Below are 58,237 nucleotides of genomic sequence, written 5' to 3' on the forward strand. Positions count from 1 at the left end.
GTCCATCATCATGGAGAGACACGAGAGCTGGGATTTCATGCATTTGAGCATTTACTCATTATTTTCCTTTTATGCAACTCACTTTATATCTTTATTTGTGGATACAATTCTACAACTTCCCCAGGTAAATTAACTATTAAAAAACCCTTGCCTCTTTAGAGATACATGGTTCTCTTAATACATGTGTACATGTGTACATATAAAGATCTTATAGAATATGAAGCATTGCTGTAGATGTAATAACCCAACAGTATGGAAAGTTAAATAAAGCACAACCGTAAAGATCTGCAGCATTAAAATGCAGCATACATGAATGCAGCCGTAATGTATCAAAATCATCATAGGTAACAGTAAAACACAGACAGAGAACAATTTTCTCCAAAATGATTCATTTAGATAGATTGATACTCTATTGATTCCAAATTGGGAAATTCTTGTTTTACAGCATCAGTGTTTTCAGACATTGAAATATTTAAAAGGTGGAATAAAGTATAAACATAACAAAACACAAAATAAATAAACAGCAAATATAAACAAATCTACAGTAGAAAAGACATACAGTTGCAAGAAAAAGTACGTGAACCCTTTGGAACTACCTGGATTTGTGCATAAATTGGTCATAAAATGTGTTCTGATCTTCATCTAAGTCACAACAATAGACAAACAAAGTCTGCTTAAGCTAAAACCACACAAACAATTATATGTTTTTATGTTTTTATTGAACACACCATGTAAACATTCACAGTGCAGGGTGGAAAAAGTGTGTGAACCCTTGGATTTAATAACTGGTTGACCCTCCTTTGGCAGCAATAACCTCAACCAAACGTTTCCTATAGTTGCATATCAGACCTGCACAACAGTCAGGAGGAATTTTGGACCATTCCTCTTTACAAAACTGTTTCAGTTCAGCAATATTCTTGGGATGTCTGGTGTGAATCGCTCTCTTGAGGTCATGCCACAGCATCTCAATTGGGTTGAGGTCAGGACTCTGACTGGGCCACTCCAGAAGGCCTATTTTCTTCTGTTGAACCCATTCTGTGCTTTGGGTCGTTGTCCTGTTGCATCACCCATCTTCTGTTGAGCTTCAATTGGTGGACAGATAGCCTTAAGTTCTCCAGCAAAATGTCTTGATAAACTTGAGAATTCATTTTTCCGTCGATGATGGCAATCTGTCCAGGCCCTGAGGCAGCAAAGCAGCCCCAAACCACGATGCTCCCTCCACCATACTTCACAGTTGGGATGAGGTTTTGATGTTGGTGTCCTTTTTTTCTCCACACATAGCGTTGTGTGTTCCTTCCAAACAACTCAACTTTGGTTTCATCTGTCTGCAGAATATTTTGCCAGTAGTGCTGTGGAACTTTCAGGTGCTCTTTTGCAAACTTCAAACGTGCAGATCAGAACACATTTTATGACCAACTTATGCAGAAATCCAGGTAATTCCAAAGGGTTCACATACTTTTTCTTGCAACTGTATATCACAAATATTACACAATACTAATTCTGTATAAATTAAAATGTTCTATAAAAGACCAAAAAACTCCAGCAACAGAAATATAGATTTATACTATGGGAACAGAGACATATGATAGTATATAAATAGTATATCAATTACATTTAAGTAAACGTTTCTGAACATAGCCTACATACCTAATTTAATTAAGGTTTTGAATGGAAGAATTTCACCGTTGCATTTTATTTACTTTATTATATATAATTATCTGAATGGTTCTTTCATACTGGCTGGTAGTTTTGAGGATTTGAATGTATGTTCCCGGAAGATGATTGAGTTTGGTTAAGCAGCTCTCCCAGTGATGAAGGTGGACAGAGGCTCTGGTGAACTAGCACAATGCGTTGTCCTCTATCAGCTGGGAATGGCTCGGATAGGTTGAAGTACTTCTCCATTTTCTCATTTTTCCCACGTCTCTCCCTGTATCTCCTCCAGTCTTATCTTTATGGCGACTGCAGCCGTCTTTCGGTTTACGCAAAAATCAAGAGATAACCGCAGCTGACAGATGGGCCAAACTGTTGAATGTACTGGTTTATTGGCCATTTACAGTTGACAGTTATCTTAACAATTCTTTAATACAGAGTCAAGTAAAGCCAAGACATTTTTCAACTGGAGTATACTGTATTTGTGATTTTTGTGTTTATAATTGTCCAGCTCTATGGATGTATCCAAACTGGAATGGGAGTCAAACAGCTCCATTGCATCTCAGTATGAAGATAGTTCCAAACCGTTCACATGTGTCTTACCATTAATCCACTTCTAAAAGGCTCTAGCTTTCAGTTTAGGATCCATGGATTTTATGTAGGTTGGGTTTCTACTTCCCAACTTTGCTAGCTTGAATATGGTATTTTATCTAAGACAATAAGATGTTTAACATTTCTTTATTTCAGCTTTCCATCATCTAAAAATTAGTTGATTGAACTTTGTTTAAAAATAAATTAAGGTCATAGCACAAAGTCCTGTGTGACTGTTGCACAAACTCCGAAAGCATGTCGTATTTCAACATTTGTCAATGTGAATAATTTTCTGTACTGCTTTGGTAGAGACAGAATAAAAAGAAAAACAAAGTTTTAGTTATAAAAATCATGTAATAATAAAATCTCTCTCAAATAACATACGGTGTAGTGCTGAGAGGGACCAATTAGATGCTTATACCGTAATGTAAAAGGGTAGAAATAATTACACATTTTAAGAGACAAAATAAAACAACCATTTTTTTTCTTGATGAATTTACTACAAAATCTTCACATTTATGATTGACATTTCACATAGAAAACAATATTTTTTTGAACTACAAAGATCTTTTAATACACTGCAATTTATGCAAGTCATCTGATTGCACCACTCAGCTGGGACAACAATTCCCTTCTGGCCAGTACATACAAACAATGATGTTACTTTTACAAGAACAGTATATATAAACATAATAAGTGGGAAAAAGTGACATTTCCCCCCACTGGTGCAGTAAATCCATGATTATCACATACAGCTTAAATCACTGTAGCATTTCATAGCAAACACAGTTCTTCTATAAGTGAGTGTCTTTAACGCGGTTAGATAGAGAGGGAGAAGAGCCCGTCATGATGTCACTTCCTGCTTCCAGCTGCCATCACACTGAGAATTGACGTGGCTGTGTGGAGGAAGAAGAGTGCCATCCGGTAGGAAAAAAATGTATCTCATAAAAAACATATCAGCTTCTGAGGGGGGGGGGGGGGGGGGGGGGATTCCAAAGATCTAACAGGGTCTTCTCCATCTACTGCTTCTTCTTCTTTGCTGGTTTAATGGGTGTGACCTCTTCCTCCTCGTCTTCATCGTCATCCTCGTCATCAGACATGTTATCCGACTCCTCAACCTCTGAAGCTGCAAAAGAGCAGAGGGCGAAGTTAAATCACTATTTTGATCAATTATGAAACTCAAAATTATTTATCTGCGCTTTTAGTTGACCTCATGTACAGTTAATATGCAGCTACACACACTTATTACAACAAGTAATTCATTTTAAATCTGTTACAATCTAACCTTTAAACATTACTGGAATGATATTACACGCCTTAAATATTGCTCGGAAAGATAGCGGTAAAAATATTTCAGAAATAGGTTTACACATACAGGGAATTTGTCTTGGTGTACATTGTGCATACATAAACACAGTTAAAGAAGATCAAATGTAAGAAAAAAAAACAACAAACAAATAAAATAAAAAACAATTGAAACTATTTTTTAACATGACAAATCTGGATATACTAAATAACTACGTGCCGTATACTGTTGCGAAGTAATAGGAATCATAAAATCAAATATGTGCAGTATTGCTATGGAGGTGGATGAGAGATAGCTTATGTATAAATGTGCTAAATATTTGGAGGGTTGTGCAGAACAGGCAATACTAAAATTCAAATAATTCATGATGCTTCCTATTGTAATATTAATCAAATTCTGTTACACTTGGATCTAATATTAACATGCACAGACAGCAGAGATGTCGACAGCTTTTTAAAAGTATGAGAGTGTTAAAAGAGAAGATTAGTAGTTACCTATGAGGTGTAACCCGCTGACGGTGACTGGTCCGGTCCCAGCCTTCAGCCGAATGGTCACTGGGGCTTTCAGCTCAAACTCTCCCAGACTCACCTGAGGAAAAGAAGGTCAAAGTTGAGAAACATCTCTACCATGTAAAAACAGATGGTCTAAAACATTGGTGTTTTAAAAAGCTTTCTTTTGGATTCACCAAAGTCACACAACAACAAACAAAATGACTGATTGAGGCAGTGATAGACCAGTAACATCTGTATTCTGCAAGATACAATTACATATTTTTAGCAATGGAATCTGGTGGCTTTTAATATAAATATATGGCTTCAGTTCCCCATCTGACGACAAGGTAAAGGGGGGAAAATCATCTAAATATATAGATATAGATTTTTTAAAGTTGGCTGGAATACATTTTGATGAAATCCCATCAACACATCAGTACATTTCTTTGCTTGAGTGCTTTCATTCTCCCCTGCCAACTGGTGGTGTGCAGACCAACATCTACTCACTACAAAAATCTGAACTATCCCTTTGTCGTTACATGTAAATAAATAGCCAACTGTACCATGGGAAGGCAGCTGATGTGGAGGTTGGCGATGGGCACTGACACAGTCTTTCCTTGGTGGTTCATGGCCGTCACCTCGACCACATTACTCTCCTCCTTTGCACCCTCTCCCAGACAAATCTGTCACAATAAAACAAATAATTCAGGTTATATTCATTCAAATCTTAAGTAGCCAGTATGGTTTCACAGCCTTAGATATAAACTTTTATGTGGTGAGTGGTTATACTAAAGAATTGTACATACTGTTCTGAGTTCAAGGAAATGCTCCAGGTCCTCTTCTTCATCTCCTTGGAAAGTGTAGAAAGGCACTTTAGAGGACAGCTCACAGCCTGGAAGACACGTAAAGAAAAGTATGATTTAGTAACAGTTTTAAGGACTTCATGCAAGCGCGTGCACTGGCTGAAATAAAGACGTATTAAAGCGCGATGTTCAGTCACAGGTGAGACCCACGTGTGCGCCAGCAGAGAAGAAAGTTAATTTAAAAAGGACTCACTGAACAGGAAGCTCTCCAGCTTGGATTGACCGGCTGGTCCGTGGTCTGTCGTGCAGTCCTCGTCGTGGCAAGACATTTTGTCTGAGCACAAAAATTACGTTTGCTGTGAAAACTTTATCGCGAAATGAACACTGCACTAGAGAAACAAGCGTGTCGCAGACTACTAGACTGCGTGACGCGTCATAACTGTGCGCCGTTGCTCGGTCAGGTTTTCTATGGTTTTCTCCCCCTCCTCCCATGCCTCCTCCAGAACATCAGGAATGTATTTGAGATGCCGATGCTAACATACGTGAAATGTTACCAAGTAAAAATATATCCACTGTAATAGAAAATAACAATTAAGTAATTACACCTAAATACTTGCATTGCCGGAAATTAGTTATTCATAAATAGAAACACAATTTGTTATTTGGAATGTTTTTCTAAGACAATTTAAATTAATTAACCTCCTCCCTGCATTTGTATGTAATTTGCAAAATAACTCAATTTAGTTAGTGTACATACATTATTTCCCACAATACATAAATACACAAAAGATAATGTTGAATATGATTTGTTTCAGGAGTAAGGCTAACTACTAGTTAGGGTAGATTATAATCACACAAATCCAAGCTTGTCAAGGTTTATGTTCATACCACTTTGTAATAAAACCCTAACAGGGATATTAAACCTGATATTTATTTGCTGGCTAATAATGCCAAACATGTATTTACAGACATAACTTTTTTTGTCAAAATTGATAAGAGCCCGACTCAGTCCAGACATGCAAGCAGAACGATGTGTGCGATACGAATGACAAAGAAACAAAGGAACTTATTATGGTTTATTAGTTTTGAATCTTACGTATCTTACATACAAATTTTACATTGGTAAACAGACACTTTTATGAACCTCCCAACCCTAAACTCAGATAATCAAAATGTACATAAGGAGCCCTTTCCCCTCAGTAACAGCCCTGTTCTATCAAAACCTGATGGCAGAGAAGAAAGCGCGAGCATCGAACAACTGCAAAATAAACATTTTAAAACAGGAGGGAAAATTCTGCTGTTGTTTCAGAAGACAAAGAGCAGACCTGTTGGTGAGTTTCACATCTGATGGATTTACAGGACAGGGCGATGGAACAAGGTCAGCACTTTGGTTTCCTTAAAGGACAACAGAAAGTGAGCCCCCATTTCAATAAAGATATACAAAATAATAACACTTTATGATTGACAGTGTTTACAGACTGTCTACAGACTACAGTATCATGCTCAGAGGGGAGTGGCATGCTTCTTCCTCCATGAAGCACAACATGAGGATATTCTAATGACCGCCACGGCAAATCCAAATACACCTCATGCACATTATAAATGTACGCAGTATCAAAACATCACATTGGCAGGCAGCTACTGAACAGCAACTGATGATCCTCATGAAACCAACAGAACACCCCTATCTATATTCCAAGTGCTTTTTTTTTTTAACCCACACAAGATTTACAAAAACAAATGGGAAACGAGTCAGAATATAAAACATTCATTGGATGGATAGGAAATTTCGGCGTTGAGTCCCAAAATCCACAGCTCAACAGTGTGAGAGTTGGTGCCACTTTGGTGAGAGCATACCGCTCACTAAGACATTCATTTGAGAGTATCCGGGGTAAAAACAATGCAGGGGGGGATGAAAGCTGACATAATTCATTATTGTCCATTATTAATGACCAGTTGAAGAGAACTGTTGCAGCATGTCTCTTGAGCATAGTCCGGATCAGCTGCTGCTTTTAAGTCAGGTTTGAACTTAGTGGTTAAGAAAATAAAACTGAGTAGCTTCATGAGAGTGGGAGGGAAAACACCTTCAAGTGAAAAGGGTCACATTTTAACTAATGTATTTCAATGTGAATGCCAGTTAAAAGTTGGGTTTTTCTTTATAATAGCAGATCAGAATATTACGATTTTGGTCCAACAGGGTAGTGCTATAAAAAAAAAATGCTGATTTGATTAAAGTTTCATCAAATGTGAGTACTGGAATTTGAGCAAGGCCAATATCCTAAAATCACCCTTCTATATCTGACTGATAACTTTTTAGAAAGCCTAAAACAGAAGACACTGGTTTCTGTAATATTAACCTAAAATCCAAAGGCAATGAACCAGAAGGCAATAGCTTAAAAGGGAAATAAGCAAAAACGAAATCATTATATAACAAAATGGCCACAAGCAAAGCGCTGAAAATAATTAGGCTGACGTTTCTAAACCTGTGGAAGCTTTTGTTTTGCTCTCCCCATGTCCTTCAGTACTTCAACAGAAATTCAGAGGAACTCCTGGTTGAGTTTTTAACAATCTTAACAAATATACCTCTTGCTGCTCTGGGATAATCATTCATAGAGGGTCTGATAAACCCCAAAAGCTACTATTTTCCAATGTTCCACTTATTGTGTGTGCAGATTTAGCATTTCTGATAAAAACAAACCACTTTAAAGGCCTCGTTCTCCAAGTCCATTGTGGAGCAACTGGAAATACCATGATGATGAAAAGCAAACTCTTGCACAACACCTCAGATGCTGTGCAAAGGTCTCGTCCTGTTCATCTGGACAGCTGTGTAACTTTACTGTTTTAAAGCTGGGAAAACCGTGTAGGGGTAGTGAGACACTACCTGAGATACAGACCGCCCTCATTTCACAACTCTGCCTCCATTTCAGATACAGACACTTTGCATTAGCGAATGCGGGCAATATCCATGTAGTGACTACTTGGATTAAATCAGAAAAAGGCTTATGTTGGGAGTTTTCACTTCCTGCCTCCTGGAGGTATATGAGAAGTGGGACTCTGCAATCATTGCTGGAGTGCCACTCTTCCATGTTGGCTCAAATCAACTGATTACAGATCGCTCCTCTGCCTTTAGCTTCGGATCAGCTGATCAAACAGAGCCTTGACATTTAAGGGCAGCGTAGGGAATCTGTGTGTGCGACTGCTGTGCTTCTGTACACAAATCCTAAAAAGAGGTTTTACGAGGGCTAGCCCAAATGGTAATGAAGTATAAAATCATCATGGACGTTTTTTTCTCTCATGAAGGCGGCAAACATGTTTGAGCCACGTAATCTTGCTGCCTCTCTGTCAGTCTGTTATTTCAGCAGGATGTTTCTTCATAGGCTGCGTCCCATAATGATCACGTCTTTGGGAAAGCCCTCCATTTTGGCCACTTCAAAGCATCCCAGCTTACCGTAGAAGTCCAACATTCTCTTATCAGTCTCCCGGACATGACAGAACGCACCAAGGGACCCTGGAAGAAATAAAGATAACGTCTTAGTCAATAACAAAAATCCCAAACTGGATCAAGACCTCTGTCACAGAACGAAGAGATTAGTTCCATCTGGGCTTTGATTGTTTATATATTTAAAACCTTCAATCCATTTGAACACCATATGGATAAACTATGTTAGATACAATTCCTCTCAGAATGGTTTTTGTTTTCCTTTGTCAAATGCAAGATAAGCTGTTCTGACACCCTCTTACCACTATCGCTAATAACAACTCATACAGTATTTCCTTTCTGTAGCTAGTACAAGTATAGGTGAAGAACATTACTTTAAAACTAAGGATGACCGCCACCTACCATTTGCCTTAAGAGAAGATAGAAGACATCCCATCATACTTTTGGCCACACTGGGGTCAGTGACCTTGGCATGAATGTCAACCTTGATGAGAGAGGGGAAGTTGGAGAGGAAAGTGTCTGGAAGACCCTCTTCCTCTTCGTGGAAACTCAGCATCATTTTCTACAGACAGAGAGGGACAATAGAACTCAACCATCGTATCCCCAGCGCTACAGATATTATGACCGTGAGAGAGACGGATAAATATCCTACCTCAGCGTCTGAGAGATCCTTCTGACAGTCAGGTTTGAGGTATTTCTCCTGCATGAATGGAATCCAGCTCATCTTGCAATTTTTCACAAAGGGCTGGACGTCCACAGTGCCAAGAGCATAACCGCAGATCCCTTCGTCATCCTCCAACACAAACCCGTAGTCTGAGCTCAATGACAGGAGACCTCCTACTAACCTGTGTGGACAAACAGCAAAGATTTAGTTAGTGATGTTGTTTTGCACTGCCGGGGAAAGTGCAGTCTATGCTTTAGTGGTCTTCATGTTTTACCTGTCTCCTATGAGGTCAGGATCCTCCTCAGAGACCGGTTCATCTTCCATTCCTTCAGAGTACATTTCTTTACAGATTTTATAAATGGCAGTCTGCAAAAACGAAAATGGTTACAGTGGTTAGTCGAAGAAAATATATATACAATACTAGCAATGCCCAGAAAATGTGTTTAAAGACATCTTGGAAATACATACATTGAGTTGCCATTACATTTAGCACATACATGCTGTGAATAGCAGTTGCGCACAACATTTGAGGCACGTTAAGTGCAAAGCAATCAAAACTACAACTAAGCCACTACTGCTGGGAATACTAGGACATGGCCAACATGATTTCTGTAAGCATACATTTTGCTTAGGATATTGTTAAAACCTGATAACTATAGGTATTGAAGGTGCCGTACTTGGATTTTGGTAAAAAAAAGAGGGAAAAGGGCACGACTAAACACAAAAAAGTCTTACCTCATCCTTGGGAAAGTATGGCCTTATGGAATAGGTTTTGGAGGTTGGCAATGAAGGCGGAGGTTGGAAAAAAAGATCGTTTGCCGCTTCTATTGGCAACAATCTCTGTGGGTATCAAAAGAAACAGGTTCAGTTTGGGGCGATGTGCTGCTGTGGGTGACTGCCTCACTGTGCATTTGCTACAGTTGAGCCACTATCAAATCAAAAGGAACTACAGAACAGAGCAAAGCGCTTTGGATGACAAGTATAGTTAAAAAACACAATATGAAGATATAAACTGATGTTTCTTCTTGATCTGACAGTGGACAACAAGAACAAACATCACACCTTTCTTATTTTTCCTAGTGGAACATAGCAACACAAGCACATACATATTTGCTTTTCAAATATAATAAAACAAGGCTGGTGTTTTGGTCTGGCTAAGGTGTTACTGTCTGAAGGAGATGCTCCTTTCCCTTTTGTAAGACATCGCAATAATTTCGCTGCGCAGGACCCTCCTGTTGAGAAAAATAATGATGCTGGCGCAGAGAGGCAGAGAAAACTCCAGGATTGAAATCCAAATGAGGCAAATTGAGCTAACTGACAGATTGAGTGGCCTATTAGTTGCCATTGTGAGTCTTGCTAGTCTCCAAGGATAGAGATACCTTAGTGTGTATTTGATCATGGAGTTTTCTCTTTGCAAACATTGCTTGCGTACCCGCTTGCGCTGCGATGCTTGTGCGTGCGCTTGCAAAAGGTTGGCTGTTGTGCTTTTCCTGCAAAGAAATGAGATGTCATACAAATAAAACCTAGCCATGCTCGCGTGCGCTGCGTGCACTAGGGAAAAGCAGCATCTCCTTGGGACGTTGCTGAAAGAAATTCAAATTAATCCATCATAAAATGCCAGGCCAAACTTTGGCTGTAACTTATATGGTTAGTTTGGGTTTCAATCCCCTCCAAGAGACTGACAAAGCCCAAAATAATACAAGGGCATGAACCTTTTTTGAGACAAAGTGGAGGGGATGGAACCAGGTTTTTATGAAGCCTGACCCGTTATTATCAGCGCACCTTGGACAGACCAAAGCCCTTCATACCTACACACATATTACCATTGTCGTCTTTGCTGACAACACTGTTTTTTTCCATTAGATTGCTGTAAGTTCAGTGCATTAGATACCTGGAACTCTCCTGCTAGACCTCCCTTAAAGGCCCAGGGTTCTTGGTCTCCTCTAAGGAACTGTGCTGAGGACTGACTACGACACCCTGTTAGGAGCAGAGCCAAGCGGACATTGTTACCACAGGATGGGGCTCTCTGACAGATGAAGGGACTTGGGAGATGGGTAGGAACGGGGTCATATGTATCTAATAACATAATCCATATCTATTTGGTTTTATTCATTAAAACATAAAAAAAGGACCTAATTTGGAATAAACTTGTTCAGAGGAAATATATTATGATGAAATGGGGCTGAAGCAACTAAAGCTTACGTGTTATCAGGTCCAAGATATCAATGCAACTTAAATTCTCTGTGTCTGTCTTAATAAATCGTTTTTTTGCTGCAGTAAGAAAAGCACGCTCTCCAAAAACTAAAGAGAGGCCAGAATTAAGTGCAGTTCAGCCCCCTTGGTGTCTCAGTACGGGTGATAAACCTATCTGACTACCTTGACATCAGAAACCCATACTGTCTATGGACTACATTAGTAAGCTTCAGCTGCCGTCACCCCACTCATTTTAGCACCCCGTGTGAAGTCACATTCTCATCTTATCTGCCTCGTCACATGACTGGGCAGCATGAGTCATCAAACCAGGAAGACATGAGAGGTAGTGTGGACATTTCCCCTGTTAAAAGGCCTCTCAGCCTGATACTAAAGGACAGACCAAAGATGCACTGCAGCGACAAAGCAAGAGGAGTATATATCTAAAGCACACAGGGCTCTTAGTACACAGTAGTTTTCCTGCTAACAAAGTCTAACCATGGTTGATGAGTAGCCCTGTCATGTGACCAGACAAATGCAGCGCGCGGGTAGGGGGCACGTAAAAGTGCTTTTCATATCAACCTCACCCTGATACTTCAAACAATTCCTGAGAGGAACTGACACAGCACAGCACGCAGATGCACCCACGGGAGGAAACTCTGAACTTGCTTATCCGGATTAAAAACCGCAAATGGGACAAAAAGACGACCTCTTTGAGATTTGCTTCCACTTCAAAGACTATTCAGACTGTATGGCCTTAACAGAAATACAGCTATGCAGGAAACATGCAACTTTTGTTCTTGCAATGTCCAGCCAATGTGTGAGCACACTTAACGTAGCTACACATTTAAAAGTTCCCCTAGTAGGATGACGATCATGTGCCATAGTTACATTTTAAAAGTCAAGCATACAATTCCCTTGAGTAGGTGCATCAGTCTGCTCTGAGACATTTCTCTAGTCCTACCTAAAGAAACAAAGACACAAGTTAGAGAGGTGCTGCCAAAGAGAGAAATTTGGAGTTAAAACTTAAGATTTAAAGCTAAATCGCTGCGCAAAATGTGACTTCATCCGGAGGGCTGCTTCATTTCCTCCAAAACAGTAGGTAACATTTTAGAATCTACTAAAAAAAAATATATAATAAACTACGCAAATCCTCTAGCAAAAAAAAAAAGACACGACGCTTGCACTGTGCATACATCGGCCACTGTCGATCCAATAGCAGTAGAAACTTGTACTGTGGATTCTTCCATCTGTACATGGTGAAGGGAGAAAACAGTAGAAAGGTTATTAGTAAGTGTTCTCAGTACATTAACCAGGGGGGTGCGACTAAGTGCCGGCTGCACAGCTACTATATGGGGAAAACATATGGATGTAAAACCTGATACTAGCAGCGGCAGAAGTCATCTGTTAAGCACTGAATAACACTGCAGTTATGAAGAGGAATAATCAAAAGATACCTCTTTGAATGTGGCACTTGATTTCCTCTATGTTGCTAGAGTGATTACAACCCTACACTGATTCATTAGGCCCAGTGGTGGAATTTGTATGTGGTTTGGTCAGTGGGGGTATGCTGCCTGCTGTGTACTGTGGGCTAGAGTCCTCAGCTATACCATATAGGACAGAAACCTGTGAACGAAACTGGGTTAGAGGGGGTTTACTACAGGCCATGCTGGTGCTTCAGACTATTCAAAAGAACACTCCAAAAAAGATGGAGATGTTATCACAAGGCTGACTGTCACTCAAACTGCATCACAGTGCACCATCTGAAAGAATGAAAGACAGTTTGAAGGGATAGGGAGAGAAAGCGAGAGAATATACCCTCGCAAGAGGTGATGGGCCCCACACTGATACAGATTGAGCAAACAATTCAGATTACAGCTTTGGTATAGAGACTTATCCATGAGACTGTATTAAATGAATATGCTTTGTGTTCAAAAGCAGCTGAATTAAACGGTGGATATTTCAGTTTATGCACCAGAATGGCCTTCCACAGTCAGTCAACTTGCTCTCCAAGCTCGCGTGCGCGCTAAGGGCATGGAGGGAGGGGATGGGGGGGTGGTAGCTTCCCTCTGGCTCCGGTCCCCACAGAAGGAGGAATGGAAGCAAGTGTGTCAGTGTGGGAATGCAGCATTGATGTTACTGGATACACAGCAAGCAGCAGTAACCCTTCTGCAACGTTTGCCACAGAGGCCGAGTTCAGATATCACCAGGAATACATGAGGATGCTGGCAGTGCAAGCGGCATTCAGTCAGAAAAAAAAAAAAAGATCAACGTGTGTTTAAAGGCAAATGAATAGACTCATAACTATTGATATGTGATGCAACTAGCCAGATCTCTGCTAGGCCAATCTATAATAACAACTGGTCTACAGGTTTTGGCTTTAGATCTTTAGCAGCCATAAGTCTTTCATCAGTAAATTACAGTCTGTTAAGCAGACTGTGGAATATATGTAAAATCATTATAAATCATTAAACTACATAGCATTGCACCATGGCATAATCAACGCAGCTAGCGATTAAAGTGCATTATCATTGTGTAATTGTTTTTTTAAAAGCTGACTATTTGTGCTTGAATATGTGTGTGTGAGTAAATAACACCTGGATTACCTGACTTGATCAGACTATTGCTATGGTACTGTCTCTATGGGTAAGCGCCTTATGGTTCCTTTCAATACATACCTAGCCACTGGACAAAAGACTTGACCATAGAAATGATGCTCTTGATGTCCCAGATGTACGGGTAGAGGTCATATAGGATGGTGTGGTTGGCTGAATTGGACAGCCGTGTGAACATCTGGATGACTGAGCGGCACATGTCCTCAAACTTCTCTGCCCTTGATTGCCATTCTGCTACCTGCATCAAACAGAGCGATTGGAATTAGGACACATAATTCATAAATACAAAATACTGACAGCAGTAAAAGCATTTTGGTTTATGAAACACTTTTGAATTTTTAACTTGTTAAAGTAGAAAACACACATTAAGATGATTGTGTTTAATGAAAGTGACCCAGTCAGCCGTGACAATTTTGCGCGAGAATATGTCAAAAATATCTTTGAGAAAAAGGTTCAATAGGGGGAAGGGGACGTTTTTACAACACATGCTGCACTCCATCCACTATAATAACCACACCACCCAATGGGCAGTATGGGTAGTACACATCCACCATTTTGTTTTCAACAACCAGCACTATCACAGGCCAGTGCAGTCAATAATTAACTCGTTCTCTCAGAAAGACCTCTTCCTCCCAACTGTGTGTGTTTATTGAAATGCATTAACCCACCTTTTCAGTTTCCTTTCTCTTGCAGTTGACGCTCACGACGCTGCTGTTGGCTCTCAACCAGTCAAACTCCTTCAGCATCTGGACGGCTTTGGGTCCGTATTCATACGGCAGGTAGAAGAGCTCTGCCAGCAGGCTCAGGTCGTCCAGTGTGAGGGGCTCTGCGGTGAACAGGGGCTTCTCGTCGGGCCCGGGCACAAACAACTCCTGAGGAGACACACCAGAAAATAAAGTGACTTTGTAGGGAATTCCAATTTGTTTTTGCTTTCAATTGCAGATGTGTAAAGGAAACTCACAAATGCTTGTGGAGCCAGTTTGAGCTGATCATCTGTCTGCATCGGGGCGATGTCGCACCCAGGGTCCTCCTGGATGGACTCTTCAGGGGACTTGGACTCTGTCAGACACTCCTTGTCTGTATCCATGGGCTTCAGGTCCTCAGCCATCTTCTCAACTAAGATGAGACCGACCTGCTTCTCCTCTGGGTCGGTTTGTGCTTCCTGCTCAAGCTCATCTAGCTTTTCAACCACCATCTCCATGGGCTCCTCGTCTGAATCCTTCTTCTCCACCTGCACAAAAACACGGAAAACACACTTTAAAAAAACATATTGAGATGCTTTCCTCACCATCAAAGCCAATTTCCCCCAAAATGGTCGCCGGAAATGTTTTTGATAGAAGCCCATTATGTAATCCTGAACTGTATGAATGACAAATACATTTCTAGAAAAAAAAAAACTCTTTCAGCGCCTCTTTAGGGAAAATAAATCTTACCTCCTCTATGTCCTGAGGTCTTTTTGCCGAGGGGTGTGAGAGTGGATCCAGACAGAGAGGCGGCATGGCTGGAGACATGATGGGCTGTTGGAACACAGTCGTGACTGTTGTGGAAGAGCAGAGCAAGGGAGCAGTCATGGATGTCACGTCGATGGCGGTGCTTTTGGGACCACTCTGAGGCACCTGTCGGCCTGAAAGACAAAGTTAAGCCTCACTGCATCGTGTTCTTCAGTCACAATATTATCATTTTAGGCCATCAATGCCAACGCAATGAGTGTATTCCAAGTATAACTGCTAGAAATGTCATTAGCATAGAGATAAGATGTAATAATGGCACTGCTCTCACTGTTGTATTGATGAGGCTCAACGAAGTCCCCTAGCCATTCTGTGAGAGCCAGTTTTAGAGCAAGCTGTGGGCTGTAGAGCATGTCTGTCTCCAGTTCTTCATCACTGCCTTCATTCTCTAACTTGATCTGGATGGACACGGTGCTTTCCTCGCCATCAGCTGGACAACCGTAAGATGGAGAAACAAACACAGAATGGACCGCATTATAAACCGATGCAGAGATATCATTGTGTTTCCCCATCAAAGCAAAGTCGCTTTGGATCATACTTACTCATCACCACATCCTTGCGCACCCCATTCATATTAGACTTGTACCAGGTGGCCAGAGTGTGGATCGCAACAAAGTTGGACTCAAACTCGCAGTTAGGGTTCGTGAGGACTCCCTTTAGTCTGGGGATGAGCTCTGTGGAGCGGCCCTTGTAAGGCCCCAAGAAAAGCCTCTTCTGATCATAATCATTGGCGTGAATGTTGTCCCAGATCACAGGGGCTCTTCCTAGGATCTTTGACACCTCCTCGATTGACTCCACTGTGATATCTTTGGACACCACCTTGGGGCCTGCAGGAAAGGAAACAATACAGTGTTGTTTCTACTACTCTGAAATGCATGATTGTGTGGTAATGGTGTTGTTTTGTTGACAGGAAACTGTGATAGACTCACCTGTCCATAGCACTTCAATGCCAGGCAGTAGCTTCTCTCCTACTGTGTGGAGGTAGGGAGACTGATGGACATTTGGGTAGCAGAATGTTCCACAGTACTCTGCGTATCAAGGCAAGAAATAAAGAATGAGTAAATCAGTAGACAACAAACAATTGTATAACATCTTAAATGGATTGGGGAATAAAACTGATGTACCTGTGGGGCAGAACAGAAATGATTCGGGCTCTCCCAGGTACTGGTAGATTTCGTTTGTAATGGAAACCTGAGCATGTGCAAATGAGCTGAACACCTCTTTGTCAGCAGGGCACATGTTGTGTTCAATATCGTCAAAAAGTAAGGCAAATGACTTGCAGCCGAAGTGAGTAACCTGGGGATAGAGACAGATATGGTAAAGTTACATAACATTAATTTAAATTACATTCATTTCATTTTTCAATTAATTTAATTAATTTTTATTTTTACGGAATGTGGGGATAGAGGAGATGACATGCAGCAGTAAGGACTCAGCCTTGACACAAGATCTTAAGAGTTGGACACATTGGTTATACTACTGCCAAAGTTGCAATACCTGATCGAGTTTCCTCTTTAGTGCAGTAACTTCCTTCTGATTGGAGAAGGTGATGTCCAGTCCAGGGGAAATGGCATAGATGAACTCTATCCCATACTCCTTAGCAGCACCAATTAAAGTCATGAGTTGTTCTAGGAGATAAATAAAAAATAAAAACATCACTCAATGCCATATTGTTCCATCATACACATTATGAATATGATGGCCCTTAAAGCTCAATAAATAGGCATTACTCATTTTCCTTGCCCTAAGCAAGATGATAAAAAGATCTGTATTGAATAGTCACCTGCTTCTTCCACTGAATACATCTCTCTCCAGAACATTCTGTGTTTGTAGTCATCTTTGGGGGCATAAAGGTATGTATTCAGTCCCCATTTCTGCTGCCTGTGAAATGCAATGTTGCACATATTTATTAGAACAACTCAAATAATAAAGCTGTAATATTATGGGTATTAGATGAATGAATTATCAAAGTTCATCATACCTTCTGAACAACTCTTTCCTCTGTTCCATAGTCCATGGTCGACCGTAAAAGCCTGCATTAGCAAAGAATACATTCAGTTTCATGCAGTCTGCAGAGCTATATTAAACTATATTTCAGAGCACATTTAGATGCAATACCCCTCTAACTATTTGCTAGAGGCTGGAATTGAAGTGCAATAAGACATGAATGTTGTTCTTATTCAGTCAGTTACCATTGGTCAGACTCACAAATAGACCATTGTGTTCATGTATTGTCAAAAAATATGAAAAATTGACATCTTAGGTTCACTTATAAGGGCCAAAACTAGGTCTTACCAAGCATGTATTGATTCAGTTTGACAGGAAGCCAAACAACACAAATATATAATATATAACATGACGCAAACACAATAAATTATTATTCACCTCTTGGTGCAACCTGCCAAAAATGAATAATATAACATTCATTATATATCACAACTGATTTATAATCTGCAAAAAATAATGCCGTGTTACATAAAGAAGGGTTATAACCGCTCCTTCATTTGTATTTAAGATTCACACTCGATGTCCAAGTGTTATCCGATTGTACACTAATGGATTGTATTTCCAATTGATGACAACCATCCTCTCCTCCACGAAGCAGGGCTGCTGCAGCATGCTGATGCCCTACGATAGTATGCAGATCCATATTCGTTTGTTGTCATTCTGCAACACAGGGTTGCGCAACGAAACGCCTAGTTCATGTTCACATCCCCACTGGATCAAGTGTCGAATTTGATTGTTTCAGACAACATTCAATATTACCTTCCACGACTCCGCAGATGAATTTCCTGTTGCCAGTCGGTTCGACTCCGATGCCGGACTCTTCCACCGGGCAGGCGGCCTCTGCACGAGCCTCTCCGGAGACTGGGCTGGGGTTCGGCTCAGCGTCAACTTGAGGAGTCTCCAGCGTCTTATCTTTTTGAACCATTGTTATAGATATTTGCCTCGGTTTGCCTAAGAGCACTGAGTTATTTTTCTGTCTGTAGTTTTGAAGACAGACTTGCCGAGCATTACCTGCAGGAAATAAATCGTGCTGCTGTCTGTCTGGCGTTAACGTTAGTTAAGGTACGGAATAACAAGTCTTTCCAAATTATCGAAAAGTTAGCAATTGCTTCTACAAATTGTAATCGAGATTATCATGAAGTGGCATATGTTGGTTTATATATAATGAAAAACAGGGCTTCCGTTCGTATTTGTCCGATCATTTTTCTTCTCTTGATGGTAGATGTGCCCTGGTTTCCACTCGGTTCTTCCTGTTTACACCGAGTGCGCATGCTCACAGAACAGGATTAAACCAGTCATAACTGGATCTGAGTGACAAAACACAACAAAGATGTTAATATGTCGAAGAGATAGATGAGACTGTTACTCCGCAATGCTAAAGCCTCTACACTTGGATAACGTTATCAATGTAAACATGTGTCTTCGTGTTACCATACAACTGCCACTAAGGGGCCCTTCATTTCTTTGTTAAAATGACACCATTAGCATTTGTAAAACATGTCTTTATTACGATACATGGTCACAAAACGACCTGAGGAAAGTACTCGGACTAACTTATTTGTTGTTTTTTTAGAGCAGTGAGTTTAAAATGAGGCTGGAGTTTTACTGTCGCAGTTCTCTTCAACATGCAGCTTAAACTCAGATATTGCTCTCTGAATTGCTCTTCTTATTGAATGTGTTGAACATCTCAACAGCTTTCTAAACTCTTTAGATTCCAGTCCATATTAGGAGTGTAGCTGAGCTCCAACCATTCAAAGGGGAGGAGCTGCACGTCTGTTATGACCCGAGCCTGTCTGTGTATCCCGTTAGCAAAACACAGTTTGCTTTGTTCTAAATCGCCAGGATATATCCCAAATTACATTTTGACATAATTACCAGTAACTTTTGAAAAAGCAAACAAAGTCCCCAGAGCAAGCGTGATGCGTATTATCTTGCAATCAGTGCAGGCTCGATCAAATACCCCTTTTCACAGCAAACGCCATGAATCCTTACATTATTAAAATATGATAAATTCTGTGTAGGAGAAACCCATGACAGTAAGCCAAAATGACCCTTTTGGCATATTCATATTATACAAGGAAAGGCAAAGATGTGATTAATAAATCGAGAATGAAATTGCTGTGTAAATGCTGCATACAAAAGCGGACAATACTGCTAAACTGAGCAAGAAGAATGTAAGTAGCAGGAATAGTTGGATAAATTGGTGTGGGTTTAATATTATTCAAAGGGGGGGGGGGGGGGGGGGGGGGGGTATTTTACCCATAACGTTTAAAGTTGAACAAAACGAATTTATTAAAGATGTGAATAGATGGAGAATACCAACAAAGGTTTGACTTGAGTTTCAATCAGGCAATATGAATAATCAGAGAACATCTGAAAATATTCATTGTATTTCTTTGTGTCACTAATGTCACACTACTATTAAGCCAATATACATCTACTGCTTCTATCCACATCAAATGTTTCCCTGGTGATTCTCACTACTAGGCGAGTTAATCTCAAAGATGATATAACTTTAATACTTTTTAATGCATGTAACATTATGTAACATTAAGCTGTATGTGGCTCTTTTTCTGCTGTAACATGCATTTCCCCTCTGTTGGACTAATAAAGGTATTCTGATTCTGAGGTGCACCTCTGACAATTTTGCCTCTCATTCAAATACCGTGAAAACATTTGAAACTTTCAGCGTTCACATCAATTATAGATTAAGGTAAACCAGTTGCAGGACTCAGGTATTTTACATGCCAGATCTCTCGGACACTTGAAATAATTTGTTTCAGCTGTGCTTTTTCTACAGTCAATACGTTTGCAGAGAACAGTGTTTATACTGAAACCTGAGTTTTTTTATTTGTTACACCTATATTTTCTTGGAACATGACAACTTGTATGTGAAAAGGGCCTCTCAATATTGTAACTAAAGAATACAGACAGTTGGAATGAAAAACAAGCAAAGTATTTTAGGTTATTTTTTATTTAGGTTCGTAGTACATTCAATGTAACACAACCTGTCCCAGTAATTAGAGAGCTCCATCCCATGTACTTTTACCCTTTTAAAATGATTCTCAATACAATTTAAATTTGTACATTTAAATAAACTTTAAAAAAAAATATTTAAATTTGACTCATTCCATTTTTTTCTTTTACTATTTCATTACAAATCTTCACTTCAATAGAAGGTGTAAGCTTTGATAAACAAAATAAACACAAACAAAATATAAAATAAAAATAAAACTAAGGCAACAACTTAAATGTAAAGACAGTGTTGCAGGTGAGGAGCCAGCCGTTGGCTCTGAGGTAAGTGTCAGTTGCTTCCTGCTGCAGGCCTCCTGTTACCTCCTCTGATTCTGCTTGGCCTGCTTCAATAAAGTGTCGAAGTCTAGTGTCTGAAACTTTCCTTTCCCAGACGATGAATCGTAATCCTTACTCGAATCTGAAAAAACAAAAAAACAAGTTAGCTTTGATTTAAAAAAAAGACTCAACACCAGTGTCGATTATATAAATGCTGAAGCCCAAATACAACCTGCAAGACACATCCTAAACTTTGACCAGCTCTGCAAACTATGATTCTTTCAATTCCATTTTAAATTGCATCATAATTTCCCCCCAACATTTCCAAAGTGTATATAAGGAATACACTTCATCAGAAAACCAACATCAGAATCAACATTTAAAAACCCATCATGTGCATTGTGTGTTTAATTTAAAATGTCACAAAAAAAACAGGTCAGCATAACCTGCACAATTGTAAAATCAATAAAGGGGACATGACCGGTGTCTCTTCAATAGTTGCTACAGCCCTGCTGGCAAGCCATGAAGGAGGCAGTTTGGTGACTGGTGTGAAACCAAAATACTAAGTGTTATACAATATATTAATGTATTCTTTTGGTGTATTGTAATCCACTTTTAAGGACAGTATAAGATAAGATGGTACTTTATTGATCCCAATTTGGGAATTTTTTTTTGTTGCAGCAGCATAAAAGACAAGGCATTTTATAATAAAACTACAAATAAACAATAGAAATACAATAAAATAGAAAATATACATGTTGAAATATACATGTAGATATTATATATACACATTCAAAAATATATGACATAAGGCAGTGGTTCCCAACCTTTTTTCCCCGAGAGCCCCACCAAATTACTCCTGTTGGAAGTTGCGCCCCCCCCCCCCCCACACACACACACACGGGGGGGGGGGGGGGCGCACCAGCGGTAATTAAAGTTTAAAAGTCTCAAAAATGCTACAACAACTGTCACAAACTGGATGAATGTGAAGTATTTTGTTAAAGGAGGATGAAAGCTTAATTAAGGAGCACTATTGGAGTGACTTTGATGGTTATTGGACTCAGGATTCATTCATTTGGATTCCCGCTGTAAGTAAGCCGGATTTTGCCGATATGTTTATGTGGATTCAAAAGTCGTAAATAATCTATAAAATGGTCGGAGATCTGATCGGAGCAACTGTGACAAATAATCCAACTGAAACCGGCATGGACAATGACTATGTTTTAAAAATGCGCTTATCCAGAAAAGCCCGGTTTGGACACTTTACGGGCAGAAGAAACATTTCTATTAAAGAAAGAATTATACATTTCTGTCTTTTTATGCCTTTAATAGCTACTAATTTGAATTGTTATTCAAATTAATAATCAATTGTTTTTTATATTTTATTGTAATGTAAAGATAAGGCTTTTAGTGACAATCATGTATTGCTTTACAATTACCGTACTTTTCGGACTATAAGGCGCACCTGAATATAAGCCGCAGCAGCTAAATTGAATGATGTGTACATATATAAGCCGCACTGGACTATAAGCCGCAGGTGTTTTAATGTTTAATTACCATATGTAAGGGTTCGTGCACAGAGGGGATTGTCGGGAAAGAGATGGCTGTTTGAGGAAGCTCCCATTTATTAACATTTCAACAAGTTTCATATAGCCTACAGTAGTACCATAACAAAAAACAAAGCTTACAGCGCTTGACGAGGCAATATCAATGGCTAAATTAAATGTGATTTTTTAAAGTGCAAAATAAAGTGCCTGTAACACGACAGTAAGCGCGTAAGCCTAAAGTTGCAGTAACACGGCTGCTTAAAATATACGGTAATCAGCCTACCAGAAAAGTCATTAATCCTCGTCTTCATCTTTTAGGCTAAGGTGCAGTACACGGCTGTAACCAGAAAAGTCAATTCATTAACCCTCATATTCGTCTTCTTCCTGCGTACTAAAACCACTAAAGTCCTCATCTTCAGTGTCGGAAACGAACAGGCTCAGGGTGGCTTCGTCAGCCACTCTCCTCTCTCCTTCGTTGTCGCTCTCAAAACCAACAAACTCCTCTTCGTCACTGTCGGAATCGAACAGCCTCTGAGGGGCCTCAGCTGTGCGTTTGTTTTCCATAATGAGGGTTTGCGCATGAAAACTTCCTTTGCACAAACTGTCTTGCTCTCGTTCTGTCTCTCGTACCACTCTCGGTTCCACTTTTACTTTTTCGCGCTACCTGTCTCACTCTTTTCCGGCCTCCAGCTTTTCCTGCTGGAGCCCGCCGCTTAAAGGTGGGGGGAGCGGACCGGCCATAGAGCCCATAGAGTTAAAGGTAGTGGACTGTAACCTGTAAAATCCATAGATTTAGGAGGTCCCCTAGTGGCCGTTAGCTGTAAAAATCCATAGATTAGCCGCACCGTTATATAAGCCCAGGCTCGAAAAATTGGAAAAAAGGCGCGGCTTATAGTCCGAAAAGTACGGTATATGTAAAAAAAAAAGAAGAAAAAGTCTAAATATGATATTTGGCCTCAAATCATCTGAGGCCTGGCCTGGGAACCACTGACATAAGGAATATGGAATATAAAAATATTAAACAGATTATATATGTGTAAAATGTACAACGTGGTTTTATTTCAAGAGAAACTAATGCTTCTACCTGCAGTGCGATGATCCCTTCAAATGGTAATGATCACAATCAACATCAATAATATGTTGATAGATTAACATTAACTTGGCAAGAGCTACAGGAACTTCGTGTCAGTTGATTTATGCCTACCCAGGTCAGCATAGTTTGACTTGCAGAACTGTCTCCTTCCTCCAAAACAGAGATCAAATGGAAGCTCATCGGACTTGCGTAGCTTGCTTCCATTCTCGATGGCCGTGAATGCATTCTTGGTGTCGTAATAAGTCACAAACCCATAGTTGTCCCTGTGAGAGATAACCAAACCATCAGCCTGTATTCATTTTAAGTTTGTCTGCGGTCTAGTAAAGGTCAAAATTGCTATTGTTCGTAGTTTGAGCTGTGACTTGCATTTAAAAGAGCAACCTGGGGGTGTTGCCAGGGGGCTCCAGTTATGAACAAGCCTGAATTTGCTTTAGCACTGTAGCTTGGCCTAAGAGGTCATGGATGAGACCAACAAGGTTCAAAGACAGTGCAATGTAACGTGATAGCCATATTAAGATATTAACAGTAAAGTCATCTCCATTACAGAAGCTGTTTATGTACGTACCCATGGTCTCTAAAGTGCAGGGTGCATTCTTCAATCTCGCCAAAAAAAGAGAAGCGTTCTCTAAGTTCTTTTTGGGTCATCGTTCCCCGAATTCGACCAACGTAAACAACCCGCCGCTCCTCCTGATGGAAAAAATTGTCGATCAGACTAACAACATTTTGACAACTTTGCTTTGAGACCAGTGAACTAAAGAGAAACAAATACTTACGATGGCTTTCTCTTTGCATTTCTTCACTTCAACATTATTCTTTCCAGCTTGAGCATAGCTGGTCATACACGAGGGGCTGAAGAAAGACAAAATAAAACCTTTAAACCAAAAAAGTCAGTTAATTCGCTTCAGCTAATTCAAAATGCTACAGCACGTGTACTAACTAGAGTTCGGAAAAGGGACCACATTACTCCTGTTCTGGCTGCCTTACACTGGCTCCCTATAGAACACAGGATAGAATGTAAAATTCTTCTTCTCGCCTACAAAGCCCTTAATGGGCAGGCGCCATCTTACCTTAAAGAACTCATTATACCCTATACTGTCCTACTAGGGCATTGCGTTCCAAGAATGCAGGGTTGTTGGTTGTTCCTACAGTCTCTAAAAGCACAATGGGAGCCAGAGCCTTTTCTTATCAAGCTCCACTTTTGTGGAATCAGATTCCAGTTTGTGTTCGGGCGGCAGACAGCCTATCCGTTTTTAAGAGTACGCTTAAGGCCTTCCTTTTTGATAAAGCTTATAGTTGATCAAATAATCTAATAAGAGTGCATTGACGTAGACACGTCGGTATAGATGTAATTTGGTTGTGTGTGTAGACGGTGGAAGCAGGGAGAGGCATATATGTGCCTTGATCCCTGCCGAGTCGACGCACAACTGTTGATTGGTGTCGGTGCCAAAAAGCTTTTTTGGAGCAATGCGCTCATGGTATAGATGTGGCACGTACATCTTAATTCCTAATCTTTTCCCTCACCCTATCCTAAGGGAGTGCATGTACGTAGACACGTTGTGCCTCTCCACCTCACTTCTTACTTGCTACCCCTTATCCCTCAACCTATCCTAAGGGAGTGCATGTACATAGACACGTTAGTTTAGCTGCTATAGGCTTAGACTGTCGGGGGACACCTACTTCTTTCTTCTATCTGTCTGTACCCTGAGTCGTGGCTGATCCTGTTTCTGTGGTCCTGCCTGACTCATCATACTACTTCCCTGATGGCTCCCACAGGGTTGTTCACATCCTCGTGGATTCATCTTCTTATTATAGACACATGCATTTCCAAACATTTGATCTACCTATGCTGAAAAATGTATTATCTCTTCGATTTACAAACGGCATCTATTGCACATCTGTCCGCCCTGGGAGAGGGATCCCTCCTCTGATGCTCTCTCTGATGCTCTCTCTGATGCTCTCTCTGTTGCTCTCCCTGAGGTTTCTCCCATTTCCCCCTTTAAACTTTGGGGTTTTCTCCGGAAGTTTTTCCTTGTACGATGTGAGGGTCTAAGGACAGAGGGTGTCGTATTGTCATACAGATATTCTGTACAAACTGTGAAGTCCACTGAGACAAATGTAACATTTGTGATATTGGGCTATATAAATAAACATTGATTGATTACGTTTTTAATAAACTGCCTTATGTTTAATATGTACTATTGAAACAGCTATACAATCCATGATGCCCCTACCAACCATATAGGCATGATTCATATACCGCACCTGTACAATCTTCTGGTTCTGCTCCACTGAGCTCGCCCGTGAGGGGACCCAGAGCGTGATCTCGAGCGACTCCAAGAGCCTGAACGAGAGGAGGAATATGAGAACCGCCTCCTCCTTCTGGGAGGGGAGCGGGACACCGAGGGAGAAGACCGAGAGGAAGAACGGGATGAGGAGCTTGAACTACTATCAGATTGATGAGGACGATACCTAGAAAGGAAACAGGAAGGAATACCAGGGATGAACAAGGGAAATAATGACCCTAAAATGGTTATCAAGATGCTATATGAACCCAGGGTCTCATGTCTTTGGAACTAACCTCTTCTTAGATGGTGAGTGGGATCTAGACCGAGATCTAGAGGAATGGGAGTCAGACTCTGAACTGCTGGACATGGGGCTGGGAGAATGATGGGATCTTCTTTTTCTAGAGCGGCCTCCAGTTCTCTCTTTGGAACTGGATCTGGGGCTGGGTGTGCGAGAAACAGCTTGTCGACGGTATGTTCTCCCAGAATGCCCACTCTTAGGGCCTCCTTCTTTCTCAGTGACATCAGTCTCCTGCCGAGCAGGGGAAGCATCTGGAGTCTCCAGGACAGAGCTTCTCTCTGCCATACCAGTCCTGTGATCCAGGGGCTCTGCCAGAGGAAACTTTCGTGTTTGGGCTTTAATCACAGAGTTTGTGGCAGACAATGCCAGGGCAGCAGGAGGAGTTTGTATAGTGGGTTGCTTGATGGGTTTAATAGTGATAAAAGATGGCTGTTTGACATTCCAGCGCTTGCCTGGCTCTCCAGAAGGGCCTTTGTTGGGGAGGCAATAGTCGTGGTCCATGCATGCCAACTCGGCGGAGACAGTAGCAGCAGCAGGATAGGGTTTGCTGCGGGACCTGACTGAGGGCAAGGGCCGGGCTTCTATCTGGATAACCTTGGCGGGGCTCAACTTTTGGGCCTCAGCTACCTTGCTCTTTCCGAGAAGGGCCACAGCGGCCAGGGGTTTCCACATCTGGTGTGGGGGAGTAGCTGGAGGAGTCAAAGCTGAAGCACCGGAAAATAAAGAGCACCACAGTTAAACCAAACACTCAACGATAGTTGGTAATCTGTTTGGCAAGGTGGCAAATCTATGACTATGACGCATGATTTCAAAACACCATACCTAATGATTGTGCTGTTTGATTAAGCCATACAAGAAGACAACAGTATTTTCTGATATCAGTTGTGTTATTTTAATTGAGTGGAATTGTCTTAAAGCTTAAGTCAAAATGGTGAATTAGCTGTGACTTGCATTTAAAAGAACAACCTGGGGGTGTTGCCAGGGGGCTCCAGTTATGAACAAGCCTGAATTTGCTTTAGCACTGTAGCTTGGCCTAAGAGGTCATGGATGAGACCAACAAGGTTCAAAGACAGTGCAATTTTCTAATGTCATAGCCATATCAAGATTTAAACAGTAAACTCTTGTTACCTGCAGGACTCGAAAGGTTATTTGCTCTCACATGCTCCACAACCGTTTTCTCTGGAGCCGACTCAAAACTGTAAACCGAGAACAGTTGCCGTTAGTATATCACTGCTAAATATTGTAGCTTCCACTTCTTGATTACAGTGTAGACAAGTCCAGACAAAAAAAACCCTGTGAAGCCAGGTCGAACAAACGTAATCCTGAAAAGGCCATCACTGTGGCCAGACAAAAGCAGGGTTTGCGGTAGGTCTTGGCAAAAGGTGTGTGCATCATTTCCACACACACCAACAGGTCTCAGAGAAACCCAGACTCCACTCAAACAGAGCAGCTTCAAAGCTGTAGGGTAACTCACCTCGAGTTTCCTACAGCTGCTGCTCTACCAGAGACCTCCGGCACACATTTCCCCTCCTTGGCTGGAGAGAGAAGGAACAAGGAAATAAGTGCATGAGCCCAAAAAAACAACGAGTACACAAGGAATATGATAGATAAAAACTCAGCTTGACTATTATAGGATGAACTATACAACTTGCAGCATGTAAGGTGTACATGTACATCTTTGGGAATTCACCATGTGGTCAGTGGTTACACTTAACATAATACACCCTATGAGGGTTCAATAACAAGCCCGCTAACATGAGTAATGGCACATACAGAGTCCAGCTACATGTTAGGTTTGGGGCTTGTAGATCCGGCCAAACAAAGACAGCAGGGCGAGAGTTAAATGGATTTGCAGACAGGGCAGAATTCCATCAGCTGAGCAGATAAGAGCACAAAACAGCTCCTCTGCCCCCCGCAGCACTCATCTCTCAAAGGGGAATGCTTCAGTAGGAAACAAAATCATGCATTTTGAACCATACGAAGTCCCCCGCCCCCACATAAACCTTAAACATTATAATGCACTTCTCTATGAAGATCAGATAAGATTCAAGCTTTGCTGTTCAGAAATATGAGGGAATAGATATTAACCCTTCACTTCATGACCATCTTCAAGGCACAGCACATGCACAATTATTTAAGAAGGCACCAGCTATTCATTGTAGTGCTCTAGTCATCTAGCCCTTCTAGCTTTAATCCCACTGCCACCAACCAGAAATACTCAAACATTTAACCATGTGACACACTAAGCTATGGCCAAAACAATAACCCTTGTGTCAGAAATGTGGTATGAGAGGAAAATACTGCAGTGTGTAACATTGTCAAAAACTAAATTATACTATAAAAATCTGCCATTATTGGTTACCTTGGGTTTCCTCAAACTGCTCCAGCAAGCTGGTCAGATCAGCAGCTTCAATACCTAAAAAATAAAATAATAAAAATAAAAAAAATAAAAAAAGTGTCTTAACATAAAAACTCAAATATAGATTATACCTAATAATTAGCCAATACATTAGATACAGGCTAAATTGAAGTAGTGACGGGTAGTACGTGTTACTTTACAATACTGTCAATACTTGGTGAAAAAAAGTATTAAACTTCAAGCTTACCTATCTCTGTGGTGAAAGCCTCAATTAGCTCCTGTGTGGCGCTCTTTGCCTTCGGGGGTTTCACCGCTGTAGTGGGCTTCCCTTTAGTTTCAAGTAGAACAGGTTTCAGCTGAGTAGCTGCAGGAGAACTCATCTGGGTACCATTGACTGTGGGTTTTGATGATTTGCCATCAGTTGTAATGGGGTTCCTTAATGACTTAGGAGCAGTAAGCTCCAGTACCTTCTGTAAAACAACAATGTTCTTCAGGGGGGCACTGGGCGCAAACACAGTGGTAGTAGCCGCAATGGGTTTGATCGCCTCTGTAGTGGTTTTAGAACAGGTTTTGGTGAGCTCTACCGACTTTGGAGATGCAGGCTGAGATCGGGGCCTTTCATCATTTCTTCCTGAAAGTGAGGGAGAGCATTTCCCTTCTGCTGGAGACGCAGAGCTTTGAGACACACAAGGTGATGCAGGTTGAGCTATGGTATGATGATGTGAGGGTAAATTCTGTGCTGACTCAGGAACTGGGACCGACTGCTTTTGGGGAAGAGAAGCTTTGGAAGGTTCAGGTCTTAGCTGGGGTTTATGAACCGGTGTAACCTTGCTGGATGAGGCAACCATGTAGGCCGGTGGCGCCAACAGTGCCTCGGGTGTGGGTGGTGCACATGGGCCCCTTGGCTGCCAGGCAGGCCGGACCTCCACCACTTCTGGCTGGGGGTTGGGCCGTCGAAGGTCTTTGGGGCTGGGGTTGGGGAGGCAGGGGATGAGGGGAAGCTCTGTAGGAAGCTCTGGAAGGCTGGGCCACTTGGTGCTGTTGTCGTCTGCCTTTTCCACCGGAGCTGGCTTCTTCTGCAGACGGAGCCGCCGGTACTCTGCTAGACTGAGTGATTTAGGCTTAGGCTCTGGGACTACAGGGCCTGCTGGAGGAAGGGCCTCACTAACAGGTGGCATCATCTGGGGTGTTGCTGGAGTAGGAGCAGCTGCAGGGCTCTCTGAAGACATGCGGGGCAGGACAGCAGAGGGAACTGCTGATGAGACTTCCAGCTTCTCAGGGGCCAGCTGTTTAGGCATTTCTTCAGGCTGCTGGGAGCTCACTGTTGAGGGGGAACAGCTAGGGGGACTCTTCTCAGGGCTAGCTTTTAAGGATGCTAGTTCCTGTCTAGGTGACACAGGTGTGGCAACGTGCACATTCATTTGAGGTTTTTTGGTGGTGATTTCAGTTTGGCATGAACTTAATTTATTAGGTTTTACAGTTGAGGGAGCTGGAGGTGAGACAAGAGGAAGCTGTGGGGCTTTGTTTTTCTTCTTTTCTTTGACTGACCTTTCAAGTTTTTTCAGAGATTCCTGTGGCGTCTTTCTTACTTTGCCACTTCTCAAGACCCTTTCCTCCACAGGTTTGGGTTGGTGCTGTTCCTTGCATTTCTTTTTCTTTTTTCTCCGAGACGGACTTTTCTCTCTTATCTCATCCTTCTGTCTCTCGATGACCATTGCATCTTTCACATCTAAACATAGGTGTGATGTCACAGGGGATAACACTTCATCTTCATCGTCAACGACTATATGCTCGGAAGTGTCTGAGGCAACTTCTTCTGCTTCATGCTCTAAGAACTGCTCTTCTTCTCTAAATGGAAAAGATCCCGGCAGATCCATATCTTGGATTGCAAAGATGGGTTCTCCATTTTCACCCTGGTCTACAACTTCAAGTAAGATGCCTCCTTCGGGCAACATCTGTTCCCCCTCGTCGCCCTCCATACTATAGGCCATACAGTACGGGTGCATATGTCTGACCAACTCTCCTAGGCTAACTGAAATACCATCTTCTACCTCCTGCTCAAAAGTGTCAGGAAGTGGGAGGGTCAGTTCTTCCCACTGTAGCTGGTCACTGTCAGGAGATAAACTGTGACTCATTGGGCTCAGACTGAGGGAGCCATCTTCCTCTTCCTCCCCATCACTTCTCTGGAATGCGGCCAGTAGCCTAGGTAGGCTCTGAGTACAGATGGGAAAATATATAAAATATATCATTCAAAAATGTGTCTGTTGCACAAGGTAATATGTGTTACTTATGAGTAAGCAAAGGTACCTTTCCAGTTGAGAAGGATCCTGAGCTAAAGTGTGTGTCTTTCTCTGGAGGGGAACGTGAGAGACACAGCAATCTCCTGAGCTGGAGAATAAAAGATAAACAAAAGCTTAATGACAAACACTTTTCTACAGTCTTTACAGACCTATAATACACATGTTTATTTAAACAGAGGTCAGCAGGTTCTCTTTCCAGACCCATTATGGGGGATGATGAGAGCAAATGTATTTGAGACACTTTAAGAGTTATGTCTGGCAGCTGGACACTCACCGGAGAGTGTTCCCGGCCCTTTTGACCGGACAGCAGGTCTGAATCAGGCAGCGTGTCAAATGGGGACAGATTCTCATCGTCCACATTGTCAAGAATCTCTGTCAGGGCTGTCAGCAGCGTGGCTTCACTTTCCTCGTCTATTCCTTTAGTCTAAATACACACGTCGGGAAAAAAGGTCAATGCGGAGAGTCAACAAACAACTGCACACTGCTGACACATTAGAGAACCTTCTTGTAACACTTAAGTTCAACCATTTGAAAGTGGTCTTGCCTCTATTGTTGGACTGTCCTCAAAGATGGAAAGAATCGAAGGGTCTAAACAGCTTTGAAGGGCCTCAAGAGTCTCTGCGGGGCTCAGCCCATCAGTCTAAAGAGGGAAAAAAACATTTCAATTGTGTGACAGACCAAACTGGCAACATGATTCAGGATAAAAAAATGGTGATTGGCCATGGACAGTTTCAAGTCTAGGGTTACCAACACACAGAGTAGAGACAAGCTGTTGTATTTGAAAACAAATGTTTCAACCCAAAGTATTTCAAATTCAAAGACAAAAACCAAATAATGCAAACAGTCAGTATTAACAGCTCACTTAATTATATATTTAAGGGGTTAAACATCTTTGAAGTATAATATATGAACCACTTGGTTGTATTTCAATTTCAACTGGACTGGGAGGAGACACAAGTTAACAAAATACATTGTTAACAAAACCCAGTGTTGTACGTGTAAATGTCTTAAAAATGTAACATTTGGAAAGTGAAATCTGTAAAATATAATCTTGTTTATTTGGTTGTTGAAGCTGAGTGTAAGCCGAAGCTCAAGTGGGGCATTTGAAAATGACAGAAAGGAAACCCCACAGGGCAAGAGAGAACAGTGTTTTTATTTTCAACTAGAAGAAGAGGGAAAGAAAATACCAAAGACATGTAGGCTACTATCTAATAAAAAAACAAAAGAACATTGATACTGATTGGCCATACAGGAATCCCATACACACTTATTATCAATACAAGTTATATAACTTCACAGATAACCTGTGATCAGAATATAAGTTGTATTGACAGCTTTGTCCAAAGAAAAAAAACACATTGAATGCATGTTGTGTTAAGTGCCCAATTGTTTTATAACAATTCTTCAGATTTTAAATCATATGCACACCTACAGTAAGTCTAGCACATCGTTGAACTATGCAATACACCTAAATGATAACATTGTGAACTTTGATCTAAGAAAGCAGTCATACAGTAACCCACGTGTTGCTGTCTACGCATGCACACAGAGCGCAGACATTTTTGATCCTCGCCTCGCCCCGTCGACAGGAAGCAACCTAGCCCACGTGTTGCACTACAAACAAACATGAACAGGGCCCTCGTATAAGCTCCTGTATGATATTTCAAAAAGTACCAAACGAGAATACATTTGATCAAACGTTAGAAACGCTAGGTTGATAAAGTATTTGGATGGCGAGTGTGTGTGTGTGTGTACAGAGAGTATATTGATGTGTGTCAGCTGCGCATGTGTGAAATGAAGCCAACATGTGATCCACCACGACTAAACCACATGTAGATACCGGATACACAGGTTTTGAATGAGAACGTGGTGTACTGCCGCAGTGTCAGGCTACATAATCAAACATGTCTTAATTAACTATTCTTATTTCAGTCATTGTACACTATATAAATTAGCTTCATCATCGTGTGCCCTATAAATGAGTTGATGACACATTACTGCAATGTGCTGGCATGCAGCCTATTACAACCAGAGCATAATTTAGCACCTTAACCTTTGTTAAGCAAAGACATGGATAACGCTAAACATCCTCACTGCAGTGATGATAAAGCCAGCTGAATAGCATTTGCAGCGATTGTTACCACGTGTGTCTGGGTCTAGATGAGCAGTAAGAGCACGTTTGCACACGGATGCAGCTTAAATTCGTATGACTGATATTGATTATACACTTATTGGGCATGCTAGGCCAACTACCAATAAAAATACACAACTGTCACTTCTTTTATTAACGACTCCTTGTTTTATAAAGGGAGAAAACCTGCGTCGTTCACCAACAAGCTACTGGCTCACCACCTAGCATTAACATACAGCTAAAAAAGCACCAGCCCATTCTTAATGAAGCTGTATGTATTGTTTCAAACCTATACCACCAACGAGCTATCAAGCTGTACTGTTTACAAAACAATGAGTGCTTTCTGAATTCAGTTTTACAAGCGATACTACTGTGGCATCCACGTGTCACTTTTCCCATGCGCAGTGTACAACTCATACACACAACATGCTCTGTCCTGCCTCTAAAACACACACACAACTAATAACATTGGGTTTACAGGATAGGAAATAGAGTAGATAACATATTATTTACCTCGTCAAGTGTATCCATATGGAACATATCCATATTACATGCAGTTAACGTATCCTCGCCAGCACCCCACCGCACCGCCATCTTGCTGGTACACTCCCTGGACCCGACTCGTTTAGGAATGAGGAGAGATGAATCGAGAACCAGAGGAACAAGCACGCCGGTAGGACACACGTGGTCCGACATTCCCGGCAAAAGGACGCAAAGTAACGCTAGGGGTCAGTGGGTTGGTTACGTGAACACGTCTCTTTGTAGTTCTTCGGTTGTTTACTTCCTTGTGGTGGCTAGCTGTTTTATCCCTGTTGAAAAAAGAAGTGGACACAAATGCACTCGAGGCAATACGTTTGATAACTGCACCTGCTAGCTGTTAATACACAATAAGAAGTGTGTTAATATCAAGTTTTAAGTGTTACAGAAGAAACCACAATACAACCTTTCCAGCAAATACATGCAGGTAGGTAGGTGTTTCATCCAAATGCCAAATTATTGCTGGTCCCAGCTTCTTAAATGTGACAATTTGCTGATATCTCTGTTTGTATTATTATACTTTATAAATAGAGTATTTGGGTGTTTTGGACTGTTAGTTGGAAAAAAACAACACATGGGAAGAAGTTCACTTGGACTCGGAAGACATTGATTCTGAAAACAATTGTTACTTGTTGTGGCCTTGATTTTAAATTCAAAAGAAAGGCGTTGTTTCAAATTGTTCTATAGTTCTCAAACTTAAACTAGTGCATTTGAATTCATCTTTAATTTAATAGTATATCATGTTTTCATTTAAAAGTAAATGTGTTAAAAGTGCATGTATATAATCATACTGCTATTAAATGCTAATTGTTTTTTTCTTGTTTAGAAATACCAAAGAATCAGGTCAGTCAGTTCAAGTTGACTTTGTCTCTCTTTTTTAGCATTCCCTTTAGCCTGTAATTGTTCTTTTTTGGCACCAGTGGGCACTGTTCAGCAACAACTATATAGGCTTTTATCTATTTTGAAAGATGATGAATTTTAATATTTATAGTATAGTATTTTTTACCCTGAAAATCAATGTGACACTGTGGAGTGAATTGACGTCTGTAGAACGAACACAAACGGGGGAAACTAGATTTACTCAAAAATACTTTGAGAAGCTCTGAGAAAAGCTAGTAAGTAGACCCAGAGGTGCATATATTGGACATTGGCCAATAACTGAGGACTAACAAAATAGTGGAAAGAAAATTAGTTTTCCTATAGAGCCAAGGATGTGGTGAATGTCTATTTGTAACTGGGTATAATACATAAAGGAAAGGTAAAAAGTAGGCGGGTAAAAAAGGAAAACAGGCTGTGAAACAGAGGTGGGGATTAAATTGGGTCGAATACAAAAGTGGCGAGGATGTATTTCTCATTAGGATCACTACTGCATGTCACTGAAAAGCCATCGGCAATTCCCTGTATCCCACAGGCAGAAATGGATTAGAGGTGAGTCCAGCCTCAACAACGTGCAGAATCATTCACACTCACTCTTTGTCTGTGTCTCTGTTTTACATATCATTAAATGTCTGCTGTGTGAAGAATAAAGAAAGCTATGTGCGCAGTTTGAATTTTTTTTAAAATCCCTCTACATTCTTTAACAGCTTTCCTCTTGTTGCAGCTATTCAGTAAACTCATTTACGTGTTATGCTTGATTAGAAAAAGTATTATTGTACGATACTACAGACACTAGGTTGCAGACACACTGTGTGCTGTAAATTCTCTGGCATCCATCCAGTTTTCCCTCTAGCAACAATTACGAGTCCACTGATCAATACGGTCCCTTGCTGTTTTTCGTTTGAAGAACATGACCCTTTTAGGCATATGGCATTTATTTAATAATATATGCAGTTAGTTTACTGATTCATTTTGAGAGCAATTTAAAGGTTTGAAAATGAGTCCCTGGCTCCTCCTGTCCACATGTTCTACACAAGCTTGTCGAGCAAGAGAATGATACCCAACTTGCTCCTGATACGTGTATGTACAGGGGGAACATTTACATAGCTCTGGACAGAAGGCTATGCTAAACTAGAGAATGCAATTCCTGAAGAAATTGCTAGTGGGAATGCTTTATGCTGAAAAGCTGATGCTAAACTGCTATGCTGAAATGTAATGTGTAAGAAAAAAGTGAAGAATTTAGATTAAAATGATACATGAACACTGGGGGCTTGAATGTGTGATGAGAGAAGAAAAGAAAGTGAAAAGGCTTGGAAAAGCAGCAGAATATTTGAACTGCAAACTTTTGAACTAACTTGATGGCGAATGATCTGTCGCCATGCCAACGGCATTTGATGACATCCCATAATACGCTTAGATATGTTGATGGCCGCATCGTTACCAAACCTGTTAAGTTTGGTAACGATTTGGTAACGACACGGGTGTTTATATTTGAGCTAACGACGTGTCCAGAGATCAGAGGTTTCCATGGTGATAGTGAGAGGAGAGCATTTTCATTGTTCTGAATGAGAGATAAACCTCTTACATCAGAATGTTTTGTTGAAGAACCATAACGGATATCGGTGAAATTTCAAAGCGTGAAGCATGTCAAGGAACTTGACCATCTGAAGTGTACTTTTTGTGTACTTTCGGGTTAATAATGTGGCCTTTTTGGCAGATTAACTGTGCGGCTGCTGTGGTGGGGATCGATGAGGTTGAACTTACAATGGGGTTTAATGGAGACATGTTGAACGTTTTTGTCACTTCATGCCCTCAAGAGGCATTTTGTTTTGTTTTGCTTAATTCTTTTTTATTTTTCAAGCTACGAGATGTTCTCCTACGTTTGTCATGAACAATTATGTCTCAGGAATGTAGGGTTTAGGAATTATGGCAGGTTTAAAAGAAAATATGAAGGCAAAATTAAATATGTCCTCCACTCTAGCTGTGACATCACGCACTCTAAAATCTGAAGAAGGCCTCTTTACCAAGGTCTGAACAATGTTGAATATCTCTTAAAGTAAGATTCAGATTTAAAAGTTATGTTACCCGAATAATGTCAGAAAGTTGTGTAACATTTTAAAGTTGGAATGAGGTTTCTGAGTGAAAGTATGAAGGAGCAGTTGGCAGTTGAAGAATGAGCAGTTAGCAGTTCATTTCATTTCATTTCAAACCTTTATTTAACCAGATTGGTCCCATTGAGATCATAGATCTCTTTTTCAAGGGAGACCTGCAGTTGAAGTTGCATGAAGATTGTTGAAGTCTGAATAGTTTCTCCATTGACTTCCATGTTAAAAAATGTGATGAATTATGGGATGTATCTCTGGAATTATGAAAGTTATGAATGATAAAAGTAATAGCCATTGATTCCCGACCGAGCTATAGTGTGGGAGAAGAAGAGGCGCAAATTAACCCGGCGGAATAATAAAGAATTTTGTGCGTAGCATAACAGATGGTGGGAATGCTGTGTAAGCATTCCCACTAAATGACAGTACCTGTGTTTCAGGGAGAACAAGTAACCCAAGGAGAAAGTTCTGCATGGTTGTTTTCTGTAGTCAAATTCCATTGATCGTCACCAAGACATATTTACATTTGTATTGTTTTCTTTCACAATCTCGTTTCAGCTTTGGCTTCACACAGAGAGAGTTATTTTGTTTCGTTCTTGTTTTAAATCACTGTCTTTATGCTGTCATATCATGGTGTTTGTAATGTTTCTCATTATCCCCATCAGGTGGGGAGAGTAAACGGCATGATAAGAATTGTTATTCAGCACAAATGTAATTAATTCCATTACGAGGTTCTGGCGGTTACAGTAGGATTAACTTGTGCTTCCTTGGTGCCTGTTCCCCACGTGTCTGAGACACAACTGGCCCAACCAGTCTGCTTTTCATTACCAGTCCTGTCCTAATGAATCCACTGCTGCTCCTTTCCTCCACAGCTTTTACCCCACTAAACCTTAGGCTGTACTGTACTTCTGTAGGGAAAGCTGAACGACTTATGAGCTGGACTGTGTGTGAGAGAGACGGAGAAAGAGAGGATCACCACCCAACACACTCCTCGAATGCTACCTACAGCTGCTCTGCCGTTGCCATGGATACAGTGCCCTCTCTCTCCTCTCTCTTGGTGGGTATGGAGGGATGGGGCTGGAGAGGAGAGAGGAAAAGTGCCTCTGACTCCTGCCTCTGCGTCATATTAATACCAGACCAGCCCCCTCTCTTTTCCCCTCCTCCTTCTCTTTCCTTCCTTCCTTCCTTCCTTCCCAGCATCCAATGTGCACACTGCTAGACCCCCTCCCTTCATGTGTGTCTCCTATCTGCATCTGCTCATCACAGTCTCTCTCACTCTCTCTGGCGCAGCTTGGTTACCTCTGCGTGGCTGACCCAGGCGGACTTTTCGGAGCGAGCGTGGGCGCAGAAGAAGGAGGGAGACAAAGGTAAGCGTTGAGATGGAGGTTTGACTGTGAAAAACTGTGCATAAAAGACAAGGAGAGACAAGGAGAGGAAAGGAGGGGTGGGGGTCGCAGAACAACTGCAAGACAAAAGACTGAGAGGTAAGCATGAAAGGCTTGAACTCACCTGAGATAACAAGTATGGCATCTGGAGCTTGTTAAACATTTTGTTGGAAATGTGTGTAAGGTTGTCAGTGCATGCGAGGAAGTGTTTGTCTGCTGTCAGAGGAAAACATACCAAGAGTGTGTTTTACCTCAGTAAGCAAGACAGTGTATGTGCTGTCTGTCACACAGTGTTACTGAACTGCTGAGGGTTCCCACAGTGTAGAAAACAGAGGGGGGAACTTCATTATTCTCACAGCAGCTTTTTGAGTGATGTGTGAACGTGTTGACAGAGCGGGAATCTCTGTATCTGCAAGAGACGAAGATTGAGAGGAAGAGAGGGGAGACAGTGCAGCCAGTGGTGAAGTGCTCAGCTTCAAAGCTTAATCGCTCCTGGGAACAGAAGCCATTTTCCCAAAATCACAGACATGCACCGTTCCTTTTCTTCTCTCTCGCTCTTATCTCTGTCTCTTTCAGTGTTGGGGATGTCTCTCTCTAGCTCTCGCATCTGCTGTCGTTCAGAGTTCACCATATTACAGTAGCAGAATCTTCTGTACATGTCAAAGCCTACAAGGCGCACAAGGAACCGAATGGTGACAGAACAGAAGAGAGAGATGAGAGGACTCAGTGAGAGACAGACTTTGTTTAAACAGAAAAAAGTGTGTGGGAAGTGGAAATTAAAAGAGATGAGTAGGGAGAAAGAAGAGGAGGCCCGCAGTGTGGTTCATTGTGTCCTGAGAACAGTGTCTGACACCGTGTATGACATTTAACTCTGATGCCTCTGCCAGTACGCTGGTGTTTGGGGAATGCATCTGTCAGCTTGCATTTCAGTAGAGACAGTTGTTTGTCTTTTGTTAGTATAATGGTTGTGAGGGAGAGACAACAGAGCTCTGAGGTTTGTTCAACTCTCCTGGGTTTCAACTCTTGTGTATCCTCTTGTTGGAGCCTCTTGGCTTCATGGATATATTAGACCAGTGGTTTAATGTGTTTTCAAAACCCGAACAGATGAAAAGATGAATGACGACTAATTTGGAACATCCATCATTATTTCAACCCATAGTATTTAACAACATTAATTATATAAAAGTAGATATTGTTACAACAAATTGTCGATTTGTAAGAACTTTTTTTGCATTTATACAACCCAATTATTTATTATATTTATCAATGTAAACCTCTAATCCAGTACTTTCAGAACACTGTATATACTGTATGGTATTTACCTAAATACTTTTTACCCATTACTTAAGCATTTTACCTTTTCTTATACCATTTTAATTTCAGTTCATCCATCAATTGTATCCATTATTTTGTATCTGCTTTCTAAAACATCTTCCTGCACTTTCAATTGTGGTTGCAGTTCAACAGTCAATATGTGGAAATAATTCCTAAGAAATCAGATATTCCATTTAGTCCAATGCTGCTCTGCAATTTTTACAAGTATCCCCTGAGGTACAAGAACCCTTTTTGTGGAAATCAGTTTAATATACTGTCAGCCCTGATGTGTTTTTGCAGTGTAGACTGAAGTTGTAATTTATTTAAACCTTTTGTGTTTTTGATTGAGTCAGGATGACTCAATGACACGGGTCAATCTGTTATCCATCTGACAGGATCATGTACACGAGCAACAAAGACATCCAGCTCATGAGAGTCACTTATGTGCTCGTGTGTTCGTGTAGTCAAGTGTGAGATTTTAAGATTATTGGCTCGGAGAACAGGCAAGCTCGAGCCAAGAGAATTTATGGGATGAACGGAAAGGGAAACCAGAGACGTGGAGGAGGGAAAGGAAATGAAACAAAATCACATCAAGCTGCAGAAAGGTCATGGTAATATCAACTGGCTGAGGAGATTAAATTGCAAGTGAAGTGAAGATTAAAAAGCCAGAAACGAGTATAAAAGAGTCTGCTGGGCAGACAGTTTGCAGCCGAGTGAGACTGTTTACATGCAGCTCCGTGTCAACGAGTGCGTGCACGGGACGTACGCTCTCTTCCTGCCTCCCATGGGCTCTCAGTGTCCCTGTGCTCCAGGTGGGCTTTGCATTTTTAATCGATACTGTCTGTAGTTATTAACACCAGTCTTCTCTCAGAAACAGAAAAACAGACGCAAGAAGCGAGAGACGGAGACAGAAAGAGAGATGGAAATCTGTCATACACAAGGGGGAGTGTGTGTGTGAGTGAGTGTGTGTGCATGTGTGTTTGTTTGGCAGTAATGACCCTCTGCCTCTGGGCTCCTACTGAGTATGTTTATCTCCCACAGCAGCAACGGACAAAAATGGACGATGCATCACTGCCACACACACACACACACACACACACACACACACACACACACACACACACACACACACACACACACACACACACACACACACACACACACACACACACACACACACACACACACACACACACACACACACACACACACACACCTTGTGCATTTTCTCTCTTTCCTCCCTTTTGCTGTAATGACCTCCCCCTTGCATTATCCCTTTCAGAAACACACACAGTGCCTCGCTCCATTCCATATTACTTACTCCTGTCTCAAATTATGTAAAAGCTCTGTCTTCCTATATCCCTCCTCTCTCATTTCCCCTCCCACTTGTGTTGCAATATGCCTATTAATGATGCAGCTAGAGCACCACTGCCAACTTCCTGCCTCTGACAGAGGGAGAGGAGTGTAGTTGTGGTGTACATGCCCTGCTTTGTACCACTCCCTCTAATCTCTCCACCCCTCTGTCGTTGTGTTGTTTTCCTCAGTTAGCCCATGCGAGCGGCGTGTGGACTGAGTGCAGCTGTTTCGTTCAGAGCAGAGCCCAACATGTGAGAAGATGTCTGTTGGAGGTTGTGCTTGTCCCGGTGAGTGCCTACAGTTTCTTTCTTTTCTCCCTGTTTCCTGTTCCGTCTCTGTGCTCAGTGGAGCTGTCAGAAAGATGACTTGTGTAAAAGTGCTGCAAAGCTGCCTAGGGCCAGCGTCAGGCAGTGTTAGTGTGTGTGTGTGTGTGTGTGTGTGTGTGTGTGTGTGTGTGTGTGTGTGTGTGTGTGTGTGTGTGTGTGTGTGTGTGTGTGTGTGTGTGTGTGTGTGTGTGTGTGTGTGTGTGTGTGTGTGTGTGTGTGTGTGTGGACACGTGTAGCTGTGCTCCGCTCTCAACACATGTCCTAACCTAAAACAAGGTTATAGACTGAGGCTAACTCACTTTGAGATTGAGTTGTTCAGCAGACCCTTTCAGTCACGCTAGCTTGCTGTGCTGCAGAAGATCAATGGCTCTTTGAGTTTTGCCACCTACAGACACACTGAGATATCAATAAGTACTTTACTTGCTGGCTCTTTTCACTCCTTTCCTCAGCTTCATCTAGCCACTATAGATCTTCTTCTACATTATTTTGCTCTTATATGTCTAAAGTAGTTGGTGAAAATTCCTGCTTACTGTAAAAAAAAAACGTTCTTATACCACAGGACAGAACTGAATGAAGCAGAAGTACTTTCCTCAATTTAAAATGGTTTTAATCGTCTCTCTTGATGAGTGCACACGATTAATGAGGCTTACTTAAAGATTTAACTAAAGAGTTGAATTTGCTTGGAGTTAAGCTGCTGTTTGGATATTAGGCAACTCTTTGTTAATGTGACTTTGCATTCCTGCATATTTCCATTTGTAACGCTGTTGTTACGCTTGGGTTGGCTTTTCCTGAAATCGACATTCTTGAGCTTTAAATAAATCTTACATAAAATGTGTCTTACTGCAACGCTATGGTGTCTAATTGGTAGTCAGTATTTAAACTCTGCACTTATGCTACCGTGTCAGAGCATGAAGAAAGTCAATCTAGTAGTTCTGTCTACACATGTCAGTCTTTGGCAGGCAAAATGTTGTGGCAGTTTTTATCAAGTAGATCTTATAATCTGTTCTCTCCCATCGAGTGTTTGATCCTGTTTGACTTTGGAGCAATTTCTCTTTAACGCTACCACAGTGAGACGGTTGCGTTGTGCACAGTGAAAGCCTCAAAGTGCCAGGAGACTGCCTCCGTGCAGCACAAGGGAGCAAGGAACAGATAGAAATTGAATTGTACATCTGCTCATGGGGAACTCAGAGAGGGCAGATTGAATTAGGGTGTCAGTATCATTTTAATGGGGCTACTGTGATTCAGTCGCCTATCAGATGGAATAATATCAGTGAGGTCTCGAAGCCTTCATGTTCTCCTGTCAGATTCTTTACTATCTTGTTTCCTCTCTCTGTGCTGTAGTTTTCCAGGAAATCTGCCTCCTTTGCTCTCTCTGTTGACAGACCCAACTCCAGAGCAGAACTTTTAATGACATCCACATGTTTTTCAAGGCTACACAGAGAATGAGGTCGACCCAGAGAGATCTGCCTTCAGCGTTCAAACACACAGGTTTACACATGTAGGCTTGCGTGCACATGGGTAGCAGGCATGTACACTCGCACACACCTTCACGAGGAACCTGCTAGGACAAGTTTAGGCTGCAGGGTCTGTCAGAACAATGACAATGATCAACACCGGTTTGCCTTGCTGTGCACACTGTAAATCATTGTACTTGAACGCTGGTTTGTTTACATTCTTGCACTATTGTGGACGGAAGATCCTCCCCATCCTTTGTGTGGGAATCCAACAATTCTCTCTTTCGGCAGCACTTTCTCTTTTGGTCCTGTATGTCTTTGTTTTGTTATTGGGTCAAATCACTAAAGAACAGAGGAATCAGAACGGAGCATATTTGCATGTAGCAGAATGTGAGTAATGATTAAAAACAGGCTTCTCCTGTCTGTCATTGACAACCCTGTGGCATCCTGCTGTTGTTGTGACTTTGCTGTGAATCAGCCTTTTTAAGGCTTTGTTCCCCGCATGAAGGAGATCCGTCCTAACACAGTGGAGCCAATCACGTCCTTTGTTCAGACTAAATGGTAAAAATAGATTGCCTGTGAGTCGAAGATACCCCTCTCTCCCTCCCTTCCCTTCTCGCATGCACTCAAGCACGCGCTCCCCTCTGCTCACCACTCTCTCCATCTCTCCCCCATCTCACTCTTACCCCTCCCTCTTATTTCTGCCTTCCTCATCTCACTCTCGCCCCCTCTTCCTTGTACCCCCCCTTTCTCTCTCTGTCACTCCTTCAGTGCCTTTTGCAGTAACAGTGGTGTTACCTCATGCAGAAAGTCACATGGCTCCTGATTGGAGAAAAGTGACTTTAAGCAGAACCAAGATGGCAGCCAAACGGCCAGGTTTTTTTTGATTACCGTTTCACAACAACACAACTGCCACAGCTTTATCTCGCTGCAATGAAAACCTTTTTACCTTCCTCAATTCTTCACTTCTTTTTTCCTAGTCCCCTCCTCTCTCTACCCTAGTGAGTACCTCAGATCTTGTTTGCTAGATCAAAATGGCTGTGTGCAGAGGCAGAGAGAAAGAAGGAATGCGTGGGAGACAGAGATGCTGGGGAGTCAGAGAGATGAGGGGGGGGGGGTTGTAGAGTGGAGACGTGCTGTAGTGATGTCACATCTGCTGCAGGCCGACAGGATGGCAGAGGAAAGCTGGCATGTGCCACATGGAGGGGGAGGATGGGGGGAAGACAAAATGTGGAGGAAAGAAAAAATGATTATCTGTCAAAGCACACCTTTATTTGTGGGAGAAGACGCAGAGTCTTTATAACATGAAAGCAGGTTTGGTACTGAGGTACAGTAGAAGGTTACAGTAACATTGCTCAGATTGAAACAGAGCTGTGTTCTGGAAACAAAAGGTGTGAGGAGGACAGCCGCAGAGTACATTGAAAGCGTTCTGCTTTATCCCTATGCCACCTACGTGTGTGCAAATACAACTGTTTACAAGGTATACAAAGTATAGAAAACTAAAAGATTTAAGCAGCTTGTTTTAGCTGGTGTCATAGATGAATTGTGCAATCAAGTATAAGAATATAAAGTCAATCATTGACAGTTTTTTCAAGGAATTCCTGCCATAAATAAGAATAGAGTACTTCTGACTTCAATCAGACGAGTATTTCCCTAAACTGAAAATCAGGCAAGAACCAAGACTTGAATAATGATGTCAGAAAGGGGAGTTGGTCCATTTACTTGGAAATAGTGACTGAATCATCATGCTTATTTAATTTCAGAGATGTAACATTAGAATAAGTATTCATGGCTTCATGTTGTAAATTAGATTAAGTGTCCAACTTCCAGTAAATGCAGGTGCTGTGTCATAGTGGTTTAATTATTCAGAATCTGTGTCATAGTCCAAGATTAGTCTCTTAATAATATAACGCTGCAGTCAGTCTCTCTGTTGTTCAGTTCAGGATCAGAAATGAATGACTCATGCAGTATCATAAGAATAAAAGTGTAAGTCCTGTTTTTGTGGTGGATTTTCTTTTTCTATAACACATTATAGAAGGGACTTTGGTTAATTATGACTCTTTTTTTTAGGATACCTCGTTTAATTCCGTGGATGTTGGCACAACAGGACAAACCATATAAATGACCAAACCTACAGTTTACACTGCAGCAAATCCAGTCTGTCAACAACAGGCTAATTCTGATTCAGACCAGTGACCCCTGTCATTGCAAAGTGCCCATAACACCAACATTCACACACTCCCTTTCATTTGTAATCCATCAACCTTCTTTATCTGGAACACATGCTGTTTGGCTTCCTCCTGTCAGCCCAGAGCAGCATCCTCTGGGCGCAGTCTGTGTTAGTGCTGTCTGCTGCCGTGTTTCTATCACTACCAGTCAGGTGTCACAACGGTTTCCTTGACAGGTTTCTGCTTCGTCTTGAAGAGCAGCAACTGGAGTCTTAACATGCTGTTCACCAGCGCTCTCTTCAGTTTTCCTCACTACTGATTCACTCTCACTGTCAAAAGTGTGCACATTATACACACATCATAGTAGTACTTGAAATATGCTTTCAAGGCATGTTAACATTACATATGTCTGACTTGTTCACAGCTCACAACAGTTTTTTTTCAGTCAATCAGTTTATTTTTTAAATGTTATAGGTTGTCTTCTAAAAAAATAATATAATAACTTTCTTACGTACGATCACAAACAGGGATTTAGTAAGATGTTGTGTCTGTGGTTAAAACTGCCCTGCATTGTGGCAGGCGTTATAATATATTGAAGGTTTGCGTGCTGTTATGGCAAACTGTTGCTGAAAAAAAACAATACACATTATTCACTTACTAGGTACTATTTTCTACCTTTTCTAGCTGTCTTCCATTATAACCTCTTCAGTGTTTCCCACAGATCTGAAATATACTTCTGGTGGTAGCTGAGAACGGGGACTTTATGTTTCCCACACATAAAGTGTATGTGTGGGAAACCCTGCACTTTATTTAGGGACATTTTCGTAAATTCCATACTATTTTCCATGTATGGCCAAAGATGTAGCTACTAGTGTACCCTCACTCATTTCAGATACCTTCTTAGTCATTTTGTTCTGGAACAGGGCTTGCACTGAATGTATTGCTGTGTTAATGCTATGCAGTCCAACTTCTGCATAAAACAGTATGTGTAAAGTGGTCTTAGAAGCTAAGGATCTATAAATACAAGAAATCGTGTGTAGTACAAGACCAGTTTTCCGGGGACTAAAATAGAACTGAGTTCTTGTGCATATGAATGCTATTTAATGTTATCACTACCTGCCGGTGCTACTTACCTGGTACTCGGTGTGTATGTGTGCATATAGTGTATGTGTGACTCCAACTAAATACAGATGAAATAGGATGCCGTCTTTCTTCAGATCGCACACTCTTTAAATAAAAGCATTGGTTGTTATAATCATGGAATAGGCAGATAAAGATATAACTACATGATAGAAAACGTATAGTTTATTTTATTAGAAGCTCCAGGTTATTTGTCAATAGTTTACAGCATAAACTGCTGGATAAAGTTCATTGTCTTATACTGTTGTATTCTGAAGCACTGGGATGTTTTCAGCGTTTACCAGCAGAGGGAGATGCTGTTCTGTCACATCTCTTCTTGTGTCAGTCCATCAACACTGAACACAGGCAGACTGGGGAATCATTGTTTTCAACAAGAGATCCAAGATCTGGGCGTGTTACAACAAAAGGCTTTAGCCTATCTTCTATATTCCCTTTGTAGATGTTTAATTCTTAGTTTTCTGTCAGAACTTAAAGATAACTCACTGGATTTAATCACAGTTAATTGATCTAGAAAGCGTTTACCAACCAGAGTTGTACAGATGATGTAGTCTACCATTTTCATTTGTGTGGCACTCTCCTGTCAATCTATTGCTGCACTTCTCTCATCTGCTCTCCCTGCTTACATAATTCGACAAACCTACTGTAGCTCAAGTGAAAGCCTCAACAAATTGAGCTTTAAATGCACTTTGTGACCACAAAAGGTTTTCTGGGCTTCAAATATATTGCTTGTAAACATGAGAGTGGGTATTGATTAAAAGTGAGGCTGCAGATTATACCCTTACATAATCTGAGGCTCAGGACTGACTGCGGTCTGAAGGATTTGAGTCATCTGCTAAGGCTGACAATTTTCATAAGCCTTCACAAAGTTGGCTCGAATTAAACAGCCTTTTTAAGTAACTAGTCTTTTTCTAACATTTGCTGAACAGTGTAGACACAGCATCTGAATCACACGTTTTTCTTTATAGTTACGCTCAGGATGCAATGTAGTACTGGACAAAGGTGCTTGTCAAAATAGTTCCAGTAGCCCTAGCAACATCTTCTTTTAAATAATCGATTACCCAATTATATAATATGTTTAGGTGTCAATAACCCTGCCATACAATGGTTGTATTAATGCACCAGGACATACAAATATTAAAACAATTACTGCAAAGTTTCACAGCAAATAGACCTGAAAGTCTTTGGTCTGTGGTTGAATGCAGACATCAACTGTTTATTTTTTAAATGTAACCTTAGTATTATTTTTTTATAAGGAACTGTGCTTAGATGAACTAATGGTCTACTTATACTATTCAAACCCACCAGACTTCTAAGTTCAAGTGATACGATAATACTTTATTGGTCAGATCAAGTCTGACATTTGACTTGCATCACAGCAGCTCATGTGTAACATCAACATAGACAAAGGACATAAGACATGAAAAACAAACAACAAACATTTAACATTACATCACAATCACTGAGAGAAAACATTTTCAAAGACCCTTTAGCATGCATTTGATCTGGGATTTAGCTCTGTTACTGTGAGGATTGACTGATGCACAACAAAGGAGTGCTTCAATCTGACTTTATTGAATCGCAACAATAATAATGTTATAGCCTACTTTAATTTAGTAGAATGGTGATTTAATAAAAAACATTAGACATATTGACATAGTCAACATTTTGTAGCTTTGAAAACAGAGTTGGTACAAGCTGATACAGAATATAAATTAGTTTGTCCATCCGAAATACGTGTGTGTTAAGGGGCAAAATGTGGGCTGATAATTGATCCTCTCAACGGGGACCCATCTTGTTCCACTCGGGGTTCCTCTTTTGCCCCTACAGTTCGAGGACAAGACAAATTGGGATCCCTGCTGGCTGTGGAGCGAGGCCCGTGTTTGTCCGGTCTGTGTGATGGGATGGGCGGGGGAGCCCGAAGGAGGCGGGGCCTTTGTTTTTTTCGTGTCTCGGCTGGCAGGAACAAAGGGTCCTGTAGTAGTAGTAGATAGGTAGCACCGTCCCCCAAACAAATGCCATTTAAAACATACAGTCGGGCATTGAAATTTGACAGGAACCAGGGCAAGTATCGGAGTTTTTTCTTCTTCTTTTCTCCGTCGCTTGCCGTCCTGTTTGGGACGTAGGATTGATCGTTCCATTACCAACGGTCGGAGCTGGAGCTTTGACTGTCCAGCCGCTCCGGCTAGCAGAGAGGCTAGCTGTCGAGAAACACCGAGCGGAGGTGTTGAGCAACTCCGCCTTTCGGTGGACCTTTCTCTGCAGGTAACTCAAACTTACAGTCACACTACTTTGGCAGCTCTGTTGTTTCAACATAAATGCAGAGACCACTAGTGAAGAAGCACAGGAAATTATAATTGCACGGCGCTAATAACGGGAGTTTAGCATCTAGCTAGGTAATAGCTTAGCAATGGCATCCGTCCTCGGTAAATGAATGCGGCCCTGCAGATCAATTTACGCCTTGTCCCGAAAGTGAATACTGCCTTATTTTTTTAAATATCTATTATGCAGGTCCACATACATAACAAAACATAAACACCAATAAGCATCTCAATGGTGTTGGCCGTATTGATACATTGCTTTGGATCTTTTATTGGCTGAGGGCCAGCCTCTGGATGCAGCTCTATTGTTTGCAATGAACAGTTTGGGCGGACTAAACTGCATCAAAGTCACAGTATTTCGAGTTCCCCATTTGTTAGATGGGTTATGCGTCATGATCTTAATTCTTAGTCGGCTTCTTCTAAAAGATGCTGACTGGCTGGAGTCATCCATCTCAATTTGTACCCAACGTCAGGTTGCTTTCCTGGTCGTTTCTTTCTGGCCCGTGGCATTATGTATGCATCTGTTAGTCTGAGTGCTGTAATCTGCAGATGGTTTTTATACAGGTTTGATGCTGGAGACTGGACAGCTTTTTAGAGTGCTTGTTGGTTGGTATTCAAGGTGACAGTGAACTGTGTGTCAGCATTTTGTAGAATTTCTGTTTCTGAATATGTAGGCATGTTATTCTGGAGAAAATAAGAATCCTGCTCTTATTTGTTGCCTTGTAGTTTTTGCATTGCCTTTTTAGATTAAACAAAGACTGCTTATTTGTGTTTGAGTCTTGTCTGCATCTAAGGCTGTTGTTGGGTTCTTCTGAGCAGGTCCACCCACATAGTAATGGGAGGAGAAGTTGACCTGCTGTGACTCTTTCTGGAGCAAGGGGGTGAAGGGTTAGACAGAGCGAATGAAGGTGTTTTATTTGTTTCAGCAATAGAGACTGGACAGACAGATCAGAGTTCACCCAGACATACTTGACCCCAATTCATCCCTTTCTCCCTCGATTTGTCGTTCATCTTTCAAAAACATCATCATTTGTAGTCTCTGTCTGTGGCGTATCCATTAGGTTAACACAAGTGTTGTAGTAAGCCTAAACGATACAGCACAGTTGGGTGTGATGCGGCGCTCGAGCGGCCTACAATGAGTGCCCCCCTGCTGGTTTTAATTTGGTACACTTACTATTTTAGACGCCCTGGTGACAGTGACTGAGAATTGTGCCTGAATTGGGAAAGTAACAAATTAACACCGTGCGGCCTTCAGGTTTCTATGGGGATTGGTAATACTGGATTTACATGCAATAATCAACATTTCCAAAGGGGAAACATTGCCCATATCTGTTTATCTCCTTTGAATGCATCATCACCACACATATTCATTTCCTTTGGGTCCCTTTACACATTTCTGTTTCGATGCTAACAAGTAGTAAAGCCAAAGGGTACTTGTGATGGGCAAGTCAGTTTTTCGAAAGGTTATTTTTCTCAACATCCCAGTCCACAACTATCAGCTGGAGTATCCCACATCTTTAGGCGGAACTAATTAGATCCAGCCACTGCCTGTGTGAGGTCTCCTTGAGAAAAGACGTTTAGAATAGATGTTTTTCTCATAGCGCTGATTGTCTGAGCATTAATGCCTTATCTGGACAGACATGGGTTAACAACTGCTGGGATATGAGTGGGGGATGGGTAAATAAGGCAACTAGAGGGGGAGACGCACACAACACAGGCGCATGGTTTGATTACATGGGGCTGAATGCACAGAGGAGGGTTCCCTATAATGAGCACGGAGAACATGCCAGACAATCTCTGATGTGTCCCCCATTTCACTGATTGTTTTCTCAGGCTGGCTAATAAATATTGCTGTTTTTCCTCTCCCTGTGATGATTTGTTTTCTTGTCCATTTACTAAATGGAAGATGCATTAGATAATGAAAGCAGCAGGAAATTGTTTTGGCAGCTTGCTTTTTATTTGAGTAAATCTCCACAAAATCATCCAGCATTAGATTACTTAGATGATGCTGTGATTTGAACGAGCTAAGTCCAAAGCAATCTAAATCTCCTCTAAATCTCTGTTCTTTTTCCCCCTCCTCTGCTGCGTGCTTCTCTGCAGGCTGTTCGTCAAAGTCATTCAAGCTGTACTCTCCTAAGGAGCCCCCCAACGGCGGCAGCTTTCCCCCCTTCCACCCAGGAGCTATGCTGGACAGAGATGTGGGGTAGGTCTGGGCTATACTGTCAAATGCAATATAAGTTAAAGCAGGGTATTAATCCTGATGTCTTCCTTTCTACAACTTGTAATATGTTAGTCATTTGTTGACATAGAGTTTACTGAAGAATACGTGTACTGTGTATATGTATGTTTTTTATTTTGTTTTGCATATTCAAATTGCACTGTTTCATCACCCAAACTTTGAACGTGATATTGAATTGAAATCAAATGAGAGATACTGAACATGTTAACCCTTTTTGAATACCTTCCTGATTAATGATTATGTGGATGTGTATTTAAAATCAACTAGCCGTGAAAAATTAAAACACACATCCTGTCTCGAAGCAAATGGTTGCTGATTTAGTTTTGTATTCCTCTTAGGCCTACACCCATGTACCCCCCATCATACATGGAGCCTGGAATGGGGTGAGTGCTTAACTTTAGCTTGTAGCTGTCTTAACTCAGAATGTGTTCATTCAGTCTTTATAATCTCTACTCTCCATTCATTTTATAACACATAAACATTCAATTCACCTGCTATTAAATTAAGCTTGTGTCATTTGTTTATGCTACATCTGTTAAAAATCACAAAACTGCAGAGTGATTAAACCCCCCTTCTTTCTGTTTCAGGAGACCCACACCGTACGGGAACCAGACAGATTACCGGATATATGAGCTGAACAAAAGGCTACAGAATTGGACTGAGGTTAGAGTCACTTCATCATCCGCATAGAGAGTAACAAGAACTCAACACCAAACAAAAACACAGCATCAGTGTTTCATTTTCAGGCTTCTTGTGATTACTATCTGTAGTGCTACATTCTGCAGCTCACTGTGGCCGTGTTTTCAGATGTCCCGTACCCAGCTGCTGTTTGTGTGTAGCTAACCATGCTAGGGATTTATGGGAAATGAAGCCCGAGAATGCGCTGACTTAATTTACATTCAGGCTCTAATAGGATTATCTGATCAACCTGGCTAAAATGTAATTGGAGTGCCAACTGTTTATATGCCTGAGCTCGCTACTGAGTAGCTGTTATGAGCCACCCTTTTTATATGACTGTCAGTGTGCACACTATTAGAAATGCATTCACAATGACCTCTGTACATTGGAGGAATTTAAACACATTTTAGTTTTATGTCCAACAAAACACACATGATGTCTGAAGCCCAGCGTGCTTTATTTAGGAAGTTCAACTCTCAGCTTTTTTGCACGTCTTCACTGCACCAGCAATATTTACTCATCTTTAAGAGCACCTGTGTCTGTATTAGAGAAAGTTCAACTATGCAGGAATAGTTGAACGGTTATTTAAATGGTAGATTAGAGGAAACAAGAATTTCTGCTTCTTCTTTTGAGTGGTTTCATATCAATTTCATCAACTTCAAAAACCTACTGCTCACTTACCTACCTGCCCCCCCCCCCCCCCCCCCCCTTATCTGGCTAACCTTCTTCAGGAGTAAACCCCCTCTCGCTCCTCCTCTGCTGGTCTGCTAACCGTCCCTACGCCTCGTCACCATGGGTGCTCGGGCCTTTAGCTGCACTGCTCCCAGACTCTGGAGCTCCCTCCCCCCGCACATCTGACAGTCAGACACAATCACCATATTCAAATCCCAATTAAAAACCCACTTGTTCAAATCTGCCTACTCACTGTAGTGCCCCCCATTATATGTTTCATTTGTGTCCACTTGACTGTCTCCTCCATGATTTCCTGTTTGTGTTTTTATCATGTTCTGTTGCCTATTAGCGTTTTCTTTTTAACAAATTGTACGGTGTCCTTGGGTGTCATGAAAGGCGCCTAAAATAAAATGTATTATTATTATCTATATATAGCAAATAACATTTTTATAGGAAACATACAGTATTGATTTTCAGTGTGTTCTCTCTGGGTTAGACTAGAATGCTATGTTTTATTTGATTGTGATTATATGAAAAATAAGAGTAATGGTTCTTCCTCTGTGTTTAGGACTGTGACAATCTGTGGTGGGATGCGTTCACCACAGAGTTCTTCGAGGATGACGCCATGCTCACCATCACTTTCTGTCTGGAAGATGGACCCAAACGATACAGTAAGAATAAAGACATTAGCCATTGCTAATCATTGTTTTACTTTCAGCTTCTAATTGCAAATCTTAAGAAATTGACCTTCATCATTTAAAGTATAAACTGTATGTGATGTCCATATCATGAGAATGTTTTATTTATGATTGGCATATAACTGTTTGTAGCATAATGTATATCCTATTCTTAATGATGTTTTTATGTCTGTATGATTTTGTGCTGCTGTATCCCCCGATGTAAGGCGTATTTTTATGTATTAATTGTATTAGTATTATTTACGAAGTTATCATTTGTGTGTGCAGCCATCGGCCGGACATTGATTCCACGATATTTCCGAAGTATTTTCGAGGGGGGCGCCACTGAGCTGTTCTACGTTTTGAAGCACCCAAAGGAGTCCTTCCACAGTAACTTTGTGTCTCTCGACTGTGACCAGTGCACCATGGTGACCCAGAACGGCAAACCCATGTTCACACAGGTACACTGGATACAAAATGTACAGCCTTTTATTAGCTTCCGGTTGCTGTGACTTCTAACTTATTATATTCCTCCTCTGGGGATAAGGTTTGTGTGGAGGGCCGCCTGTACCTAGAGTTCATGTTCGATGACATGATGAGGATCAAGACGTGGCACTTCAGCATCAGACAACACAGAGAGGTCCTCCCAAGGAGTATTTTGGCCATGCATGTGAGTTCCAGACGCAAATAACCACACGCTGACACTGAAATACACGTCCTGTACATGCACTTATTCATCTCATCTCTCTCATAGGATCCCCAAATGCTCGATCAGCTGGCTAAAAATATCACCAGATGTGGGCTGTCCAACTCCACGCTCAACTACCTCCGTGTAAGCATGTTACTTTATGATAATCTTCTTTTATCGATCGGTCGTTTGAATAAATCTTCACCTACAACAACCTGTTGACACTCATTTGATTCTATTTGGTTTCTCTCTTTCTTTTTCATAAAGCTATGTGTGATATTGGAGCCCATGCAAGAGTTGATGTCGAGGCATAAGACGTACAGCTTGAGCCCCAGAGACTGCCTGAAGACCTGCCTCTTCCAAAAGTGGCAAAGAATGGTCGCACCTCCAGGTAATGCACACACCTTTCAGATTGTCAGTGTCAATTATGGCATTGTTTAACCTTCAATTATTAAACGGAGGAGTTCGAATCCAGTGGAAATTGCATAGCTTTTCATTATCTGCATAGCTTTTCATTATCTGCAACATATCTACAGAGACTTTAATAAATATATCATTATAAATCCTATCATCTCCTGTTTCTACATGTAGCTGAGCCAGCCAGACAAGCTCCAAACAAGAGGCGGAAAAGGAAGGTGTCCGGTGGAAGCACCGTGAGCACCGGCGGAGGCAACAATAACAACAGCAACAGCAAAAAGAAGAGTCCAGCCAACAGCTTTTCACTCTCCAGCCAGGTACCTGTAAGCATTACATCTACTTGACCTCTTTCTGCGCCTCTTAAATTCATCTGAGCAAGGCATTGGAGTAAATATCAGAGGGTGGATGGGTTTGGAAAAAACGGCAAGGCGGTTAGAAAATCATTTTTGGGTATAGGGGGTGTTAGCTAGGGTTGTTGGTGTGTTAGGAAGTAGGTGTAGCAGCAGGATAGAGATAGGAAGGGGATGATTATGGATTGTGGATGAAGGTGTGGTAGGTGTAAATGGGGTTACTTTCTCTAATTCTGAGGATGTGTATATTTAGTCAGTAGACCCCCTAATGTGAACCATTGATGGGCAGTCCCTGGTCCCCTGGGGCCACAGGTCTATGGGTTTATATAGTGGATGTACACATGACCCCCTTTACTAAGTAATGCTTAAAATAATTGTGGTAATGTTGCCTTGCTCTGAATTCCAGTGGGGCAGTTTTTTTCCGCTGTATCAACTTGGTTATAGAGTTACCGCTCAATCTATCAGAGCACGTGATTCACTCAGCACTGCTGTCTTTGCCCACTTGGTTGCTTGAGAGCCAATGAGACCCGAGGTGGAATGAAACCCCCTGATGCTGCACTCAAGGATCAGGGATGCCCACTGCTGGCCAGTAGGGAGGGCCCCATGACTCTGGTTCTCGGAACAAGGATAGGGAGTCAGGGCCACATGGACTTCTGAACTGTCAGGGTAGACGCCCTGACAAAGATTATAGATTGAGAGGACACTATTATCTCAGGGTTAAATACTCCCTTGGTCCCTTAAAGTATGAACTTCTTATTAGTGAAAACTAATTTCTAACGTTGGAATCAAACACAGTCAGACAACCCGTCCGTGCAGCCAGTCATTCCGCGCAGCCCCCTGTATTATGGGGATAATATGTATCGGCCCTTGCTGTCCCCTTTAGGACGTGATGATGGTGGGAGAGCCCACTCTGATGGGAGGGGAGTTTGGTGACGAGGACGAGCGTCTGATCACGCGCCTGGAGAACTCGCAGTTCGATGTGGCGAATGGCCTGGAGGATGAGGACAGTTTCAACAGCTCTCCTGCACTGGGGGCACACTCACCCTGGAACAACAAGGCCCCCTCCAGTCAGGAGAGCAAGAATGACAACTCCCAGTCGTCCCAGTAGAGTGCCGAGGTCTCAGTCAGACCCTTTTTTTCAATGCTTAAATCCTACTGGGATCCATCTGAGCCAACACACTAGTGACAGGAGTCAGGGAGGGCGGCCTCGAGCACTTGTGTTCAACATTTTTTTGTTTGTTTTTGTTCCATCATGTTCTTTTAAAAACAAACAGAGATTGATAGGGAATGGACAATAGCTGATGGACTGATAAAACTCGTACTGTCACATGAAGGACAGGGTCAGCAGAAGCCCACCCCTCCCTCACGTAGCATGATCACATGATCAGTGGTGCTCAGCCTTGGCCCTCGTCTGCTCGGCTCCACTCAGTCCTCTCAGAGGTGTGGTGAGACTGGCGGGGGTGGCGGCGTGGGCGCATGTGTCTTTACCCCCCCCTCATCGCTCACCACAGTGTTTGAGCCAAAGTTGGCGTGTCCTGTTGTTCGAGTGCTCGCCATGGCGACCGTGTCAGTGGGTTCTTGTTCCAACCTCGGGTCTCTCAGGCGTGCGTTCTCCTTGACGATGCACCCCGTTGTTTCTGTTGTGCTCATGTCACAGGGAAGAAATGCTTAGCTTTAATTTAACTTTTTGTTGCAGGCTGCAGAAAACTGTGTGCACTCTTAGTATCAAAATTGAACTTCAGTTTTTAAAAACTCAATTATTTGTTTTTGTAGGACCTGGTTGGAACAAAAACCTGTACAGTGCCGGAGCTTGAGGACCGGAGTTGAGAACCACTACGCTAAATCTTAAACATCCACAAACTGACACACATGCATCCAGACCTGTTCATACTCCAACACACACACACAAACACACATTTACACTCACCTACACCTGCAGCATAAAACAATGAGGTACTGGAGAGAGGTGGTACGCAGCATGTCTGGACCAGAGCACCAGATGCTACAGAAGTGTGTTTTCATTTTCTATGTTTTTGACTTGTTTTGAATTGTTTTTATTTTTGTAAACAATTTCGAAAAAATAAACATACAAGCAAGCAAACAAAAACACCCCTAGAATATTCTTTGCACTGTTTTCCACTATTGACTCCAGTCTATTTTTCTTATGAATTGACCGTGTATTTCCTTTCCTTTTCTATTATTGCTAATGTAAGAACTGTAAAACATCTGAAACCTGCAGTATATTAATGTAAACGTATTGCTGTTAGATCATTCTTATTGTAATGGTAATAACTTCCATGTAGGTCTGTGCTAAATATAATGTCACCTATCTGTCGGCCATCACACTGTCATCAGGTTCTTTGGCTTCAGTGCTAGAAAACAGGTTTGGGCGAGAGAGCAAAGCCAGTGTTTGAATACTGGACCACATCTTGTCTGATGTGAGTCCAAAGCAACACACTGAAGACAACTCCCCCTCAAAATGTCCCTCCAGCCCCCGGGTTGGATCTGTTGACATGTCATTGCAGAACTGTTTGCTTCGTCTTGAAATCTGGAGGTCCTCTCTTCAGAACACACAGTAACAAGAAACTTCTCAAATTTGCTACTCAAAAATATTTTAAAAATCAAATTTTGACAAGATTGTAAAAAAAAAGGAAAAAAAGACTTTTGTATTAACTTAAGTTTCCCAGAAATGTTTTTAATTACAACTAAGAAAGCTGCACACCAAGGAGCTACATGTAAAGATTCTTTAGATATTGATTACACTACTGTTTTATGACGAATCATTTTGTTGGCTTTACTCCTCATGTTTGTGTCTGTGCTTGTATATTTTAGTAATTTCTGTAAAAGTTATTCTGCGTACTCCTCCCTAGAATTATCACAAACTCAATCTAATGTAAAGAGATAAAAACCCTCTTGAAAGTTTTTTTAATGGTACAATCACTGATAAAATAATTTTGCCCTCATTTTAGGAAACTGTATTTATTCTTCTATGTACTGACATTCTGTTTAGGTCCAACCCGCCTGTACTACACCCATGATGAAATATGGAAGAGTCTCTTGGGCCGAGTCAGTAAATGCTAATACAGGTCATTCCCTTACTTGTTTTTTTTATATGCGGCTCCCAGTTTATCACAGTGGTTCAGTATGTCCACATTGAAGAGATATTTAATGGCCAATTTCTGCTGTCGTAGGTACCTGGTCTATCTGAAAATGTATTGGATGCACTGAAAACCAATAAATAACCACATTTAGAGAAAATCCTAACCGCCAAGTCATCCTTGTTTCCCTGAAGTTGCAATATGTAATGGTGCGTCATCCTCTTTAAAGCATTGAGCTCTTCAGATGTTGAAAATGTTCCACAATGGTGCAACCTTTAGTGAAATATTGATCAACATTCCCTTAACCTCGATGATGTGGCTTTTTGTTTGTAATGAATTAGTTGGCTGTTTCCAGATCCATTTCAGATAACTCATACATGAAAAATGCATATTCAATTTGACTTCATGGAAATATGCTGACCATTGACATGACCTCTTATCCTGGGGGGAGGAAGACTCACCCAGCTTGACCTCAAGCTGCTGTGTCAGGGTTTCCTGTTTACGTAAATATGATGTAAAATATGGGCTTCAGCTTCGCCCAGCTGACAGTGGATAGTAGTTTCCAGACTCGCCCAGCAGGTGTCTCCCTAAGCGAGAAGAGCACAGTGAGCAGCCGGTCAGAAAGTGCTCCATCACTGTATCTGGCACCAATGCTATCAATCCTCACTGAGCTGCAGGCTGTGTGACTAAGACCCTACTCATTGTCTCTAGCACCTCTAGTTTACTTTGTGGTTACTACTCAGCAGGCCAACACAGAATTGATCTAGGAGGTGGACATTTTTACAGCCTCTAAGTTGACATCCTTCAGAGAATAAGGGTTTGTGATATTTGGGACAGAGTTGATATGGCAATTGATTCCCCAATAGCTGGCTCCTGTAGCACCTCACCATAGGGGTGATTTTATATCTATATTTTTTGCCAGGTTTCTGTCATTGATAATTCATGTATGGTATTAATAAAGATGAATTTTCACTGAAAAGTATTGTGTTATTACATTCAACTCTTGTGATTCTTCTCTTATTACATATTTATATACTTGTTACTGTAATGAGAGAACTTTCTATTAAAGAAATAAAAATAGATAACTGGGAAACAAGTAAGCTTTGTTATATTTCACCTATGCAAATTAGATCTATCTAGCCACAAAACTTATTTCAAGAGAACTCCACAAAAACACTGTGGCCAGAACAGTTCACAAACTTTTTTATTGAAACAAAGTGTCAGCAAGACAATAGAGATCTTCTTTCTTCATTAATAAACACAACATTGTCAAGGACACAATTTACAATGTGACTCATTGGGAGTTTTTTTTTTTTTTTAAATTAATCATTATTTCATGGCAGCCCACAACTAATGTGGAAAATGACTGCTTGTTGGTAACAGGAAGGACAACCTATGACAGGAATTGCGATATCTAATTTCATTTAATCAAAATGTAAATATGCCGGATTTTAGCTTTGAGTTCATTTCCATCCGTTTTTCCCTCACATACAACATTTAAGAACATGACATTTATATACATAGCAAAAATAAATACATGATATGCAGAAAGAGCATAAGCAGCATATAAGTATTAACCACATGGCAGTGCAATATAGCAGCTACGACATATAATAGATCCTGACAAAGCAGAACTGATGTCTGTTTTCTCTGTCTGGTGTGTGATGTAAACAAAAAGCAAGTTATTGTACAACAGAAAAGGCAAGTGCGCAGCATAGTGTGGAAACTTCTTAAAGTTAATTTATGTACTAAAGGACATGTTGTAAACTATTAAATATCAAGCACATGGACAGTTCAGATGTGTGCACTTTGTAATCCAACAAAAGCTACAAAGTGGTTCCGGTAATTGAGCATGGGAACTCGGCCTTGGGACC

At 41.3% G+C, this 58,237-nt stretch overlaps 4 protein-coding genes across 12 annotated transcripts; 1 reads left to right on the plus strand and 3 right to left on the minus strand.

The window, feature by feature from the left end:
• Window positions 1–2,459: 2,459 nt before the first annotated feature.
• On the minus strand, window positions 2,460–5,297 carry npm3 (nucleophosmin/nucleoplasmin, 3). Its single transcript, XM_079686638.1, has 5 exons — window positions 5,095–5,297; window positions 4,845–4,930; window positions 4,602–4,721; window positions 4,042–4,135; window positions 2,460–3,367 (listed from the first exon to the last, which is right to left on the minus strand). The coding sequence occupies exons 1-5, from the start codon at window positions 5,168–5,170 to the stop codon at window positions 3,261–3,263; spliced, it is 483 nt and encodes a 160-aa protein (XP_079542764.1). The 5' UTR covers window positions 5,171–5,297; the 3' UTR covers window positions 2,460–3,260.
• Window positions 5,298–5,903: 606 nt separating this feature from the next.
• On the minus strand, window positions 5,904–18,531 carry oga (O-GlcNAcase). Of its 2 annotated transcripts, XM_079690356.1 has the most exons (19): window positions 18,024–18,531; window positions 17,239–17,290; window positions 17,041–17,138; window positions 16,755–16,885; window positions 16,382–16,553; window positions 16,187–16,285; window positions 15,800–16,084; window positions 15,529–15,687; window positions 15,183–15,373; window positions 14,711–14,980; window positions 14,418–14,621; window positions 13,813–13,987; window positions 12,331–12,384; window positions 10,836–10,921; window positions 9,680–9,784; window positions 9,219–9,310; window positions 8,933–9,125; window positions 8,683–8,842; window positions 5,904–8,349 (listed from the first exon to the last, which is right to left on the minus strand). In XM_079690356.1, exons 1-19 carry the CDS (start codon window positions 18,187–18,189, stop codon window positions 8,213–8,215), a joined length of 2,829 nt encoding a protein of 942 aa, XP_079546482.1. In that variant the 5' UTR covers window positions 18,190–18,531; the 3' UTR covers window positions 5,904–8,212. The 2 variants fall into 2 exon arrangements, with proteins under 2 accessions (XP_079546482.1, XP_079546483.1); XM_079690357.1 differs by lacking the exon at window positions 12,331–12,384 and having other exon boundaries at window positions 18,024–18,530.
• A 1,689-nt stretch (window positions 18,532–20,220) lies between these two features.
• Window positions 20,221–33,343, minus strand: pprc1 (PPARG related coactivator 1). Of its 4 annotated transcripts, XM_079687949.1 has the most exons (15): window positions 33,082–33,337; window positions 30,982–31,077; window positions 30,712–30,861; window positions 30,445–30,525; window positions 28,385–30,350; window positions 28,141–28,194; window positions 27,253–27,313; window positions 26,907–26,974; window positions 25,774–26,482; window positions 25,458–25,664; window positions 25,071–25,241; window positions 23,969–24,044; window positions 23,761–23,882; window positions 23,307–23,458; window positions 20,221–20,697 (listed from the first exon to the last, which is right to left on the minus strand). In XM_079687949.1, exons 1-15 carry the CDS (start codon window positions 33,262–33,264, stop codon window positions 20,597–20,599), a joined length of 4,197 nt encoding a protein of 1,398 aa, XP_079544075.1. In that variant the 5' UTR covers window positions 33,265–33,337; the 3' UTR covers window positions 20,221–20,596. The 4 variants fall into 4 exon arrangements, 3 of the variants coding, with proteins under 3 accessions (XP_079544075.1, XP_079544076.1, XP_079544077.1); XM_079687950.1 differs by lacking the exon at window positions 28,141–28,194 and having other exon boundaries at window positions 33,082–33,339; XM_079687951.1 differs by lacking the exon at window positions 25,071–25,241 and having other exon boundaries at window positions 33,082–33,334.
• A 4,028-nt stretch (window positions 33,344–37,371) lies between these two features.
• ldb1a (LIM domain binding 1a) lies at window positions 37,372–57,342 on the plus strand. Of its 5 annotated transcripts, XM_079687953.1 has the most exons (12): window positions 37,372–37,450; window positions 40,327–40,425; window positions 49,645–49,747; window positions 50,122–50,166; window positions 50,371–50,446; window positions 51,702–51,804; window positions 52,099–52,271; window positions 52,358–52,480; window positions 52,565–52,642; window positions 52,766–52,889; window positions 53,090–53,238; window positions 54,149–55,032. In XM_079687953.1, exons 2-12 carry the CDS (start codon window positions 40,398–40,400, stop codon window positions 54,371–54,373), a joined length of 1,227 nt encoding a protein of 408 aa, XP_079544079.1. In that variant the 5' UTR covers window positions 37,372–37,450; window positions 40,327–40,397; the 3' UTR covers window positions 54,374–55,032. The 5 variants fall into 5 exon arrangements, with proteins under 5 accessions (XP_079544079.1, XP_079544080.1, XP_079544082.1 ...); XM_079687954.1 differs by lacking the exon at window positions 37,372–37,450 and having other exon boundaries at window positions 40,232–40,425; window positions 53,090–53,232; XM_079687956.1 differs by lacking the exons at window positions 37,372–37,450; window positions 54,149–55,032 and adding an exon at window positions 55,039–57,342 and having other exon boundaries at window positions 40,236–40,425.
• The last annotated feature ends 895 nt before the right edge of the window (window positions 57,343–58,237 follow it).

This window comes from Notothenia rossii (genome assembly GCF_949606895.1).
Source record: "Notothenia rossii genome assembly, chromosome: 6".
Lineage (NCBI taxonomy): Eukaryota > Metazoa > Chordata > Actinopteri > Perciformes > Nototheniidae > Notothenia > Notothenia rossii.

Excerpts from the sequence above, each read along its gene's own strand:
- pprc1 (XM_079687949.1), bottom strand. The coding sequence starts at position 33,264 with ATGTCGGACCACGTGTGTCCTACCGGCGTGCTTGTTCCTCTGGTTCTC. Across the intron at positions 30,351-30,444 it reads GATCCTTCTCAACTGGAAAG|AGCCTACCTAGGCTACTGGC; the intron begins GTACCTTTGCTT and ends ATCTGTACTCAG. Across the intron at positions 20,698-23,306 it reads GTCAAACTATGCTGACCTGG|ATTCGAGTAAGGATTACGAT; the intron begins GTAGGCATAAAT and ends TTGTTTTTTCAG.
- oga (XM_079690356.1), bottom strand. The coding sequence starts at position 18,189 with ATGGTTCAAAAAGATAAGACGCTGGAGACTCCTCAAGTTGACGCTGAG. Across the intron at positions 14,622-14,710 it reads AACTGGCTCCACAAGCATTT|GAGTTGTTTGTGCCCGGGCC; the intron begins GTGAGTTTCCTT and ends GTGTCTCCTCAG. Across the intron at positions 9,785-10,835 it reads GTCTAGCAGGAGAGTTCCAG|AGATTGTTGCCAATAGAAGC; the intron begins GTATCTAATGCA and ends TGATACCCACAG.
- npm3 (XM_079686638.1), bottom strand. The coding sequence starts at position 5,170 with ATGTCTTGCCACGACGAGGACTGCACGACAGACCACGGACCAGCCGGT. Across the intron at positions 4,136-4,601 it reads ACATCAGCTGCCTTCCCATG|GTGAGTCTGGGAGAGTTTGA; the intron begins GTACAGTTGGCT and ends TCTTTTCCTCAG. Across the intron at positions 3,368-4,041 it reads CAGCGGGTTACACCTCATAG|CTTCAGAGGTTGAGGAGTCG; the intron begins GTAACTACTAAT and ends GCTCTTTTGCAG.
- ldb1a (XM_079687953.1), top strand. The coding sequence starts at position 40,398 with ATGTCTGTTGGAGGTTGTGCTTGTCCCG. Across the intron at positions 52,481-52,564 it reads GGAGTATTTTGGCCATGCAT|GATCCCCAAATGCTCGATCA; the intron begins GTGAGTTCCAGA and ends TCTCTCTCATAG. Across the intron at positions 52,643-52,765 it reads CCACGCTCAACTACCTCCGT|CTATGTGTGATATTGGAGCC; the intron begins GTAAGCATGTTA and ends TTTTTCATAAAG.